At 39.2% G+C, this 72089-nt stretch overlaps 5 protein-coding genes and 1 long non-coding RNA gene across 7 annotated transcripts; 1 reads left to right on the top strand and 5 right to left on the bottom strand.

Moving 5' to 3' along the window:
- Positions 1–6495: 6495 nt before the first annotated feature.
- On the bottom strand, positions 6496–6981 carry LOC120113179. Its single transcript, XM_039133993.1, has one exon. It carries the CDS (start codon positions 6979–6981, stop codon positions 6496–6498), a length of 486 nt encoding a protein of 161 aa, XP_038989921.1.
- Positions 6982–22540: 15559 nt separating this feature from the next.
- LOC103700616 lies at positions 22541–22951 on the bottom strand. Its single transcript, XM_008782530.3, has one exon. The coding sequence runs from the start codon at positions 22949–22951 to the stop codon at positions 22541–22543; it is 411 nt and encodes a 136-aa protein (XP_008780752.2).
- Positions 22952–32186: 9235 nt separating this feature from the next.
- LOC103717567 (pachytene checkpoint protein 2 homolog) lies at positions 32187–58310 on the top strand. Of its 2 annotated transcripts, XM_008806009.4 has the most exons (14): positions 32204–32612; positions 32703–32766; positions 35107–35213; positions 35319–35386; positions 36057–36160; positions 36243–36347; positions 42610–42699; positions 42797–42872; positions 45606–45675; positions 49073–49143; positions 49276–49366; positions 55456–55583; positions 56622–56750; positions 56854–58310. In XM_008806009.4, the coding sequence occupies exons 1-14, from the start codon at positions 32486–32488 to the stop codon at positions 56992–56994; spliced, it is 1371 nt and encodes a 456-aa protein (XP_008804231.2). In that variant the 5' UTR covers positions 32204–32485; the 3' UTR covers positions 56995–58310. The 2 variants fall into 2 exon arrangements, 1 of the variants encoding a protein (XP_008804231.2); XR_005514940.1 differs by lacking the exon at positions 56854–58310 and having other exon boundaries at positions 32187–32612; positions 55449–55583.
- LOC103717573 (probable E3 ubiquitin-protein ligase XERICO) lies at positions 58107–59061 on the bottom strand. Its single transcript, XM_008806013.2, has one exon. The coding sequence runs from the start codon at positions 58818–58820 to the stop codon at positions 58425–58427; it is 396 nt and encodes a 131-aa protein (XP_008804235.2). The 5' UTR covers positions 58821–59061; the 3' UTR covers positions 58107–58424.
- A 3105-nt stretch (positions 59062–62166) lies between these two features.
- On the bottom strand, positions 62167–64273 carry LOC120113091. The gene is made up of 2 exons (XR_005514939.1): positions 62813–64273; positions 62167–62541 (listed from the first exon to the last, which is right to left on the bottom strand). It is a non-coding gene; the product is annotated as an uncharacterized LOC120113091 (long non-coding RNA).
- A 3270-nt stretch (positions 64274–67543) lies between these two features.
- Positions 67544–69693, bottom strand: LOC103717565 (pentatricopeptide repeat-containing protein At3g48250, chloroplastic). Its single transcript, XM_008806008.4, has one exon. It carries the CDS (start codon positions 69664–69666, stop codon positions 67771–67773), a length of 1896 nt encoding a protein of 631 aa, XP_008804230.3. The 5' UTR covers positions 69667–69693; the 3' UTR covers positions 67544–67770.
- Positions 69694–72089: the final 2396 nt, after the last annotated feature.

Below are 72089 nucleotides of genomic sequence, written 5' to 3'. Positions count from 1 at the left end.
AAGCTGCATAGCTAATATTTTATACTTCCCTCGAGAAGTAGATGCCTCGGAAAAACCTAAAGGAAGTTGCTGACAAGATGAACATAACAATCTATATATGCTTGTCGTGTTTGATCGAAGGCCACGCTAATTGTAGCGCTGCAAATGAGTCAAGTGTCAACTCAAAAACTAAGACTGACAGGAACCTAATCTCGTGATAAGAGCTTCCAGTTGACTCCTCAGAAGAAATTAAAGGATCCAGCCTAATTTAATAAATCTATATAGTATCTTTTTTATTAGTCAATATAGAACTATGACATAAGTCACTCTCGATATCTGATTCAAGGCTAATATAACAAGAATGCACGTGGTGCAACCTAATTAGATATTTAGACTGATCCAAACATGGAGACATTTTTAAATTAGGACAAAATATTGGCCGTCCACAATGTGACTGAGTTGACCAGAATATTAACTAAATGAATTAGTGCATGTTCTATGTTTCAAGAATGCATAAGATTATTTCATGTCACTGGAACAAGGTTCCTCTCTAAATTTCGTAGAGGGATTTTCTGGGATAAAAAATTTATTTCGAACACTAACTGGTCTCCATGCAAATGTTGGAGATAAATATACCATTTGAAATAGGAATAAAGTTAACATAGATTCTTATTTGAATCTACAATTAGGTTTGAGCTATATTTGAGTGATCACACAAAATTATAAGTGATTACACCTTGTGTCAGATCTTGATACTACTTTCTTTTGAAATGGAAGGTGGACAACTTGTGTATTTTACTAGTGAAAGATGAAAGAATACAAGAACTTCTTGGAGAAGAGGTTAAGAAAGAATAAGCAAACCAAATTTGGAAAAGCTTAGCTATAATATTGTAGATTATAATCCTTCTCCAAAGATTATCAAAACATTCTCATAGCCTTCCTGTCGATCATTTTGATTAAGAAAGATATATGTCCATCTATTTTTCTCCAAATACACCACAAAACCACAGCCACTAATTGATCCCAAGCTAACCTAAAAGACTTGGAGTTCTCTCTCTCTCTCTCTTTTGACAAGGTGAGGGAACGGGTCGTATCTTTCGCATGGAAGAGGATTCATCTTTCTTCTCACGAATCTACCGTTGGATCACCTTTTCCAATATTCACCGCTTCTAGGTCTTAATTCTTTTGTTCATATTTACAACATGTTTTTCTAATTAGCCCAAGCATGAGAAGCTAGACTCAATGCTTTAACCTTTATAGGAGAATGCTTTTTATAATTATCATTCACTTTATTTATCCAAATGAGAAGTTCAAAGATTGACATGGAGGTACAAAGGTAGTGCTCAAAGAATCAAATTGTTTCAGAAGAATTAGACTGCATGTCAAGTTAGATTTGATGGCTTATTTTTCCATCTAATAATTTTTATTTTATTCTTCAAGTCGTACAACAAAAACTTCAAGAATTATTGAGGACTAATTAAACCAAAAATGAAAATGAAAATGAAAATGCTTTCTTTCCTCTAGATGGTCCTAGAAAAGCCTATTGATGCGCATTCAGGTCGGCCACAGCTTATCAGAAGGACCAACCAATCAGGGTTCACCACGATGTCAACACATGGTTGATCAAGAGCGGCCACTTGGCGGGCTCGATGCCACTCGGTCGAATTCACATATCATGGTCGCTCCACAGTTGTTCGCATCCTAGATGGAGGCCCCAATGATCACCGAAATCCTCCCGATGTGACAGACAGGACGTCATTCGCGTGCGAGATCTTCACGCCTGATGTGCAGGCTGTACCTAGGCCAATCATTTCTGGTCGGCCCACATGCTCTAATTCTTTGGTGGTATGTAAGCTCCTTCACCCTTACAATCAAAAAAAGAGAGAAACCCTGGAGGTAAGTGCAAGTGACGCCCTAACAAACTATGAGAGAACCTCCTTCTATTTTCCGAGCAACATTCTGACTTAGGCATCGGAGGGTCCCCCGTCGGATATGCTCCAACCAAAGGAATTCTTAGTTTGTGCTATTTCAGGTCAGAGTGCGGCCACCCAATGTGGACCCTGGTAGCAGTCGTACGCAGCACACCCTTTCCGATCTCGATCGAAGCAATCGACAGCCCAAGCTCTCTAGCGTTGTCGCACCTTTCATCACGGTGCCTAAGACGGGCTAGTTCTCAGTAGCTACAACCATATATTCTCATTTTTCAAGAATCATTCAGAGCAAAATTAGTTTTAAAAAAAACATCAAGAGGCAAACTAGCACTTGATGGAATGATTAATCATGATAAACCATAAATCATACCTTGGTTCGCCAAATCCATCTTGAATTAAATTCTGAGATGCGGGTGCAGCCGTGATCAACCGAGATTTGCTGTGCTCTGAATAGAAATTAGCGAGAGACCTTCTGGAGAGAGAGCTCTTAATGCGTGTATTAGAGAAGGGGTCTGACAGGCTATTTATAGCCCTCTCCAGGGACCAAACGCCGTGATTAGTTACACCCGTGAAGAGTCACCCCCCATCAAGGCAACTCTTCACTAAGATGGAATTACCTTAATGCCCTTAAGTTTATCAGAATTTACGAAATCCAAGGGACACTTGTCAAATGTGGGTTCATATTAAACGGGATCAGGGTTTAATTGAAACGGGATCCAACATTCTCCCACTTGGACCATATTGACGCCATTTGTCAATGTGGGCCACAACTTGACGGGATCCCAACATTCTCCCACTTGGATCATATTGACAAGTGAAATATCTTTAGTACTTGAATTTTATAATCTTTATACGCGTGTTATTTCTATTCTGATATCAATTTTGGGCAAACTTTATGTTTGACTACTTTGAGAATAATAATACGAACCATGGCGGAAATAACATATATTTGATTGGCGTATAACCTTCCATGATCACTATATTACGAAACCATCATAACCAAATCCTTATGAATGAACTTCTCATAAAATCCATTCTTTGGTCACAATTTCTGCTACCATAGTATGCATAAACCATATGAATTCATTTAAGCAGAAAATACAATAAATGTGATTTACAACCATCTAAAATGTGCATAATAATACATCAATTAATTTTTACAGAAAATGCCCATTTGACCAACATGCTCCTTATGCAATCCCGAAGCTATTGCTTTGGTCAAAGGATCTGCCAACATAAGCACAGTATTGATGTACTGAACTGAAACTTTATGGTCATCACATTTTTTCTTTATAACAAGATATTTCACCTCCATGTGCTTATTTCCATTGGATATCTTGTTATTCTTTATTGAGGAAACTGCGGCTAAATTATCACAATATAATTTTATGGGCCTTGAAATAGTGTCCACGATCTGTAGGCCTGCGATAAAGTTTCTCAACCAAATAGCCTGTGTAACTGCATCATAGCATGCTAATAACTCAGCTTCCATTGTTGAAGCAGCTGTCATCTTTTGCTTCGAACTCTTCCACGAGACTGCACCACCAGCTAGTAGAAAGATATAACCTGATGTTGATTTTCTACTATCTGGACATCCCGCAAAGTCTGAGTCTGAGTATCCAACTATCTCCAAAAGATCGGATTTGTTGTATGTGAGCATATGATCTTGAGTTCCTTGAAGATATCTCAATACTTTCTTTGCAGCTCTCCAATGTTCCATTCCTGGATTAGCTTGAAATCTCTCCAGTAATCCCACAACATATGCTATATCAGGTCTGGTACAGACTTGAGCATACATTAAAGTCCCAATTAGTGAAGCATATGGAAATGCTTTCATATGCTCCCTTTCAATTTCATTCCTCGGAGATTGTGATTGGCTCAACTTTTCACCTTTAGTAATAGGCACTGGGCTTGGTTTGGAATTTTCCATACCAAATCTCTCCAACATTTTCTTAATGTAGGCTTTTTGAGATAGACAAACTTTTCCCTTAGATCTATCTCTATGAACCTCAATGCTGATGACATATGAGGCTTCACCCATATCCTTCATATCAAAATTACTGGAGAGAAATTGCTTAGTCTCCCTAAGCAATGCCAAATCACTACTAGCAAGCAAAATGCTATCTACATATAGGACTAGAAAAATAAATCGACTCCCACTAATCTTAAGATAGATACATCTATCAACAACGTTTTCTACAAAGCCAAATGTAGGAATGACGTTATTGAACTTAAGATACCACTGTCGGGATGATTGCTTGAGTCCATATATAGACTTATTTAGCTTGCAAACTTTTTGACTCTGACCTTCTGAAACAAAACCTTCAGGTTGTTTCATGTAAACTTCTTCCTCTAAATCTCCATTAAGAAATGCAGTTCTCACATCCATTTGGTGCAGCTCTAAGTCAAAATGAGCCACCAAAGCCATAATTATTCTTAAAGAGTCCTTCTTTGAAACTGGAGAAAAGGTCTCATGATAATCAATACCCTCCTTTTGAGTAAATTCTTTGGCAACAAGTCTGGCCTTATGTCGCTCTACCTTGCCCTTGGAGTCTCTTTTGGTTTTAAAAACCCATTTGCAGCGTACTGCAGTAGCTCCAGGAGGTAGTTCAACTAGATTCCAAACATTGTTTTTAGCCATAGAATCTATCTCATCTTTCATAGCATCTAGCCATTTGGAGGAATTTACTGAATTTATGGCTTGTGAGAAATTTATTGGATCATCTATATTCCCTATGTCATAATCGCTTTCTTGAAGGTATACTATATAATCTGGTGGGATTGGAGATCTCCTTACCCTTGATGACCTTCTTAAAGTTGCTTCTTGATCCACTGGTTCTATAGGTGGAGGAGCAACATTCTCAGTGATAATTGGCACAGATTCAAGTGGAACATTAATAGTAGACTCATCCTCCTCTAAATCATTATCAATGATAGGTAGATGAATCATTGGCTGCTTATTTGAATCTTACACACCATACGGAGTTTGCTTTTTCTCAAAATTAATTTCTTGAGGTTTTATACTTCCACTGATTTGGTCATTTTCAAGAAATCTAGCATTTTTTGTCTCCACAATCCTCAAAGTATGATTAAGACAGTAAAACCTGTATCCCTTGGACTTTTCTGGATAACCAATAAAATAACAACTAATGGTTCTAAAATTCAACTTTTTCTCTTGTGGGTTGTACACTCCTACATATCCAAACTTCATAGGGTGTTTTTGAGACATCTTTAGTAGGAACCCTGTTTAGAATATACGCAGCGGTTTTTAAGGCATCAGCCCACAGAGAAATTGGAAGAGTTGAGTGACTAATCATACTTCTTACCATCTCCATTAATATTCGGTTTCTTCTTTCCGCAACTCCATTTTGATCAGGAGTACCAGGCATAGTGTATTGTGCAACTATACCTTGCTCTTGAAGAAATCGAGCAAATGGACCTAAATGTTGTCCAGTTTCAGTATACCTACCGTAGTATTTACCACCTCTATCTGATCTCACAACTTTAATCTTTTTATCAAGTTGTAACTCTACTTCTATTTTGAAAAGTTTAAAGGCATTTAATGCCTCAGCCTTATCATACAACAAGTAGAGATACCCATAGCATGAGTAATCATCAATAAAGGTGATAAAATACTTATGACCAGTAAAACATGGGGTCGAAAAAGGCCCACATATATCTATCTGTATGTATGAGATCCAATAAATTTGTGCTTCTTGTGGCACCTTTCTTAAACTTGTTAGTCTGCTTTCCCTTGATGCAGTCTAAACAAGTTTCAAAATCACCATAGTCAAGAGTTGGTAAAATTTCATCATTTGCTAATCTCTTGATTCTTTTTATGGAGATATGACCTAATCTTCGGTGCCATAACATTGATGAATTTTCGTTTATCATGCTACGTTTTAATCCATAATGTTCTTTATTTTGCAGGGATAAAAGGGATAGCTCAAAGGATGTATCAAGGTCTAATTTGAATAAACCATCCTCTAACAAGCAATTACCAACAATAACATTATTCAAGGAAAGGTTTACAAAAGACCGTCCAAATGAAACGGTATATCCAAAGGAAGTAAGTTTAGAAACAGATATCAAGTTTCTTGAAAATCCAGGTACATAGAAGGTATTTTCTAGGTACAAAATATGGCCAGTCTTTAAGGTCAATTTGAACGTTCCAACAGCTTCCACATGTGAACGCATCTTATTTCCCATTATGATGCTTCGCTCACTTTCCGTTGGAATTCTTTTGTTCAATAATCCCTGCAAAGTTTTACATATATGGATAGTAGCACCAGAGTCAATACCATGTGTTATGAGGTACATCAATAAAATTTGATTCATAACACACTAAGGAAAGAGAAGTACCTTTCTTTTCGAGCCATTTCTTGTACTTGGTGCAGTCCTTTTTCAAATGTCCATGTTTCCTACAGAAGAAGCAGTTTATTTGCCTTTTGTCAGTCACTTTGGCTGACACTTTCATTTTCTTCTTCTTAACAGGTATATGATGATTGGTACCGCCGACCTCTTTATGTCCTTTTCCCTTATGAGAGGTGAGATAAACACTCTCTTGCCTCTCTTGTTTTATTCTCTACTCCTCATCAACACACATGGCTAGAAGTTGATTCATAGTCCATTTTTCTGTGTGTGTGTTGTATGAGATCTTAAATAGTGCATATGCCATAGGCAGAGAATTAAGAACAAAGTGTACAAGAAAAGTCTCTGACATGTCTACTTCCAATGATTTTAATTGGGCAACAATGTCACGTAATTCCATAATGTGCTCGCGTATGCCACCATTATCATTATACTTTAAGGAAGCAAACTTTGATATTAAGGTGCTGGCTAGGGCTTTCTTTGAACTCACAAATTGCTCTTCTACTGCTGTTAAGAATTCTTTTGCAGTTTTGCAATCAGAAATTGAACCCCTTATCTTTCTGGAGATATGATTTTGTATGAGTAAAAGACTTAAGCGGTTTGACCGCTCCCACCTCTCATACAACTTTTTCTCCTCTGGCGTAATTTCTTCTGTGGGGACAGGTGGCATGTCCTCACGAAGTGCCAGATCAATATCCATGCACCCTAAAGTAAATGTCAGTCTTTCTTTCCATTCCGAAAAATTTGAACCATTAAGTATTGGGATGCATGATGTAAATTGTGAAAAAACTGTCGAAAACAAAGCTGCAAAATATATGCTTACTATGAATATGCATGCTATAATTACGCTAAAACCTTATCTAAATCACTAACCCATATTAGCAATTTAGTTAGTAAATCAAAATTAACTTTATATGATTTACCCCTTTACGATAAAACTAATGCATAAGTATGACATTTAATGAACTTTATATATCTAGTTGGAAAAATCCAAAGAATAACAGCCAGATCAGCTCCAGATCGGTGGTGGAGCACTAGGCTCACTTAAGTACCAGCCTTTCTTAGGCACGTATGCCTTTTTGACAAGCTTTTCTTAGACACCGTTATTCAATGGATAAAATTTTACTAAATATTTGTTCAATATTAATGAAGAATTCAAGGCCTTTGGGCAACAAGATTTCATCATAAATATCATACTAATAACATTGTTTCATCCCATCATTAACTTTGTATAATGACTTCCCTTTGGGGCCGGTTCATTATATATGATGCAATTATTCAATTTCATGAGATGGTGATAAAAGACTCTTTATTGATTAAATTAAATTAAAGCATTCTAAAATTTATGAGATGCTTTGGCTCATCACCACAAATATGCAAAATTTTAATCATTTTTATGTCTTTTCCTACATAAGATGCTTTGGCTCGTCTCATGCATACATCACCCTTTTATCATAAAAATATGAATAATATAAACAATCATTTATCATCATAAAAAAGCATATAAATTGATCATTTATATAATAAATTCATTACAGGGACCAATATGTAATATTAGTGTACCATTTTGTGATGAATCCTAAGTACAGGATCAAATAAATATACTTTAGGACCTTTCGGTAATTTAACTTCCGGTTGGGGACCATAGATGAATTTCGGAATCCCCTTGTTTAGAATAACATATTGTCAGGGGTTTTTTTTGCAAAACTCACAGTTTAGTCAAAAGGATTCGGGTTTCAGGTTGCGGGTCGAAACCCAATAACCCGAGACCTGTTAATCCCTTCACCCCTTATATATATATATATATATATATATATATATATATATATATATATATATATATATATATATATATATATATATATATATATATATATATATATATATATATATATATATATATATATATATATATATATATATATCTTTAAATGGATTCGGATTTCGGGTTGGAACCCAAAACCCGAAACCCGATCCACTTACTTCATCTTCCCCAAACGAGATAATCGAAAGAAGAGGAAGAGGCGATCAAAACCGGTGATCTCCTCCCATTCTTTCGGTGGCGCAACCGCCGCCGCCGACCGCACGGAAGACGGAAAAACGGCCGCAGGCCACGGGAGCGGCCGCAGGACAGGGTCGAAGGCCGGTCGGCCGCAGGTTTTGGCCGCAAGGTGCGGCCGCAGCCCGCGGTCACGGGTTGCAGGGACGTCGGCCGAAGGCGCCGTGGGAGGCGCGGCTGGCGCCGCTGGCAACGGCCGGGGCGGCTTAGCGGCGGGCCGCAGGCCATGGCGGCCGAGTCTTCTTTCCCCTTTTTTTTTATTTCTTTCCTCTGCCCACGGTGGCCATGGCGGCCACAGGGAGTCGCAGCCGCTGCGGGCGCGCCGGTGCGGCGGGCCGCAGGGGCTGCCGGGGAGTCGGGCCTTAGACGGTGGCCCTGTTGGCCACTGGTTAGGACGGGGAGGGCCGCGACCGAGACCCGCCGCAGCGGCGGCCATGGCAGTGGCTCTCCCTTCCTTATTTTTTCAAACAGAGGTGAAAGGAGGGAAATAGGAGATGAAGGATTTAGTCCCACATCGGTCAGAAAAAAATCTTTCATATGTGTAAATAACATCGGGGTCTCCAATGTCTTCAACCAACGGGTCAAATAGGGGTAATTTATTTTGGAATCCAATTCACCCGCTCTGATACCATTCTGAAATGCGGGTGCAGCCATGATCAACCGAGATTTGCTGTGCTCTGAATAGAAATTGGCGAGAGATCTTCTGGAGAGAGAGCTCTTAATGCGTGTATTAGAGAAGGGGTCTGACAGGCTATTTATAGCTCTCTCCAGGGATCAAACATCGTGATTAGTTATACCCATGAAGAGTCACCTCCCATCAAGGCAACTCTTCACTAAGATGGAATTACCTTAATGTCCTTAAGTTTATCAGAATTTACGAAATCCAAGGGACACTTATCAAATATGGGTTCATATTAAATGGGATCAGGGTTTAATTAAAACGGGATCCAATAGCACTTTGGTCCCAAATTAATATCCAGGCTTTCTAAGTATGGTAAAAAGATTAGGTTCACACTCTACCGAGGGATGTTGTTAGACAATTTTTTTTTTTTTTTTTTTTTGGTAAACCGGCTTCTCACTACGTACGACGATGAGAGAGCCCAGAACTATCACAAAGCAAAACACGATCAAATGCCTGCGGCACATGGTCGGAGGAAGCCAAAAAACAAAACCAGAATGGTGGGCTGCATAGGAGGCGACCCAGTCCGCAGCCCTGTTCGCCTCCCGAAACACATGTGAAACCCGGAGTAAGTCTAGCTCCTCCCCCATGCTCCGGATGTCCCGGAGTAATGGGTGCAAGTCCGACCTGGCATGTCGGCAGCGAATCCAGTCCACTACTGTGGTCGAGTCACCCTCTAGAAGAATCCGTCGGGCACCCAGGTGTACTCTAGCATATACAAGACCCTCCCATGCCGCGTGCAACTCCGTCACATGGACGGATCCCTCAAAAGTGCGCCGGCCTCCGGCCACAATCAGTCTGGAGTCATGGTCTCTGATAACAAAGCCCACTCCACATCTGCTCCCGCCCTCCGCTACGCTGCCATCGAAATTCACCTTGAGAGAACCGGGGGTGGGGGCGCCCAGGATACCAGTGGTATCATCGCATATCTATGCGAGGAAGAAAAGGCGCCCCAGGTATCCCTATCCTCTCCAGATGAAGAGTCAGCTGCAGCGCTCACCAACTCAGCTGCATGTGCGAAAGCTCTAGTAACCACCGATCGCGGATAGAAACCTCTACCCTCAAATATCCTCGCATTCCTATCAAGCCAGATGTGATATGCCACGTGAGCCCATACTACTCCCCTGTCTGCCATGTCGACTCTCCGAGCTGAGTCCCTCACCTGACTCAAAAAGGCCTCAGTAGAGATGAAGGACTGGCGACGAGTCGCTACGAGGCCCCACACCTGACGCGTCCGCGGGCATGTAAACAGAACATGACCGATGGTCTCCTCCTCCCCCGGGCATCCCTCACAATCAGCTGGTATCGGCACCCCCCTCCTCGCCAAGGTCCCTCGGGTAGGTAGAATGCCCCATGCCACCCTCCACAGAAATAGGGCAACCCGTGGGTGCACACGTAATCGCCAAATCCAGCGACCCTCCAGCCGGCGTACAGAACCTATGTCCACTGTCGCCTGGAGATCACTAACTGTAGCTCTCGCCCTCCCAGTCGAGCTCCATACCCTCCTATCTGTCATCCCCTCAAGGGGTATAGGTGTGGCCAGTACCCTCTCGGCTAGGTCGTCACCGAAGAGGAGATGGATCCGATCAACATCCCATCTGGGCTCCTCGGACACTAGAAGATCGCTCACTCTGCTCCCGGCTATAGCTCCCGGATCGAACATAGTGGGCCATCTGGATAGCGATAATCCGGCCAACCATATATCCTCGACCACATCAATACTGCGACCATCACCCACCGCCCAAGAGATACAAGGAAGGACCCGAGGAGCTCGGGTGCACATCTCACGCCAGATGTAGGAGCACTGGCGCCCTGGTCTGAAGGAGTCTCCAGCACACCGCTCCCCATACTTCGCTCTCATCAGCCTGCTCCACAGCCCATCCGGCTCCAGAAGGAATCTAACCACATGCCTCGATGCCAATGCCTCCCGTCTAGTAATAAGGGAGCGAATGCCCAGCCCCCCGATAGCCGTCGGCTGACAAAGAACCTCCCAAGCAAGCAGATGAATGCCGCCTCCCAGTGCTCGCCCACCCCAAACAAACCTCCGCATCCATTGCTCCAAATGCTGTAGACATGCTATCGGAACCATAGTGTTCGAAAGCAGGAACAAGGGAATAGAGCTCAATACTGACCTCACCAATAAAACTCTGCCCATCATGGACAAGGCGCTCGCCTGCCACCCCTCCAGTCGCTGTCGGAGTCTGAGCTCCACCCCGGAGCAGTCTGCTCGACGCAGTCGCCGACCGGTGATGGGAACCCCTAGATACCGCATAAAACCGTCCTGCTCCTCAATCCCCAAAATCTCCGCGATGGCTGCCTTCACCTGAGGATCAATCCTCGGACTGTAGGAAATGGACGACTTTGCTAAGTTGACTCCCTGCCCGGAAGCACTACAGTACTCAAAAAGGATCCTCCGGATTGTCCCTGCCGTCCTCGTACTCGCACGTGACATCAAGAAGCAGTCATCAGCAAATAACAAGTGGGACAACTGGAAAGTACCTGACCTCGATGAGTAGGGCTCCAGCTCAGGGGTCTCAGCAGCATGTCGAAGAGCACGGGATAAAGCATCCGAGCAAAGAATAAAAAGCAGAGGTGACAGCGGGCAACCCTGCCGCAAACCCACAGAGGACCCGAAGAAACTCGTAGGCGTACCATTCACTAAAATAGCAAAGGAGGGGTCCCTGATGCAACTCAGCACCCATCTGATCCACTGGTGATGAAACCCAAAAGCCTCCAAGGAGTGTGCCACAAAGTGCCAGTCCAATCTATCATACGCCCTCTCCATGTCCAACTTAATGCCCATCAACCCCCGCCTACGTGGGGCCTGCTTGAGATCACACATAAACTCCTGAGCTATCAATATATTATCTGAAATACTCCGGCCCCCAACAAAAGCCCCCTGCTCAGGACTAATCAAGTCAGTCAGTAACCCTCTCACTCTCCTTACCAGAATTTTGGCTATGATTTTGTAGAGGGTGGTGCAAAGGCTAATGGGCCGAAAATGGCTCGGCTCTGTAGCATCCTGCTTTTTTGGAATAAGAGTAATAAGAGTCTGTTTCCACTCACTAGAAACAGTGCCTGAGCTAAAACACAACATGATATCCTCTGTCACATCTGTCCTAACTATATGCCAGTACCTCCTGAAAAAAAGAGGGGGGAAGCCATCCGGCCCGGGGGCCTTATCCTCAGCTAAGGACCAAAGGCTTTCCTGAATCTCTGATACTGACACCGGCCTGATCAACTTATAATTCTCCTCATTAGAAACCTTCCTGGACGGGGGAGGTTGGGTGGGCAGCTCCCCCCCACCGGTAGGCTCAGTCCATCTAGATTTGAAGAAGTCCTCCAATATCCTCCTAACCAAAAGAGGGTCATCAGTCAACTGCCCACCGCTCTCTCTGATGCTATAAATCCTGTTCCTCTGCCGGCGAATAATAGTGGCCTGATGAAAAAACCTGGTGTTACGATCCCCCTCCATAATCCACTGAGCTCGCAATTTTTGTCTCCAAAAGGTCTCCTGCTGTCGTAGCAATGAATGATGCATAGCCAACTGCGCCCGGAGCTCAGTCTGCTCCTCCTCTGACAGCCCACCATTCTGCTCTTCCCTTTCCTGAATAGCTGCAATCAAACCTTCAGCCCCTTCGATCCTCCTGAAAATATTCCCCACCTCCACCTTATTCCATTTCCGCAGGCGTCGTTTGGTCATCTCAAGCCTACGTGACACCCTATGAATAGCATCCCCACGAACGGGCACCTGCCAAGCTTCCCTCACCACCTCCCAAGATTGTGGGTATGAGAGCCACAATTTCTCAAACCGAAATGGGCCACAACTATGGACAGTGGGGGAAGTACATACCAATAAGGGGCAATGATCTGACGCAATCCGTGGCAGATGACATACCCTGAAATCAGGCCAGCTCTGAACCCACCCAGCTGTGGCGAAAACCCGATCAATACGCTCCCATACCCTAGCACGACCCAGTCTGTTGTTGCACCAAGTGAATCGCGGCCCGGAGAACCCCAGATCCACCAATCCATTACCCATAATGAAGTCCTGAAACTCCCTTACCTCCAGTTTATTCGTGAACGGTCTACCTCCCCTCTTCTCCAAGTGGCTGTCAATACAATTGAAATCCCCGGCCACTAGTGTTGGATAACCATGCTGGATAAGGCTACCTACCTCATCCCATAAAATTCTCCTCTCCTGATAGTCAGTACTAGCATAGATAGCAGAAAACACCCATGGCTGCCCATTCCCCTCCGATATAATCATCACAACATTCTGATTACATTCATTGAAGACATCTAATTTGCAACCATTCAACCGCCACATGACAATAATACCTCCTGACAGTCCACGTGATTCAATAGCATAAAATCCCCATGAACTGGGAATCCTCCTTCTTGCTTGTTCCAGGCTTCTACCAGAAAGTCTGGTCTCAAGGATTACACAAACGGTTGGTTCATGTGTATGAACTAACCTCCGAAAAGCCGGCCTAAATGACGGTTTCCCGGCACCCCGGCAATTCCAAACAAGAATCTGCATATCAATTGTTAGAGAGGGAGTGACAGCCCTCCCCTAGCCTAGATCCCTCAAAAGAAGCCTCCCAGCCTCGCATGGCCTTCTTCACCTTGGAAGCAACACGTTGATGGGCCGCCACAGTGATTTGCAGACTCTCCGTCTCAGCACCAGATCCACCTTGTTCACCCAGTCGACGACTCACAGAGCCACCTTCTCCCGCTCCTCCGCATGGTTCCTTCCTCACCAGCCCCTTCTCCCCCGCCTTCCGCGATGCCAGTTTCTTCCCCTTCTTCCGGGTGCTGTCAGTCTGCTTCACTCGGTGATCACCTCCAACCCCCTTGCCAATGTCATCCGGGACAGTGGGCTCCTCCTTAATAGCCTTCGCCTCATCTTCCCGAAGACCCTGATCACCTCCGGCGCCGCCCTGGGATGTAGCCGCCACCCAGTCCTTCCGAGGCTCCGACCCTGCAGCTTGCTGCAACCGTTCACAACCCCTGTTTTTGCCATTCGTGGCTATCGGCTCACCCACCATCGGCACCCACAGATCGGAGGGGGGTATCGGGGTTGGCTCGATGAAGCTCGGGCAGTGTCGTCGCCGGTGGTCAGCACTGTCTCCCCCAGCTTCGGAGTGATTAGTCTCAGGGAAAGGGAGAGGAAGGAAACCTGAGAGACCCCCGTCCGCCCGACTCGGGCCCGCAAGCCCCATCTCCCCTTGGTGTCTTGGGCTAGCGGCGGGTTTGGATAGCCCAGCATCAAGGCCCACAGCCTCATGGACCATTGTCCCCTGGGCCTCCATCACTCGACCCAGTTTATCTCCCGAAAGCCCATCAGCCAACTCGCCGAGTTGGACCGGCTCAGACTCAGTAATAAAGGGAGGGTCAACCAGGCTTACCTCGGAAGAAGAGGCCGAGTCGCCGCCGTTGGTGTCCACCGCCGGTGCTTTCCCCCGGTCAAGCGCAACCACCATCTTCCGCCCCTCGATCCCCGCCGGAACCTCGGCTAGCCGCTGGTTGCTCGACGAAGCTCCGGTCACATGATTAACAGCAGGTTGACCTCGGGTTGGTTTTGCCCCCAACCCAGTAGTCGTCTTCTTCGCCGGCTCCCCATCGATAGGTTTCGACAAGTGGATCCGGTTGGTCACCAGCCACGGCCCATACGTTGGCCGCAATGGACGGTCACGACCCACATCCACATCCGCCGGAGTCTGTGGAAGCGCCCCCTTGTCTATCAGCCCTTGTAACCCTCCCCCTTCCGGTGCCGGACCCTGAGGACTGCAGCTATCCCTTCCATGGCCGAGGCACCCGCACTGGTAGCAAACCCCAGGCAGGTTCTCGAAGGTGAAGGCCTGCCAGATCAGCTCTGAGACCCCTTGAAGATAAGTCCCTGGCCGCAGTGGGGTTAGGGCATCCAGTTCTAGTTTGACCCTAGCATAACCTAGCCGCCGCCTGCCGTCCGTCGTTGCGTCTACCGCCAATGGTCGTCCGGCTACACCAGCAATGTCGAGGATTGACTCCCTATCCCAGAACTCGAGGGGAAGAGCTGGCAATCTCACCCAGGTGACAACCCTTGACACCACCTGGACTCCGGCCACAAAATCGGGCCGCCACTTCTCCATGGCAACGAGTTGCCCCGCTACCAGCCATGGGCCACACTGTAACACCATATCCCGCTCCTCCTCCTTCTTGAAGCATATAGCCAGGTGGCCCGCCGCCATAGGAAAGCCCTCGATCCCATTGCCGATCCTCGCCCTATAATGAATCTCCTTCACCATCCTATCCACCGGAATCGGGCGGCCAAGACTTCGTGCCAGAAGGGTTGTCGACGCCCATGTCTTCCGGGCTCTATCGATCCTCTCCTGGGGGAGCGTCAGTACCTCCCTGAAAACCCTCTGGTTCTGCCGGAGTTCCGTCTGGGAGATCTCGAAGGTGGTCCACTGCGGCCGCCGCGGGGGGCCTGGACCACCGCCGACCACAGGGGCTTGACATACCCTTCTAGTTTGTCCATCAGCCGCCGATCCCCACTCCCCCCATTCGCTCTGGTCCCAACCACCTCCTTCCCCTTCTGGTTCGCTGCCGCCGCCCGCCTGGTCTCCGCCACCTCCCCGCCGCCGCCGCCGCTCATCTTCTACCTCCATCTGACTTCCCCTCTTTCTTTAGAACCAGAATGAATAGAGACTATGGGTGCTAGAGTGGGAGCAGGATCTCTTTTTTTCTCCAGGAAATTAAATGCATTAATTTCAACTAAACATGAATAGATATATCTGTGGAAATCAGAAAATCAAATATTTGAAAACTGAGATCGGGCAAAGAAGCCTATAATGTTGATCCCATGTCTTTAGCCATGTAAGATGTCATCCAATTAGCAGTACTATTAGCCTCTCTGTAAACATGTGGACGTCAATAGAGAATAATGAGTGCATCATTCTCCACAATCATGTAATAGTGGATGCCAACCACTACGACTAAGAGGTGGATCAAAAAGCTATTTGACAACACTCAGAGTCACTCTCTAAATAAATTTGTGAAGCCCCCAATATATATATATATAGCATAATTTAGTCCCTTTCAGGCCGCATGCAATTGTGCCATTGGAACTTTCATATTAAAAATCCTAATACCATCTGCTACAATAAATATACCAGTAGCACTACAGATAACAAAGCCTGATCTACCAGGAGATTAGAAGCTTGATCGCTTGCAGTGAACTAAAGGAGTTTTATCGCTTGCAGTGAAACTATCTCCAACCATCAATTGGCCCTTATGTAGGATTTAGGACATGTTTGGTGTTGTTCTTACATTCAAAAAGGAAAAATAAAAATTGGAAGCTAGCTTTTACAAGATTTTTATAAAAAAAAAAACTTTTTATAGAAGCACCATTAGATAATACTACTAACTGTTTGGCACCACTATTAGAGAAGCCAAAAGTACTTCCTAGAGTCCAAAAAATATTTTTGGGCCATATTTGAGCTTAGAGCAGCCTGGAAGGGTATAACCTATGCCAGGCGAATTCTGGGTGTGGATCGCATTCTTCTAGAGAGGGATTCGGCTACGGTCATCTAGTAGATCCGCAGTCGAGGACGTGCAGGAGAGGAGCAACCGCTGCTCCACGATATTTGCAGATTCCTAAGGAAGTGCGGCTCTCACCAGGCCACGAACGTCTACAGGGAGGCAAACGATGCTGCCGTTTAGGTTGCTTTCTATGCGGCTCACCATGCTAGATTTTTCGTTTGGTCATATTATAGCTCAGTGTCGGAGACCTTATGTAGTATCTTATTTTCTGATTTTATTGGCCATATTTACACCCGGGTGTGAGCCGCCATTGTACCAATATATAGAGTATCTTTTTGGGAAAGTGCACTATTGATTGAAAATCACAAAACCATCCCCTTAAGCAATGCCAAATGTGTAGGATATTATGGCGTTGAGCTTGGGGAGCTATTAAATGTGGATAGGAGCCTCCTCATGGTTCCCTTCCAACTCTTCTCTAGTCTCTATCCTTTCTTATCCTAATTCAATCTTAGGCCAGCTTGACTGAGCTATTAGGAACTATGAGCATATGGCAAGGCACCCCTAGATTCAGCTTATGCCAGCAATTTTCAATTGATGCAACAACAATTAACATAGTAAACCATGCACGTAACCAATGAATGAAAGGAAATTATGCGCTTTTTATATGCCCTTTGTGCTATATAATGTACTCTTTTAAATTATTTGATAGTGATGGCTATGTCAATGTTATCGACATGGCAAGATACTCCATAGGAAGGGATCATTACCTATTTCTATGCTCTTTCTTTGAATATTTTGTGGAATTGGACCTCTCCGCCAAAGGTTTGAGTCTACTTGTTGGACTTTGGATTGGTAGGAGACGTAGTCAAAAAACACACCACCACATTTGCCATGGAGCTTGTGACTTTGCCACCCAGCATTGAGAAAATCTCAATGAGGTGCTCAATGAAGTTGGCCAACCATCTGGCCAACTTGCATCCACTCCGGTCCATGTCGGGCTTCGCCGACCAATTACAAGTCGGTCAGCACCAGTCCTAATGATTATTAATGCAATTGCTTGATAAATATTTGTGATATACGACTTATTTAAGTCAAGGATAGATCAAGTTTTGAACATGACATCAATGTGACTACTAGCCTAGCTACCTTCTCAATAGTCCATTGTGCACCAGACAAGGACCAACTCTACCAAATTGTCCTGATTTGCTCAGGCTGATTCAATTATATCTGGACTGGACCAATAAAATGGAATGTGCCAACTCAGTTAACCTACTTAACCACTATTAGCAACAAAAGAAGCTAGTAGTTGATGCATGATTTATTGCAATAACTGGCAGGGTGCCATGCAAGATAACAACACCTAAGTCTTATAACTAAGACAATTAAGAATTACTAAATGGTGTCCTTGAACCAAGCTTCTTTAATGGTGATTGGAAAGAGATTGTTGTTAACTAGTTTTTGTAGTTGTAACTGTAAGATTGGCCTTGCCAGCACCTAAAAGGCTGGCAGTTGGCTTCTCTTGAAGTAGGGTCATGCCTTTTAATAATTAATATAGTGTCCATGATTATAAGAAAAGGTTATAAACCAACTCATTCCCCAAAACGAAAAGCAAAAATCAGCTTAAGTATTGAGCTTGGACTTAGAAAACAAGAAATCATTGGGCTATTTTTTGTTAAGTCTGTCCCAAAAAAATCATTGTTAATTACTTCAGAAGGAAATCAAGGTCAGAAGGAAGCCCATGGGTTGATATTTCAAAATTTGTTTGGCCATGCAATTTTCCAAGCGTTTAGGTAAAAAGGAATTAATTGTCATTGGGAACATGTTCTTCCCATGATCACCATTGCTTAAGATTTGGAACATTTTTCTCATTCTTTTGTTTCTTCTTGTTGTATAGTCGAGCTTTTTTTTTTATGAAATATAAAAGCCAATCCAAATATATGAAGAAACAAAGTTATTCAAAGAAGAGAGAGGGATTCGTACCCTTGGTAGATTGTTCTTGTAATCTGTACTGGTTACAAATATTGGTTGAGGTGATATCTTCTTAAAAATATTTCCGAATAATATATATAGCTTGGGTGAGAGCTGAGAGCCATTTTTTTCTCTTGAAATGCTATCGTTGTTGATTAAGCCACATGACCAAGATCTAAATTACATTAACTCAAGTTCCTTACTCACATAGCTGATGAGATGCAGAATGGAAGCACAACACTAATCCTAGTTACTATCAGTTTGTTATGTCATATGCTGTTAAGCTCATATATATGATGCAGTTGATGGTTAATTAGAAATCAGTACCCAACTATACTAACCACGGAAAATTAATGAAAAATTTCAAAGCACAAAACACATACACTTTTCTTGGAGAAAGGGAAAAGAAAAAAAACACAGATAATGCCTTCAGCTTTGGCTTGATGGTTAATTAGAAATCAGTACCTGGGGAGTCGGTCAGGCTTGTGAGTTTGTGGTATAATCGTACAACAAACATCTACATGCAAACCATTATTTATGTGCTATCATAATTATAACAACAATATACCACAGTGGCCATATGTGAAGTAATCATTGGTTTAAGAATGCAATATCTATTTTCTGTATTATATTTTAGGTATATTTTAAACACTATCAGGTATATGAAAACATCACTGGAACGTACGCTACAGTGTATGGTATAACAAATCTAAATGCAATTTATCTTTCATAACCATATTATTTTGTTGTTATGAGTCATTATAACAATTATTAGAAGGCTACTATAACTTAGAGCTAGAACACCTTACGACAAGAAAATCAAGCATTGCCAATGCTTTTTAATGGCTATACCGATGCGAATAAACGTTCGTAGTTTTATTTCTAACGCTTTCTAAAATGTCGCAAAAGTGTCGGCTATGCTACCGTCAAAAACTAACTTTACAACGCTATTAAAGGGTCGCTAATTCTTGACGCTCATAAGTATCGCTAATTATTGACGATTTTCAAAAGAAAAAAAAAAGAATAATAGACACAGAGTATCCAGAAAAAAGTCTGTTATAACACATAATGATATGGTTCAGAAATGAGATAATTTATGAATAATAACAATGATTTTGGTTCACGCACCATGTTAAGGATACAGCCATAATAGCACTATTCCTCTACAATCATTGCATGGACCATCTAAATATTTGCATTTGCCATTTCATCTCAGAGGCTGACGTTTCTTTCACTTTTGTTATGCAAGCATAGTTACTTTCATGCGCATGTTGTCAGCGAAAGAATATTAACAAAACTCATCCTTCCAGAGGCAAGCAAAATTATTGGCATGGTGTTCCTCCTATGAACAAAGGAGAAGTATATGTATATGCCTAGAGACCAAAGAATGACTGGGTTTTACTGCAAATGCGCAACTGAAAAGTTATAGTCTAGAAGCAAGTCCCAAAGGAAAATGAAGGCCCATAAGATTTGAAGCAACGAGCTAATATTCTATTCAAAACATTCTTTTAGATTTTTTCCCAAAAAGATAAAAAGACATATATTGAGATTTAAAATGGCCTACACACACTATAACCCATGGGTTTATCGGCCTTTAAAAGGTACAAAAATATTCTGTAGGAATCAACTCTTGTGGTTGGATGGGACCGGGATGCGGTGGGTATGGAGTCGAGGAGATCGGAAAGGAGATGCAAAAATCATTTGAAGATTGCAACGCCGCTGAAAACGTGGGCTCCGGACACTAGCGGAAAAGAAATACGCCGCTGGCTCCTGCGACGTGAACCCATGCATGATGGGCTGGGTCAGCTAGTTAGCCGCTAGCTATCTCTGAGAGGCCTGGGTTTATGTCTCTCTCTACCCATAGCCATAAATGCTTTGGCTGATCTACCTCACGAAGTGAAATGGGCATTTAATGTAATATTACGTGGCTGGTTGATCTACCTCACAAATCAAATGGGCATTTAATATAACATTACGTATGGAAAACCAACACAGAGTCGCAAGGAGATTTTTGGGCAATTTATTTATTATTTATAGTAATACTTTAATATTTTATATATGGATTGCTTGGGTCGGGTCTGAATTCCGTAAACCTAGATCTGACCTGAAAATAGAACTGGTCTAATTTTAGGACTCGACCCGGCCCTGCGGATCCTCCAATTTGGATCTGGATTGGGTCTAACCAGGTCGGATCGGGTCACTAGTCAATCCGACCCATTTGCACCCTTATCTCATCCTCATCACGTTTTTTTTTTTTCCCCCTTTTTCTGGTTTGGTAAGACCCCATCTCATATTGATCGGTCAAACTTGGTTCGATTACCAAACTTTTACCAACTTGATAAGCTGACACCTTTAGAGACTTTGGTCCATATTCCAATAATGGCAGCAAGTTCAATAAAGCATCTAGAATTCCAACCAAAAAATATCCATATTCAACAAAAATAAGTTACGCAACGTAGATGACATGTGTTATATCTATCCTGTCTCATCGTATTCATATTTTTAAATATAACTAGTTAATGATCGTGAGATTCCTCTTTCGGGTGCATTTGTGCATCTGCTTTTCTTTTGGTGAAATTTTGTACAGCTATTTTTAGTAGTATAATAAAATCAACAAATTCAAGCCTACTTGTTAGGCTGCTCACATATCACCAAATAATGGACCCTGTGCCTTCTTGTGTCATTCCTATGCATGAATTATTCTGCCTCTATTCTTCTAACAATATCAATTTCATATGAACATTTTTGTCCCCAGCTTTATACTTAAATGGACCTTTAAGTCTTTAACCCATGCCCCTCCACCTAGAGGCCAAGTTAAGGGCAATTCAGTCCTTCTGCAAGCTTGGTTAACTCTAACCATGGTTCAATCAACAAGCGGGAAGATTAGATTTATACGGACATAGAAATTTATAGAAATTTTTATCTAAGTATAAAAAAATAAAAAATAATATTTAAATATGGAAGCTTCAAATTGATGCCTTCAAATCATTTAAATGAATCTTTCAGTCCAAGAATGCCTATCGAGAGGTTAACGGGGCTGCAAATTGGGTGGTCTCGTATGTAGCTGGCTACTTCAGAAGAATTTTTCGAGTAGATGAAAAAAATTATCTAAAGCGTTCCGAGATTTATTATTTTTTTAATTTTTTTTAAATGTATTTATATTAAAAATATACGAATCTGTTGTAGCAAAAAAAAATAAAAATAAAAAAATAAACGAATCTCAGAAAGCAAAGTAGGCTTTCCGCAGTCTTGGAAAGATAAATATGCTTTCAAAGTTTCATCACCGAAAAGCTTATTTCTAAAGAGCATCAAACCTATGCCATGCCTCATTCAGTGGAGATAATTTCTAGAAGAAAACTGGTGCCCGACACTGACTAAAGGAGAATAAGATGCAACCTTATCATTTAGGAACAATCTCTTGCTCGTCCTATAAAAGGAGTTGGAAACAAATGAACTCACAAAATCATATCATTCTAGCAATAGCCATTGGAGATCAGGTTAGAGCTCAAACAAAAATGGCTTCCAGATCCCATAAAACCAGCCACCGCCGCGTCAAGTTCTACAACGATAGCCAGGCCTCCGTCGATGCCGACCGCACTTATGTTTCGAAGATGGAGACACCGATGAGGCCTTACGAAGGGCCTCGCTTCCCTGGCCTTCAGTCCCTGTTCAAGCACAAGACAGCACAAACCTTCAATGAGGAGATTGAGAGGCCTGACGAGTATCGCCAAGAAGGGAACATCGACGAAGAGGCTAGTGAATTCATCAAGCGCAAACACCGTATCATGGAGCTTCAGAAGCTCAACTCTTCGAAGGTGTCATAAACGATGCAAGAACCACGACTACCATCAATACCTATATATGTATACAGCTATGTTCGTGGATACTACGTTTACTCGCTTGCTTTAGCTCAATGAAGGTGTCATAAATAATTAGCTATCTGTATTGAATAAATGAAACTGGAGAATATATATTTGTAGTTTGACTACTGAATAAATGAAAGTGGAGAATATATTTACAGTTTGGCTACATTTGCTGTCTTGGTTCAACATCTCTACTAAATCTTTTGGAGGAGATTCTTTGGAGCAAATTCCTTAAGCTGTATTTGGTCTCCCTTGCTCTCTTGCCGGCACGACTGGATTCCGGGGGGCTCGGCAAGGGCTGGTCCAAGGCGAGGTTGGCGTCCAGCTTCTTGGAGAGGGTGACGATCTCGTAGGAATCCCAGAGAGACTGGGAGAAGTCCCAGTTGGATTGGGATGCCTCGGAAGCCATGGTGATGGCCTCCAGCTTGAAGCGGGAGGGCTTGCGTTTGAAGTGGTTCTTCTGGGCGTCCGACTCCTTGGTGGGTCTGGGGTTGCCGCTCTGGGCGTGCCAGGCTTGGGCCACGGCTTTGAGGAGTTCGAGGTCTTGGTCATCAACATGCTCTGGTTTTCTCATGGCCTCCGGTTTGGTGGATGGAAGAGATTTTTGCGTGAAAGGAGGAGAGAGGGAGGCTTTTGAGGGAAAGGGAACCCTCACGTTTCTTGGGTTTGGGGGATAAGGCCTTTTGCATGCGTAAAAAGGAAAAAAAAAATAAAAAGGTTGGTTCCTCTATGGTTTGGTCCGGTCCAAAATGTGAACCACTATTACATGGTGAGAAAGATGATATGGCTCGTTGTGTATTTAATGTTGCTAATTGGATTGGGCATCGGAATTTTAACAGGGAGGATGAAAAATAGAAATGTGGAAATGAAGAAATACCATGAGAATGGACAATATTAGGTTGCACCCACCAATAATGTGTGCGGGGCTGGTAATTGATCATGTCCCTATTTGATTAGACTTAGCCAAATCCAATTCTTTAGACTCATGGAAATATGACTTGCCAAAAAAATCAGATTGGATTTGGAATTATAAATAATATATTTTGCTATACCAAACTGACCTGACTTGACTCATGGATTAATCCGGTTTGTAAAATAGGTCAAATACTAGACGATCTAACCTAGTTAGGCACGGTCCGATTAATCCAAAATGTCCAAAAAATTGAAATCTTAACCTCTTCATCGCCCACTAAAGGTGAATACTTTCGCTATCAAGGTTTACTATTTATAGGTGGAAGATTCAATTACGATTGAATTGCATCTAATTCTAAATGACGTTCGTGGTGCCATTCCATATATAGGATCACCCCCAAGTTTGTCTACTCGTTATAATCTCATTACACATTTTTCTTATTGACACAACAAATAGTGGACTTTTCTTTAATTGGACTGAAAAAACCTACACCCAACTCAAATGCATTGAGTTGGAGGTCATGCTTGAATCTAGATCCCATCCGGCCCCAATGACTTGATAGGGTCTCAAATATTTTTTATGGACTTAATCTAGTTTAACCAGATTAGTCAATAGATCGGGTCGGAAGCTAAATTCATGACCCAAAAGAGAATCAGGTTAAGCATGAATCCTGATGGTATTGGTCTAAATGCAATCTAATTGTAAGCATGGTTGCGAGGCATACTCAGAAGTGTCCAATGGCCCCATGTCAATAAGTGCCTCGATCTACAAGTGATACCTAGAGGGGCATGATTCACAAAGTCAATTGTGCAACCATAGGTATGCGATGTGTTGCTGGAAATTGGACCCGGGGGCGGCCGCGAACCGAGGAGGAGGAGGAGTTCTGGTGGGAGAATCGGCGGACGGCGGTTCGTCGTCTGGCGGCGTCCTCCGGGGGGGTCTGTGAGCGAGAACGGTGGGCGGTGGATCGTCGGCGTGCGGCTCCTTCCGAGGGAACCTGCAAGAAGCCGGTGGCCGGGCTTTCCGGCGCCGGCCCTCCGATGCCTAAGTCAGAGGGGGGCCAATGTGTTCTTGGAGGAAATAGTATGAATCAAAGTTTTTTATCTGCCTACCAGCCAGCCCCCCCTCTAAAATGGAGTGGTTCTCCTTTTATAGAGAGGTGCTGGATTACCTGTGAGATGATGGAACGAGGTCGTCGTACAGTTTGAGCATGCTGCACGATCAGGCGAATTAATGCTATAGTGGGAGACCACGTCGGAGTTAGAGAATTGTCCCGGCTGATTGAACACTGCCGTGCTGATTTGCCGTGGAGAACTGGAGATCCGTAGGCAGTAGGCGACGTGCGCATTAATTGTGGAGTAAGTTGGAGGTCTGGAGAGGCCACGCGTGATGATTGTTGGCGGTCGTAGCAGGGTATGGTCCCTGGTTGATATGCCATGGCGTGGCCGACAAGCAAAGCATGGTGCGGTAAGGCTGCTGCAGGGCATGGCCGCAGCATGTGGACGAGGTCGGCCTTTTGAGGTCAGCTCGGCCTTCTATGATTAGCCTTCTGTGCTCGGCAGCCTTCTGGATGAGCTCGACAGCTTCTGTGCTCGGCCTTCTGGACCTTAGCCTTCTGAGCTCGGCAGCCTGGATGAGCTCGGCAGCTTCTGTGCTCGGCAGCCTTCTGGATGAGCTCGGCAACTTCTGTGCTCGGCCTTCTGGACCTTAGCCTTCTGAGCTCGGCAGCCTGGATGAGCTCGGCCTGGATGAGCTCGGCAGCTTCTGTGCTCGACCTTCTGGCCTTAGTCTTCTGAGCTCGGCCTGGATGAGCTCGGCAGCTTCTGTGCTCGGTCTTCTGAGCTCGGCAGCCTGGATGAGCTCGGCAGCCTGGATGAGCTCGGCAGCCTTCTGTGCTCGGTGGCCTGGATGAGCTCGGCCTGGATGAGCTCGGCAGCTTCTGTGCTCCGCCTTCTGGCCTTAGTCTTCTGAGCTCGGCAGCCTTCTGGGCTCGGCTCGGCCTATGAGCTCGGCCTGGATGGGCTCGACAGCTTCTGTGCTCGGCCTTCTGGCCTTAGCCTTCGGAGCTCGGCGGCCTGGATGAGCTCGACAGCCTTCTGTGCTCGGCGGCCTGGATGAGCTCGGCAGCTTCTGTGCTCGGCCTTCTGAGCTCGGCGGCCTGGATGAGCTTGGCAGCCTTCTGTGCTCGGCGGCCTGGATGAGCTCGGCAGCTTCTGTGCTCGGCCTTCTGGCCTTAGTCTTCTGAGCTCGGCAGCCTGGATGAGCTCAGCCTGGATGAGCTCGGCAGCTTCTGTGCTCGGCCTTCTGGCCTTAGTCTTCTGAGCTCGGCGGCCTTCTGGATGAGCTCGGCAGCCTTCTGTCGTAATCTGTCAGTCCCTTCTAGAGGGCAGTCTAGTGGGCTTCTCCTGTTGTGGAAGTCCCACATTGATCTTTGTATCCTTAGGACTCATCCCCGTTTGTGCTCGGCGGCCTGGATGAGCTCGGCCTGGATGAGCTCGGCAGCTTCTGTGCTCGGCCTTCTGGCCTTAGTCTTCTGAGCTCGGCAGCCTGGATGAGCTCGGCAGCCTTCTGGATGAGCTCGGCAGCCTTCTGTGCTCGGCGGCCTGGATGAGCTCGGCCTGGATGAGCTCGGCAGCTTCTGTGCTCGGCCTTCTGGCCTTAGTCTTCTGAGCTCGGCAGCCTGGATGAGCTCGGCAGCCTTCTGAGCTCGGCTCGGCCTATGAGCTCGGCCTAGATGGGCTCGACAGATTCTGTGCTCGGCCTTCTGGCCTTAGCGTTCTAAGCTCGACGACCTGGATGAACTCGGCAGCCTTCTGTGCTCGGCGGCCTGGATGAGCTCGGCCTGGATGAGCTCGGCAGCTTCGGTGCTCGGCCTTCTGGCCTTAGTCTTCTGAGCTCGGCAGTCTGGATGAGCTTGGCCTGGATGAGCTCGGCCTTAGCCTTCTGAGCTCGGCGGCCTGGATGAGCTCGGCAGCCTTCTGTGCTCGGCGGCCTGGATGAGCTCGGCAGCTTCGGTGCTCGGCCTTCTGGCCTTAGTCTTCTGAGCTCGACAGCCTGGATGAGCTCGGCAGCTTCTGTGCTCGGCCTTCTGGCCTTAGCCTTCTGAGCTTGGCAGCCTTCTGTGCTCGGCGGCCTGGATGAGCTCGGCCTGGATGAGCTCGGCAGCTTCTGTGCTCGGCCTTCTGGCCTTAGTCTTCTGAGCTCGACTCGGCCTATGAGCTCGGCTCAGCCTTATGAGCTCGGCAGCCTTTGTGCTCGGATCTGGGTGCCTTAATTGTATTTGTGGGGTGGTCTATTTTTCCCCCCAACACGATGTGTTGTGCAATTCAGCTGTTTATGATTTCAGAGAGTTAAAAATCTGAAGTCTGAACTATATGTGAAGAGAATATTGTTAAATTGGGAGCTAGATTGGGATCATAAAGACGACATAATTGTATCGAGTCCCACTTTAGTTCAACAGAAGTACATGCTCTTAAACTTGACCCGAGAGGACAAAAAAATCATACCATATGAGCTTGCTATAGAGAGCATTACAGTGATGTAATGTTTGTGTGATCTGTATGGAAAATTTTTTGTCCTGCTAGCACCGATTTTTTGCACCTCTTAATTAGTCCAGGCTAAGGTAACTCACAAATTTTAGAAAAAAGATAAACCCAAGGGAGATTTGAAATTGTAGAATGGGGTAGATGGGAAAGGATGTCCTAAGGGAAGTACGAGTATCTTTGCTTTTTAAGAAGTCACTCTTCAAAAAAGAAAAACAATCAATTTCAAAAATTATATTCATTTGTGTTTTTAAACAAAAGATTTTTTTGGTATAATTGTTTCTTAGTGATTATATGTTGTAAAATTATCTTTTATGGATGAGCTTATTATATTTAAAGATAAGGAGCAATCTCAAAGTGAGAAGCTAGGGTATAACTTCTATTTTTTGAAAAGTTCTTTGTATAAAAGAAGCCAAAAGTGTATAACCTCTATGGGTTTAAATTAACATGCAAACATGGTGGGATAGATGAGAGGAGATGGGAGAGAGATGTAATAAGCATATGATAGTATTCATTTATTAAAAATTCACTCTACATAGGTTGCGTATAAACCCAATATCTTGGTACTTGATTGAAAGTTGATACTATCATACCCCAAATCTAGAGCATGACATGGCCATGCTACTGAGGGGTACAACCCACAATAACACGAAGCCAAACATTACATCTTAGCTTCTAAATCTATCACAAACAAAATAGAATAAATAGGAGTCCAATTTCATTATCCATTAAATGAAACTAATACTGGTTCAGAGCGTCTAAATTCAAACATAAATACTAAACCTATAATTCTTAATATTCAGAAAATCATTAACTACAAATTCATAGTCTATTTAAAATACTAAATTTTTTCTACAAAATTGTTAAGCTTGCGCTTGCTAGTGCAAACTCGATGCATGGACCATTCTTCGTTCCTATTGATCCTATTCGTCTGAAGAGAAAAAAATAAAAAATAGAAATATATGAGCGACACAGCTCAGTAAGTAAATCTTACTCTATCTTACCAGATCAAGCATAAGTTTTTTCATACCAATGCATCATTTAAAAAAATAACAAATATTAGAAAATAAAGTATTTTATGGTATAGTATATTAAAACAAGTCATAAAGATAATTATGCATGCATAAATCATCCATCTTTTATAAACATGTTTAAGTTTATATTGCAAGTAAATTCGTAAATCATTCTTCATATCATTTAACCCTTTTATGGATTAAAATATCGCTCATAGATATTCATGCCATAGTCACTTTATACTTATGACAGGGTCATAATCAACTGTATGTCACAATTTGCCAACTATTATACCCACTGGCGAGGCCGTATATAACATCTAAGAGCCTTTCAAATACTTATATCTTTTTTCTTAAAACATATACATAAATAGATGAAAAATACTAATGCTATGTTCACATTCGTATTTCATAATAAAGTTATTTTATTTAAACATTCATAAAACTATCTTTTATAATAAAGCATGATTTTTAGAACACAAATGTTGATCTCTAATTTAAGAGAAATATGATATTTCCACAAGCAAATCGTAAGCAGAAAAAATGTGATAATTTGAAAAATAATAAAGAGTGCGAGATCTACTTACTTTTTTTTGTCTTAGAATATCAGACTTCGCTAGACTTCACTAGGCAACTCTGCTAAGCCTATCTAAAATATTAACAACAAAATTAATTTCTAATTGATGACTTTAATAAAATAATATGAAAAGATTTGACCAAACGTATGGTGGTTTCGCGTGGGCTAGGTCTAGACGATCGATGAATCGAAATTAATCAGGGCCAAGATTAATCAACATGGTTCATCAATGAAGGTTTCAGGAATATTCAACAAGGCCAGGGTGATCAGTCCAATAGGCAGCCTAGGCACCAAGGCATCTCAAGGCCTTTTTTTAGGGGTCAACTCGGATCCGTAGGTCTCCTGGAGAGAAAAAGTAGAGAGAAGAGAAAGAGAGAAAGCAGAGAATAGGAAAAAAAAATTTCCATCTTTCTTCTTTCTTCCCCCTCGCCGGTAATAGGTGGCAGTAGCATGGCCCAGCTGCCCACTTGACGGCGGCCTCAAACGGTCACAACCTCGGCGAAACCTAATGGCCGGCGACTGAAAAAGGAAGAAAATGATCAAAAATAGGAGCAGAACAGAGGCATTCTTGGATCGGTGGATTCGTGTCCTAGCCCACTCACTGCCAACTATGGCTCCAACCCACTTACCAAAGGACGACGCACGGGAAAGGCTAGGAGTTGCGGTGGTAAGGGATGACGGTGGACATGACCGGATAAAGGGAGAGAAGAAAAAATCAAAGGCGGAATAGGGAAGGAGTTTCATGGTGATTTTCGATCGATTCCTTGGTGAAATCCGACCAGCAATGGATCAATAGAGAAAGAAAAGGTTGGAGAAGGAGGACTCAGGGTTCTTATTGGGTCCGAAGATCATTGCAGCCTCGATTTCCTACAAACACGAAGACAAGCAACCATGAGTTCAAGGAGAACAAAGAGAGAGGAGAGAGCTCAATGATTGTCGGTGGAGGACCCAAAGAGGTTGAGAGGTGTTTATATAGAGAAGCCTAGAGGTCCGATGGTCCTAGGTCTCCAACTCCTAGTCGAAGTCACCGTAGAGGAACAAGACTTTCAGAGGGAGCGATGGACTGGGCCGATCAAGTGGATCGTGTCTGGATCAGGCCTTCATAGATACCCTTTCAATACCTTTTATCCAGCTTCACAAGGTAATCTTTTTGAAGACATACTACTACTCATTTTATACTGGATTGCAATTTGAAACCTGTTGTTGATTGCTCTAGAGATCGCAACCATCGGATGTGGTTAAACACCCTATATTTATTCTAGTAAGGTCATAGTTAAAAAGGGAACAAGAGATCACTTGCAGGGGGGAGAGAGCATTTTAATCTACATCATACTAAGAACGCAACCATGGCTCCTTATGTAGAGGCTGATCCAATAATAGCTCTAACCCTATGTTTGCTTGGGTTCATCAAAGAGAGGATGGATAGGGTTGGAAGGATGGATGGCCCCTATCCAATATTTAGTTCAAAAAATCTAAGGAAGAGTGAGTAAAAAGGAATGATTGCCTATCCATCTTAGCCCACCAATTTGCGTCCTCCCAATTTGGAAGGAAGATAGGAGGATAGAAGAAAGAATGGGAGGGGCATGTGAAAGGTGGGTTTCTATATTGACAAAATTACCTCTCATTAATTTTTTGACAAAACCTTAAACACCTCTTCACTCTTTTACCAGATAATAGACCTATGCCCCAACTCTTTCAAATGGTGGTTTAGTAAATTTATCATACAAATATCATCCATCCTTTTTTTCATTCCTCCCATACTAGATAGAGGAGGAAATCATTTTCATTCATCTTTCCATATTTGACCCAACACATGAAAGAATGTATAGGTCTTCCATCCATCCTCTCCCCTATCCATGCTTTGTACTAAACAAAGGGTAATTGCTAGTTGCTACTAATAATGCCCTCTTTGATAGCTAGCATGCCCGTAAAGTCTAAGTTAAAATGATTAAAATAAGAAGAACATGCTGCCCAGTAACATGGCATGGTTTGCAAGGAATCACACATGACTAACTAAGCCAAGCATGCGTACATGTATGTGCGCGAGCAACACAAAGGGTCGTATATCCAACTAAAGCCAATTTATTGGATAACTATTAAATGCAATTCTACTTGCATTAATTTTTTCCAGTGTGGGGCTAAAATTTTTGAACTAGTAAAGATATTCAAATATTTAGCTATTATCTAACAAATTCAAGTTTGAATCAAGATTGATTGAAAATTAAAATATATTCTAGTTTCATTTAGGATTATGAAGATGATCAAAGAAGTTCATGTGTGGCTTGGTTCAACATTTAACTCAAAATAATTTAGATTTAGATAAATGAATCTTGATTTCAAATTGAAATTCTATAAAGAAGATGAGGGAGCATGGAGAAGTTGGGTGAGAAATTTTCCAAAATTTCTTAAAATTTATTTGGAAAAAAATGCAATTTATTTCATAAACCAAAAGATATATAGATTTAACTTTATTATGTGAGTTTTTTGTTTTTTATCAACTAGTTAAATTGAATTTAATTAAAGGGATTCCAACATCCACATGTCATAATTAAAGTCAATATATATATTTTAATAATCAACAATGTATTTTTAATAACCAACTCTCTTCTTGTTGAACTGGATTTGTTGGCACCAACTAATTTCCAACTATGGGCCTTAATCTATGAGTAAGGGTGGCAATCTATAACCTAAGCCATCAATCCAACCTGCAAGTGACCCACTTTAAGTAGGTTCGGGTTTAGTACAAATAGTATAGATCATAAATGGGTTTATGTGCTTGGACTTGTTTTTATAAATGTGTGTGGCTTATGTTTAGCTTTTTGACCCATTTAAGCTATTTTGGCCCATTTAATAATTGGGTTGGATCATCACCCTACCTGTTTAACCTATTCAAGACCTGTTTTAACCGGTTTAAAACCTACTTAACCCCGTTTAGTCTATCCCTCTTAACTTGTTTAACCCATTTAAATTATTAAAAGCTTGCTTATCCTCTTTAACAAGTTTAACCCCGATTCGACCTAAAGTTACCTATTTACTAAAAAGGTTAAGTTCGAATTTGGATTGACATGTTTTAATAAATAAGTTATATTCGGGTTGCGAAATTTTTGAACCGACTCTATTCGTTTTTTGTATTTGAGCCGATCTGACCTGATTACTACTTCTATTTGTAGCAAACAAGCCAATGAGTCAATAGTTTTGAGCTTAGCTTACAAGCAGTTGGTTTTGGTGGGAGCTGCAGATAGGGGTAGCAATCATGTTGGGTCGAGTCAAATATGGATCAGGTTAAAAAATTGTTAATCGAATCCAACCTGTTTATTAAATAGGTCAAAAATTCAAATATAAACCAAACCTATTTATTAAATAGGTAATCTAATCCAACCCGCATAACCTATTTACTAAACAAGTCAAATTCGATTAAAAGGGTTAAACAAGTTAAAAGAGTGTTCAATGGATAACTAGATTTAAATAGGTTAAATAGGTTAAGCGAGTCAGATTAAACAAAATAAAAATGGGTTAAGCAAGATTAAAATAGGATAAATGGATGGGGTAATAATCTGACCCAATTATTAAATAGATCAAAGTAGATTAGATAGATCAAAATTCTAAATCTGAATCTAATTATAATCTGAATTCATTTTTATCAAAACCTAGCATGCTTAAAGCAATGGTTATAAATTGCCAATCTTCACTGCAGACCATGCGAACTGCCTTCTGTATAAAGAAATATACCCTAATGCACTACATCACTGTACATATAGCCAATCATAGTCCCTCATTCATCATGCATCAACCGCTCGTCCTGGTACACTGCCGCACGACAAGCGGCGGTGATTTTCGGGCGCACGGCCGATAATTTCCCCTTTTGTATCGTCAAGTCTCTTTTTTAATTCCCGCTCAGTTCAAATGGTCTTAGCGTTCGGTTGGATCGAGGGAATCGAAATTTCGAGCACCGCCCAATCTAGGGTTTCCATCATCTTGGCTCCCACCTTCTCTCCTTCCCTTCACCCAATCCTCTCGCCCAGCTTCCTTCGAATCGCCCGATAGCGCTTAGGAGTGGAGGGGAATGATCTCACCGATGGAAGTTTCTCTCCATAATCCCTCCGACATTGGAGAGGTCTCCAGGCCGGAGGGCGTCTCCGACTCCAACTCCACTCCGATCCCGGCGGCAGACGATAAAGTTCTGGTTTCAGGTGAAAAGAGCTCGAACTTTCCTCTTCCTTTTGCTTCTATCCCCTCTCCCGTTCTCTGACTTCTGATCTCTTGGGTCTTCATTCTTGTAGTTGAGGTCTGCTTGAATCCCTCCAGCACGGCTCGCATTGAAGACGTTCGGGCCGCTGTAGAAAGGTCTCTCTCTCTCTCTCACACGCACGGATAGACACGCTTCGCACATTTATTTTTTTTTGTTTTATATTTGTAAACTGTTGGGGGAGTGTTTTTGAGAAAACTAGGAGTTCTGGATGTGTAAAAAATGTAATTTTTGGGTAATTATAAGAAGAAGAAATGACTGTAGTGCCTGATCTAGTTCTTTTAACCCACATTCCAATTCCAGCCACTTGGAGCTGTGATAGGAATGATGTGGTGGTGAATGAGATCTCTAGTGAGTTAGGGCAAAAAAAAGGTATGCCATTTATCATTAAAAGATCAGCACTAAAACAGAAAGAAAACACCCTCGCCCTCATATTTGGAGACATCAAAAAAGTATCTTGAGTGTATCAGGAAAATAATCAGGATTTTTTTCTAAATTTTGAAAAAATAGGCTATTTTATCCAAGCATTAGATATATATCTGAGAAGTATCTCATGAATATTGGTATCTAACACGTGTCTGATATGGACATAGCATGTAACTTTAAGTATCTGTGCATCTAGAGACAAGTATTCACATATGCAAAGAAGCAAGCTAGTGCATAAAGATAGACATAGAAGAGGCACATGAATAGAGCATGGAAGCAGTATAGTGCATGCAAGGAAAAGGCACAGCCATATAAAGATAAGCAACAATGCATGGGAGGGTGATAAAGACAAATCTTTCACTATGGTGCATAGAGGCATCATCTTGAGTTTGCAGGTGAGTTGTGCACAGGGAAGAAATATAAGGCAAGCTTGTAGGTGATATGCATAGGGGACAAAGAACACCTGCTGCAAGATTATACTCATGTGCATGATTTGCAGAGGCATATTGACATAAACTATGGTTTCATGAGTTGCAGAGGCGTAACCTCTATGTGTCTATCTAAATTTTATTGGATGGTATGTATTTATATATATGTTACTGGTTAACTTTTTTGATGCTGATTCATTCATGCATGTATTTGTAACAATTGTTGCTTTTGTAGGCATCCTATATATGTTCACATAATTCCAAAGGAAATATTAAACATATGTATATTACAAATGTCCAATCATATTGGCTTTCATCTGAAGAAAATATGGATATTAGATATTACTTATATCTGTCTTTATCTGTTTTCTTTTAACCTAAACATATAGTTTGATATTGGTTTGGTGTTTGTCATTGTTTTGTAACTTGTGGATAGATTGAATTAGATTGTGGATCAAATGGAGGCCTATGAGATTCTACTTGTTTACTTCAAAAAAATTTAAACCATAAGAGTAGTGAGTATACGTCGGGGAAAAGAGAAATTGTAAAGAAGAGGAAAAAACACTCACATAAAGACATTTGAATCCCAGATTCCACAATCATAATCCTAAATATAGCATGAGTAAACTAAACATTGTTCCAAGTTACTAGAGATATTTATGCAGGTCACTCCATATACATATGTGCCCTCGCATTGTGTGCATAGATTCAAAACTTTTTGATGTAAAATATTTTAGAGTAAAAAAGAATCAGATTTTGACATATGGTTTAAATAATGTGATTATTTACCTTTTCTTTTAATACCATGAACTCTCAACTTTAATTTTTCTTTTCTATCTAGAAGTAAAAATTCTTAATAGCATTTTTTATTTTTAAATGTTATCAAGGCTAATTAGTGATAAATAAATAATTCTAAATGCCAACAAATCAAATAATGTTTACAATGGACCTTCCACCTGGTTTAACAAATAACATGACCAAATTGGATCTTATGATCTAAGAGACTGTATGACTCATGATAAGAATCTGGGTCCTATGATTCTCTCGATCCAAGGATGAGATCCAGGTTGTTCGGGACCATTTATGTGAATGATTAGATTGTTAATTATAAGATATTAACGGCAATTTATTTTGGGTGTCATTCCAAGGATTTTTTTTGGGGTTCGGGCCAGCCCAATTTTTGGCTCAAACAGGTAATTCGGGCTGGGCTCGGGCTGGAGTTTTCCGAATATTTTCGGGCCTAAGCCCAGCTCGAAGCTTGGAAAAAATTTTGGGCTAGACATGGGTAGAGGTGCGGCCCGGCCCAACCCTGCATGTTTCTAGCCCTAACAACAAGTCCCATTCAACTTCTGTGTTATGTTCAGTTCAATTAGCTTTAGATAACTTTCCACAGTAGTTCAACCAATATGAATGTTCATTTTTTGATTTTCCACTGTAATCTGCTCTTTCTACATTTCATCTGATAGCTATATCGCTTTTCCTTTCCTATTTCTTTAATCTCTTACATATATATCCAGTATCTATATGCATATAATTTTATTTACTTTGCTTTGGTGTTTTTTTTGTTTTATTAAATTTGTATAGGATGCTTGAGAAGAGGAGTTTAAGCTATGTCGACGGTCCTGTTCCAGTGCCTGTTGATGATACTTTTCTTCTCGAAAATGTAAAAAAAATCTTAATCTGTGACACAGGTTTAGTAACTTACTGGAACTGACCCACCTTTCTTGGAGATTTCTGACTTACTTTCCCGAATTTAAGTTTTCCTGGTCTTGATGGTAACTAATGTTCTCCTGCAGATGAGTGGGTGGACAACCATAAAGTCCTTTTGTTCTGGCAAGTCAGGCCTGTTGTGCATGTGTTTCAGGTATATATAGCTTATGGTGTAACATTGACATTATTGAGCTACTTTTATCTCTTGGTTTTTTGTTACAGATCATGGGCTAAAAATAACATCTTAATGTTTCATCTTTGCATGCAATTGGATTTTACCTGCCTCATCTATGTCATATCGACTTTCAGATACAGGATATCCTTTTGTCAATCATTACTGTAATGATGAATTTGTTATTATCTGGTCTTTTGACTCAGCATTTTAGTGGTCAATGAAATACTTGCATATGATTGTTTCAATTTCAGTCGTCTAACAAGTGTTATCCGAGAACATTGCAATTCTGTAAAATCAAATATATTGTTGTTATTGGATTTATTTGGTCAAATAAAAGAGGTATTATACTCAATTTTTGTTTATTCAGCATTGCAGTAAAATTGGCGCAAAAATTACATTCAAGTGTTCAGTCTTTCTCTTGGACATCCATGTTTCTATCATTTAAATGAAATCATATAGCTTGTGCTTGACTTGCACTTCCAATATTTGTTGAACATTACAGGTGCTTCTCTAGAGCTTCTATGGTCATTCAGTTGACCTGTAGACGAGAATTTTTTTGCCTTCTGATGTTAATTTTTTCTATACTTCAATTTGTGGAAGAATGAATTTTCACAATGTTTGTAGATTTATAATTTCTCATGTATGACAGCTTAGTGAAGAGGGTCCAGGTGAGGAACTGAGTGGAGATGATATGCTTTCAATCTTCAATGAGTGGGTTCTACCTGCTAAAGAATTTGATGGATTGTGGGAAAGGTTCGTATTAATAATCAGTTTCTTCTTGATTACTGAAAACTGGCATTAGGTATTGTTTAGTATTTAATAATTACTTCTGCAGCTTAATTTATGAAACTGGTCTCAAGCAGCGGTTGCTGCGGTATGCTGCTAGTGCTCTGTTGTTTACAGAGAGGGGTGTAGATCCTTGTCTTGTTTCATGGAACCGGTAAGGAACTTTCTATATGAAACATATATCTACCTTATAGGTGCATTTTTTTCTTGTTAAAGCTTTGGTTAGGTTCTTTATCATGTATTACTTTTCTGTTGGCACAAGATTGTTGTGGAAATTTAAAGTTTGTAACACTAGCAAGCTTTGAAGGTCAATGTCATCAAGATGTAACCTTTTGATGCACCAAGACATCCCTACACTTCTGTAGAGAGAAATACCGTACTAAGCTTTCAATTTCCTTTTCTTGTTAGACCTTATGTTATCAACTACTTCATTCTAGTGTAGTAAGTGGTTGATTGCTTGTTCAAAGTTAAAATATTAGTATTAGTTAGCTTTGGACTCTAATGTCTTGGAACTTAGAGTTTTACTATATTTATTAACTAAAAGTTTCATTTTGCTTCCTAATAACATTCAATTGGTGTTGGGGTGGGTGGTTTAATCCCAGTAGTGGGTATGGTTTTATATTATCTTCATTGGTAATAAATACCTATAAATGCATTTTGAAATTGGGCTTTCTCTCTTAACAAAACTTCATAGTCTGTTACTTGTGAGGTCAATTCTAGTAGGTCTCCTTCAATTTCTCCCCCCTAAGCTCCACATTCAGGCCAGTTTGGACTGATTTCACAAATTCATTCTTGGGGTGGTTAGGTTGCACCTATTCCTAGCCCTTTTGAAGCAAGTAATGAATTGCTCGATTGACTCACATGGCTTTTACCATAGCTTCAACAAATCAGCCAGACAGCCACTATGACCTAAAGGTCCATTCTAAAAACTTGGGTATGGAATTTTTGTTCTAGAATGCCAAGTATTTATTGAATTAGGTGAAGAATGATATACCACGAGAAGGCCATTTTGGTCAATGAGTGGGGGAGCAACCTAAGTTTGAAAAAAGTCATTACTGGCCATTTCACCACATTGAATGATAAAGGAGCTGATGTTCTTGATAAAGGTTTGATTTTCTTCTCAAGAGAGAGGGGTGAAGTCTGGGATTTTATACCTTGTCAGGAAATTGTGCACATGTTTGATCTAGTTAGGGTAAGACCTGTTACATCTACTGTAGTTTGCCCTCCCTATTTTGTCTCCATGGTATTTCTGAATCATTTCATTTTTTAATTTTTGTTCAACTACCCTTTTCATTAATTTCATTGACTCATTAGCTTAGTTCCCCAATAATTAAATAGGTAGGTATTCTTACCTTTATTCTTATAGGTAGGTATTCCAAGACTTTCAATTTAATCCATTGACATTTTCTTAGTTTTTATAATTTCATTACATAGGTTAGTAAGCCAAGTTAACCCAATATCTCCCATAATTTTTTTCAAAGCTTAATGGGTATTTCATTTGGCCGTAATGCCATATCTTTTGAATTCTTTTAAAACTATCTTTTGAATTCCTTTCAAAACTATCTCTGCTTCGCTTTTATGGATTGTACGAATAGAACCATGATTTCTCCCTGACTGTACTTTGTTTGTGAAGGCTTATTTAGTAGAATCCTCATTTTAACAATTTTTCAAAATATGCCTCCATCTTTCTTTATTTTCCTCATCTTTTACTGGTGTCCTACTATCAGTATTCTTAGTTTTCCTTTCTTTTACTTTAACTATTTGATAAAATTTCATTTTTCATCTTCTTTTGAAATAACCTATCATATAAATTATTAAATGCTTCATATTTAGCCTTACTGTCCTTTTTGCATCTTTCTTAGCTTCCTTAAATTTTATGAAATCTTTGATGTTTTTTAATTTTTTGCTATTGTTTAAAGCAAATTGGTTTTTTTTTAATTTCTCCCTATATCTCATTATTCGACACCAAACTTTTCTGTGTATAGCTTTTCTCAATACTGCTGGCCATTTGGTCCCATAGTTTGTTCGATTCAGTTCTTAAATTTTAATTTGTCGCCATTAATAATTTATCCTTAAAAGCTATAACATTTCCCCCTTAAATTCCACCATCTTATCTTTGAACATTTATTAATTTCCTTTCCTTCTTCCACTTAGTATACACCTAAAACTAGTAAGCTATGTTGGGCGAACTTTCTTTTGGTATCGCCTTACGATCCTTACATGCTGATCTTTCTCATCTCTTAATGAAAAAGTAAACTATTTGTGATAAGTTTGCTTTGCTTTATAAAGGTTATTAAGTTCTCTATCTCTCTTTTTAAAATATCTTTTTACAATTGCTAAATCACGAGCTACTATATATTCAAGGATCGAATCTTCCATTAAATTTCTATCTCAAAAACTGAACCCCCATGCATTCTCTCGTCTCTTATATTATTCTTCCCTACATGTCCATTTAGATCACCACCTATAATTGTCTTTTCTCCTTCAGGAATACTTGCATTAATCCATCCATTTCTCCCTAAAGTTGTTTCTTAATCCTCTCTTCTAAGCCTACTTGTGGTGCACAAGCAGCAATTATAGGTGTAAGTGATAGGGTAGTGTGTTGAGTAACCGGCTGCTTACTTTTTTCGATAATGAAAAATATTAAGAATAAGAATCTCATGACTGGCCGGGAAACACAATCGCCCTCTTTTTATGTTACGGGAATACAGCAGTTAATCGATTGGGAAAAATGCAAGGATCCATATTTAGGATTGAGAATAGCTGAAGTCAACCACCGGACTGTAGCTCCTTACCAAATGCCCTTGGGTTGGGGCTCTTCTTCATCAGAGGATTCTGTGTCACTCCTGAGGTTTAGCCTTGACCGGGGGATGGACCCGCTCCTCCGCTGGCTTCCCTACTCACCCGGTCCATGCACATCGCTCTCTCCAGAAGGTTTCAGGGTGAACATCCATCTCTCTATCCTTTTCCTGTGTTAAGGTCTAGTGGTCATTCCTCGCCCTCGATCAAAAAACCAACGTCGAACAAAGTCGTCTTCAACGCTCTGAGGCCATACAGAACGGACCCACGCCTACACGCAGTAGCTCTATGGCTATATAGGTTATACAATGCTTTCTGTCATTTCTTTATCCACTACTATTCCTTCTCCATTTCTGTTATCATCCTAAAGGTGACCATCGAACTTAAAATTTTAAAACGAATAATTTATTAAGATGATGAATGACTCCCTATCTTACCTAGCAAAATAAATGGTGCAATTTGAATTAACTATATTCTCCATGTGGGTCTTCTTTTATACCTTTTTTGTTTCGTTCTTCCTTTAATCGATTCCTTCAGTATATTTTCTTGTTCTTTGGTAGGCACAGTTACTATTACAAAACCAAAAGGTGTAATAATTGTAGGTTACATGGATCAAATTAATTGAAGACAATAATTACATCATCAAAATGATAGACAATCACATTCATACTTAGTGACTAAGATATTGGAAAGCCTTATCTTTCTCCCTTCCATCCCTTGTCTGCTATTCTTCTTTTCAAATCCAAATAGAACAAAAGTTTAAGGAGATACAAAACCCCCCCAAAAGGAAAACGACAACATCTACCCTTGTGACCAGTGTTTGCTGGCATCCATTGTTTGAAAATAAAACAGACCACTCTTCCTAGCTCGGGCCTTTTTAAACTAGTAGTTGTTGGTTGTTTTGCTGTGTTAGTTGGTTCTAACTGGTACAACTGCTTTTCGACCACATGAGGCAGCTCTTCCCATGAATTGGCCAAATACTGGATCATGGGAAAATTGCAGTTATGGTATATATTAGTTGATATGAATTGACGCGGTTTGACTTTAGCTCTAAAATCCACATCTATCAAGAGATGAAATTTCTTAAGAAGGGGGTTTCTTAAGAGTTTGTTTCATTATGATATATGCAATCCTAAGGGCATGTTTGGTGTTACTTCTTCTTAGGAGGTAATTTTCAAAAGTAGGTTCATTTAACTTCTTACTTGAAATGTACTTTTGATATTTTCAATGTTGGGTAATCACATTTATGAAATCACCTTTTATGGATGGGCTTACCATATTTGAAAGATATGGATCATTCTCATAAAGGAAGAAGCGAGAAGTTAGTTTTTCTAGCTTCTCCTAAAGGCTCTTTTTTGACTTCTCACAGAAGAACTTCTCATATAATACTACCAGGCACTTAATTTTTCTAGAAAGTACCTTTCTTACTTTAAGAAGTTGCGAAAGGACTTTTTGAATTAACGCTAAATGTGCACTAAGTTTTTGTCTCCTTGTCTGTAAGATTCTTATCTCCTACTTTGGTCCATACCATCCAAGGTTCTAAAACTTGTTTTTGGTTTTGGTTTGGGCTTGTGATGGAAAAAGAAGGGGGAATGTGAAAGAGAAGAAGGAAAAGATATACCTGGCACAACTGGTGGGTGCTGCTGTCACCTCCATTTTCACCATTGTTAGTGGCTCCACCGTTGCCTAATCCTTCTCCAATAGCCACTTGGTCGGTGGATGCAGTAGGGAAACAAAAAGACATAAAATATACAACCTAACAAGGAAAAATGTGCAACACAGAATTGAGAAAGGTGTGGAAAACTAAGTGGCTGTGGCTTGGGCCTAGGCAATCCGGCCAATAAATGCACCTAGGCGCCGCCTAGGCACCAAGGCAGGCACTTTTAACAGCATTGAGCACTTTATGAGAACTAATATGAACAATTAAAAACAAGACATTTCAAAGAATGAAAGAAATAATATATTAATACAAAATGAATATAATAATTCAATATTATTTATGAGTCTTCTGAAAAATAAAGAAGAATTGAATTTACTCGACACTAAAAAGCTTCAAAATTTCTAAATTTAATGGATTTTCAAACAATGAAAGTTCAAGAACTAAATGATATATATATTTGTTCAAAATAAAAAAAAAATCTATATGTATATTCAACTCGACATATATGCAATATTAAATTTGGTCTAAAATTGTTGAAACTACCCAATTAAAGAACCCATATAACACAAAATACTCTAAAATACTATCTAACAACTTGTCTTGGCTTGTTTATTGTCCTTCTATTTCTTTCTCTTTTTTTTTTTGAATTTTCTTGATTTTTTGACTGCAAGCGGAACTTCCGAAATTGTTGAAACTAAAACTCCATAGACTTGATTGATAACGAAACTAAAATCAATTTTCCAAACCTCGTCATGGATATAAAGGTATAGGTATTGTACATAACCTGCTGTTGGACTCCTAAATTTATTTCACTTTGGATTTTCAACATAACCTTTTAGCAATATTATTTTAAGAAATGATCAAATATGACTGAGATAGTTGGTCATGTAAGAGAAGGGACTGATGCAATTAGAAGGGGAGAGCTTGGTGAAGATTATAAATAGTGTTAAATGTAATATAGTGTCAGGTTATTGATTCAAATCCTGATCCACCTATATGACTCCTTATGTTACCATGGTGTCTCATAGAAAATGATACAATGTTATTAATAAGATGAAAGCTAGTCTAAAAGCTACAATAGAAACATGGGTAAAGTTAGGGTTTCCAATCAACATAACTAAACATGGTTAAGGAATTCAATTAAGTGGACATAGAGATGTAAATGAGGCCTAAATCAAGATTTTATGGTTAAGAAATACCTTGATGTGGACATTTTTGTTATCTTCCATCAATGAATGAAAGAAATGTTGAGATAGTTACACGTAAGCTTTCTGTATAAGTTTCCCATGGTGCAAGCAGTGTCTGGATAACACCTAAAATGTGATATTTAATTACATGTCCTCTTGTAGGAATTTTGGTATTATTCTGTTGCTAATGTGTAAGCTTATTGTGTAGTGTTAGTTTGGCTGACGGATCAACTAAAATTGATATTTGAAGCAAAATTATTTAATGTCAGCTAAACATACTAAAATATTTAGTGTGTGCAGCATACAGACTAAATGATATTTGAAAGAAATATTTAATTTCAGCTAAACATTATATTGTTTTCTATAAACATGTCTATCACTACTAGAGTTGAACTTGGATGAGAAATATTAAATAAAGCCTTTGATATTCTAATGCTATTTGCAAATCTTTGCTTGCTAAGTTTTAGGCAGTGTCTCGGTATGTATATAAAGCTAGCTCTTACTGGCATGGACATGATAAATGATAATTCGTTCGTGTTTTTTTTCATAGTATTATAGTAAGAATCTTTATTATTATATAGTTTGTAGGCTTACATTGAACTACTGCAATTTTTTTTCATATAGCCAAATATTGTTTTTGTTTTCTTCTCCTTCAATGTTTAAGTGACACAAATAAATTATCTAAAATCTAATTTACATGAACCAATTGAAGAAAAGAAAGTGTAGACTAGTAAGAATTTTTCTTAGGTTACACTCAATGTGTTTTACAGGATTATCCTTTTGCATGGACCTCCAGGAACTGGAAAGACATCTTTGTGTAAAGCGTTGGCTCAAAAACTTTCTATACGCTTGAAGTCAAGGTTAGCAATGGATCAAAATTTCTTGGTATTAGTATTAACTATAACATTCATGATGACATTATTTATGGGTGTTGGCATCTCTAATGGATTTCACTAGGTATTCGCAATGCCAATTGGTGGAAGTTAACGCTCATTCCCTATTTAGCAAATGGTTTTCTGAAAGTGGCAAATTGGTATGCTATTTTAATTCATAGTTGTGTGTCTTCTGATATTCCAATAATGATATATTCTTTTTCTAGATGAACAGTTTACATTTCTCTATTGTGATTTAACTTTCTCTTTTTCTGGTGGAACTGATGTTACTTTCTTGATTGTTATACCATGTTATTTATCAAGAAGTTAGCATGTCATGAGAGGTTAAAGCACCTTTTTTGTGATAATATGGGATTTAAGGCCATGTGAAACTTGACCTTTCAAATTAAAGTAATATTTATTTTGAAAAAAATGGCTAACTGTGCCTCACCCTCTATGTTATCTTCTCTTTTCTGATCTTGTGGCTGCACCCACACCCGACGTGTGTGAGCTGGCGTTGTACCAAAAAAAAAATGGCTAACCCTGACAATGCATGCGCATGCATGATTCAAGTGTCAATAGGAAATCATGATTTATTTTGTCATATGTCATTATTTTATTTTTATTAACTTGATCTTATATGTTTATACCATATTATTTTATCTTCCTTTTAGCTGGTCGATTTGTTTATTTTTTTTTATGTAGTTGTGTCTCGAGTACATCTTCTATCCATCCATCATGTTGTGTCACTCTTTCGATTTCGATATATAATCTGTAGTACCAGTCACCTTTCTGGGGAAAACCTTACAACTGTAGATTAGGATAGCAGTTGGTTATTTTTGGGTCCTCAACCATGTTCTCCTCTTATATTAACAAGTAGAAGCTTGAAAACACAACTCAAATCTATCAGTGGTGTGGTGCAACCAACCTCAAATATGCTAACTAGTTAAACCGTATGGCCCGAAGTATAAGTGGGATAAGCTTTGTGGAATAAAGCTGTTGAAACTGTTGATCTTGTGCCTATTTACGTGGAAAACATCCTATAAAATATTTTTTTGAGCATGCCTTATTCTTAGGGATGGAATACAATGGTTAGCTTCTTGGCAATGCTGGATGGGCTCCGATAATTCTCAAACTTTGATGGAGTTTGTTGAGGACCTATAATTGTCATTGGGATTAGATATGAGCATTTGTCGAGCTACATCAAAGCCTGAATTCATGACAAAAATACCTAACCCAATGGAAATAACATAAAACATTACAGCTGCACATGCACGCAACTAAACACACACACACGAATACATGCACGCTTGAACATATACGAATATATGTGACACAATATGTCAATATTTTTGCATATACTCTTACTAATTGGGCTATATTACATATTTACACTCCTAAAATTGTTATTTGCACAGATACCCCTCAAATCATCTTGTTTTGCATGGATGCGACTCCCATTATATTTTTGTCTAATGGTGTTAATAAATGACCATTTTGAAAATCATTTGACTCTATTATCTTTTTATATAATTACCCTAGAAAATTGAGCATTCAGTTTGTAATGAAAAGAGCGATATTTTTACATAAGTTTTCAAGGATATTAATGTAAAAGGGTAATAAAGTTATTTTACACTTAAAACAATTGCTTGTTAGCACTGTTAGCCCAAATAAACCAAAGAAGTGTCCATGCAAAAATAGGATGATTTGAGAGCTATATATGCAAATAGTTATTTTTAGAGGAAAAATATGCAATGAACTATATTTGTAAGGGTTATATAGGGCTGAAACATAAAAATGGAGTGCCCTGTTTATGCTAAACAAGCTTTCACTTCATTTGTTATTGGCATCACTTGAATTCCAATTTTTTCTTTTATTTTTAAAGAGTTATTTCTTTTAATATCACAACATCTGTATTCGTGCTAATTTTTTATTTTCTTTTAGAAATCTAGACCAGCTACTGATTTGAAGGATCAGGCATGATGTCAGCCATTCAGCCTAATCCTAATTGAGGTTCCTGCTCAGATCTTTAATAATTTCTTCAGGAAGTCCTAGTTGGATGCTATGTTCAACTTGTCACCTCCGACTTTCAAAAAGGAAAAAAATGGTTTTCCTTTCCCTACACATCCCTGTATGGTGTTTAAACTCCCATTTGAATTAATAAATTGTATGTTTTCTTTAGCAATGTTAGTAAATCCAGTAACATTTGATCTAATTCAGTATGCAAATCTAATACTAGGCAAATATGAAGATAGCTAATGTATCCACTTGATCTTCAGATGCTAATCCAGGTATATTTATAAATTCACTGGATTTGTAAGTCTGAGACAGCAAGTTTCCGACAAGCATTTCCCTCTTCCGTATACTATGTTACCCTTTTCCTTTTAACAAAGTAAAACTACTATCTTAACTGATCAAACTTTGAGGTTTAGACACTTGTAAGGATCACTTACCACCATATTTGAGCTTGGTGGCATTTTGTGTACTTTGGTTAATAGCCTGGAGATGATTATAATATGCTAAAATTTCATTTACAAGGTGAGCAAGTCATTGCATTTTAGGTGCGCTGTCAAAACTGATGCCATAGTTTTTAAGTACCTTGCTTTTTTCATTTGACATTATTTTTATTTTAATTAAAAAACTATTGCTGGTTTCTCACTTTTCGTGGAATGTCTGAAAGTATTTTCTTACAACATGTGCAAATCACATTTATTACCAGTATTTATTTTGCTCGGGTCCTTTGGAGGCTTTCACACCAAACGCTTAAGTGGAGTTAAATGGTTGATAACAGTGGCAAGTGTTCAACAAATAACATACAAACCTTTCTTCACATGACTTGTCAATTTCAAATTTGACATCCTTTGCATTCAGTTAGTTTAACATCTCTAGTTCAGGTTGCGAAACTTTTCCAGAAAATCCAGGAGATGGTGGAGGAAGAAAATAACCTTGTATTTGTTTTGATTGGTGAGATTTATTTTCTGTTCTGTTTTGTTCCTTTTGATTCTCCTTGCACATGTTTCTAATTTCTGATCGATCAGATTCAACATTATGCTTTGTCGTTGAGTCAATTTGCATCGATTTATTCTTACATTTAGATGTATCTGATGATGGTGACTCCTTAAATTGTCCAAACTTTATGTTGATATGTCAATTTAATTTTTTTCACTGTGACTTTCTCAAACTTAAAAAAACTTGGTCGAACAAATTAATGAAGAACATTTATACTAAAATATTCTTTCTTTATGAAGATCGATGCCACTATATTAATGTCAAATTGAAAAAGCTAATCCTCAAACTTCTAGTCTGTCAAGACATCTTAATATATTGATCATGATAAATTCAATATCTTACTTTTGTTAATTTTTAGGTTGTTACAAAGTCATTGTTTATGGTACCTTTTTACCTACTTCTAGAAAAAGCAAAATATTTTTACTATCCATGAGTTCAGAAGAACACTGTAGGTGTTATTGGATTCCATTCGTAAATTTTTGGATCATGCTGAGTTGGCTCCAATAGCCAACCCACTAGTGTAACACATTTCGATCTTTTGAGAAATGTACAAGCAAACAGTTGTCCAACATTTAAAGTGTAAATTCATTCAAAGATTCAAAATGGCTTACTGTCTTGTTTTCACTTTGGTTTTCCTTATTCCTTAGTTGAACCAATATTTTGAGTGATATTCGTGTGCTCCTGGATGTAGCAAGAATAGTCCTGAATGAGAAACACTCAGAGAAGAGCTCACAAAGTTCTACTTCTCTACAGGTGATACACCAAATATGGTTTCATGGGTATAGTTTCAGGTTTTTGAATAACCAGATTTTACATGCAAATTCTTGACACTGTCCAAAACTGTCCTGGATGCAAATCCTGAGGTGTTATCTGGATGTGCGATTTCTGAAAGCAATATGAGGTCTACATAAATACCTGTTTTTCATGACATGATAGAGTGAGAATCAGTCCCATCTATATCATGCTTCAACACATGCTATAGACAACAACTGCTAAAATACTCAAGCAAACGACTCCATGAACTACTCAACACTGAAATTTTAAGAAACATCCTTTAAATGTTGAGCGCTAGTTTGCTGATTGTTGAAATCTGTTTAAACATTTCAGTAATTGTTCATTTCATTTTCCCATGAACTAAATGATCTAAAACTAAATTTGGAACTTAGCGCAGCATTAGAACAGCATTCAGATGATTCATTGTTGAACAATGATTGGTTGACATATAATATTTGACATGTTATTTAGTGCGATATTTGGCATATGTTCTTATGCTTAGCAGCAACTCTTAGCAGGCTCATGGGAGAGGAAGGGCCTTCCTCCTTCTTCCAACTGCATACAAAATTATGTAGACCTCTCTTTCCCTCACACTCTTTCCCTTCACTGTTTAAACACATTTACTAATATATGTACTCTTTTATTTTCAACAATTCTAACCTATATCCTCCTTTTGTTCTCCTTTTCCTTTGTCCTCCTGTTGCAGCAACTGTTACAGCTAAAGCTACTGCTGCTACTGCTAGTGCTAATGCTACTACTAGTGGTAGCAACTGCTATTGCTGATGGTCTTATCACTACTAAATTCTAGTCTAGCTCATACGTTACTTACCTTCTGTTGGACTGTTGGACAATATATTCTTACTCTTTCAATCAATCATTGTATAATCATTAATTTACTATTTCTAGTTACACTTGTACAGTTAGTGGTCCATTTGAGTTATATTTTTTTAATTATTTAGCAATCTTTTTAAATAGATTAATAAGTTTAATATCTAGAGAATTGGAAAGAAATTAACAATCAATTTACTACGTTGGCTTAAAAATGTTAAGGGAAAGGACTGTTAGGTCTTCTTTGTGTGTTTTGTTGCTTTGTAACCTACTCTTTTCTCCATTTTGTGGTGGAGAGTTTTCTGCATTTCTGTTGTGCTGAGAGGCTAATTATGCATCTTGTGTCCCCTTAACCTGGTATTTAACAATATCATTGGTAATATGCCCCATCCCTCCTAAGAAAAAGAATTGTTGGGAAACAAATTACATATATATACAGGTTCTCTCTCACCCTAGGGCTGATGAGTGTGAAATTAATTAGTTCCTTTTTGAGGTAAAAAATATCATGAGATTAGGCAAACAAATGAACACATCGACACACATACACACTCAGAGAGAGAGATTAGGACCAAGCTCTAGGTTTTAAGGGTTGACCATCGAATAGATCTTTCTTCCCTCTTTGATATCATGATGGTAATGGGATTTAAGATTACTGGTATACATAGCGAGAGACATTTCTGAAAAGTACAACTTGTATGGAGAAGGTTCCTTGGAGGTATGTGTAAGAATGAAAAAGTAGGAGAGAAAAAGAATAGATTGATAGCAGGGAAAAGAAAACAAGAGATTTATTTATTTATTTATGGCATGAGTGTGGATAAACTGTACTTTTTGTGTGGCTCTGTTGATTTTGACACTAATGAACTACATGCACGGTGCACCTTGTAAGTGGCTGGTGAAGTTACAAAATTATAAGTTTGTGGTAATAAGAAATATAGAGACAATGACATCTAGTGTTTTAAACGGCAACTAAGATGTGTAGGCAATCAAGAGGCATATAGTGTATATATGGCAAGGAAGGTGGAACTATCCTGAACTACTCAGTTCGGGGCATACAGAATCATGGTTTACTATACCGGTCTGTACCGGTCCAGCCTGAGACCGGTACCGGATTAGCGTGGAATCCGGTACCGGTAGTTTATTGTTGAAGAATCGGTACGAGATCGGTTCGGACCGTTACGGGACCGGTTTGGACCGGTATGGGACCGGTACGGGACGCCACCGGTATACCGATCGGTACCGGTACGGCGGACCTTGTACAGAACTGTACTAGTGGCAGATCGGGACGGTTCTGGCAATAAAATCAGAAAACCGGTGAGCAGCAAGAGAGGAAGAAGGAAAGAGAGGAGAAAGAGAGAGAGGAAGGGAGGGAGAGGGCATTAGTGAGTGGCGGCTGCCGGAACACGGACGAGGGAGAGGGAAAAGAGGGCTTTTGAAGTTCTCTCTCTCCTCTGTGCTTCAAAATGGGGGCAGAGCCCCTATTTCGAAAGTAATCAAAGGCTTCAGCCCCATTTTCTTTTTTTTTTTTTTTGATTGTTTTAAGTGAAGTCAGCAATGGCTGCTGATGTGACTTATTATTTTTTTGAAATTTTTTAAAATGAAGTTGGCAGCATAAAATTTCCCTGCAGTTATATATATTTCAATAAATTGCATGCATTCTATTTTCATCTTGTTCTTATAAAACTCTACAAAGTAATATTTCCCTACTCGTGTAGTCTTATTCTTTTTATTTTTTAAATTTATGAACTTGTAGATGAAGTTGAAAGCCTTGCTGCTGCTAGACAGGCTGCCCTATCTGGCTCTGAACCTTCAGACTCCATTCGAGTAGCACCTCCAGACTAAGCATCTGCCATTTTCATACTATAAAATTAATTCTTAATCTATAAGGCAACAATTTTTTTTTTAACATAATAATAGGGTGTGAACTTTCATGATGTCCCAATATGCCACTTGCAGGTTGTCAATGCTTTGCTTACTCAGATGGACAGATTGAAATCATCGCCAAATGTAATCATTTTGACAACATCAAACATAACTGCAGCAATCGGTATGCACTCATAAATTTTAGTTTTTTGTTGGTTTGGTAATATTTATGTATTCTGCTACAATAGAATTTTTATAATTGGATGCTTATGATTGTAGTGACTAGGTTTTTTCTAGTTGTTTAATTATTTCAACTGTTATTTCCACATTTGTATGCTTCTTTTTGTAAGTATTAACCCTATGTTATAGGTATTAGTAAGGTTTGTCATACCGGTCGGTATTGTATCATAACGGGTGTACCATACCATACCGATATCGAACTAGTATGCTGTCTTGTATCGTACTGACATTCAATATGTCTCATCTTGTACCGTACCGCATACTGACACTGTAATAGGATGGTATAGGTACGGAGTCTGGTACCGAGACGGTGAATCTTGGGGACCAGTATGCTTGTCATTTTCCAAAACCACTGCAGTTTTTCACTCTGTAGACATAAAAGGATTTTATCCGGCAGCCATACATAAGTATTCACATGCATGATATTTAACCTTCTTGTGAAGATACAAGTGGAAATAAAGCAAGTTTAATTTAATATTTGATGTTATTGGGGAAAAAGCAGTACTGTAGAGAAATTAAGAAGCCCTTAGAATTTAGATGTTCAGCATCAAATCTCTAGATTTTTGGGCACAGAGTTTTCCTCTTTTGTTGTTTTCCTGGTTTCTCTAGGGTTCAGGAAGTACAAGTACATATTTATGCTTAAATGGCCATAGTATATATTAGCTGCAATGCCTTCTAAAATGTTGATAGAATCTAGTGCAATTAGGGGTGGCAATGCTTTGCCTAATTAACCCGTTTAACTTGATTCAACTTATTGGATGTTAGCTTGGATTACCTGTTTAATAAAATGGTCAGATTCACTTATAGATTTTTGACCCATGTAATAAACAGGTTAGGTTTGGATTAACAATTTTTTGACCTAACCCATATATGGTCCGACCCGACCTGATTGCCATCCCTAAGTGCAATCCTTTCCCTTCAGATTTACCATCCTTTTGCATTAGAACTAATGCCTTCTTTTTCTTGACCTCATCTTTGGATTGACATGTTGTCATAGGCATTCTTATATGAATTCCCCTTTACTAATGCAATATCTATTTTAAGAAGCATGTATATGTATATCTCATATTAAATAAGGATCTCTGTTAAATTCATGCCCATATCTTTCCCGAATTCATAATATGTTTTTTTATTATTTGTGGACTTTATACATCAAAATTTCAGGTATTGCATATTGTGACTATTCGAGGATTAGCTGTCATTAAGGGGCTGTTCAGATACAATAGGTTTCTGCAGATTACTGGTCCACAATGGAAGTTCTCTGAAAAGAGATGATAAAGAGTGGGACTCTAAGGGATCCATGTAATGTTTGATCCCTGCGTCCCAAATTTTATTCAGATAAAATAAAACATCTCTCAAATGGTTTAAAAGTCAGGATTAGTGCTTCAGTGCACAGTTTGATAATAGTCAGGACCAGGAAGTTGGGAGCAGAGGCTAGCCAATATTTCTATTCTCAGCCAAGTGCTTTTCCTTCTTGAATCTCTTGGAAAGAGGAAGAGGACTGGGTTGAGCTCTTAGCTCCTCCATTTATTAAGAGGATCCAATTTTGGAGTTGAGGTTAAAGAGTCCAGATGAGTAGGAACTGCCATGCAAAGGTGCCTTGGTTGGAACCTATTTAACAAGGAATTCACTACGTTAGGACTGTTTTAATTATAGCTAGTGTTCATCAGGGCTTCGGTCGCTAGCTCCCTTGTCATTTGGATTGCCACATCCCTCCCACTTCTCTCTTTCTTTCTTAAACTTAAACTTCTCCTCTGGCATCCAAACAGGCTCTAAATGTTTAGTGTTATATGCCATGCCAGCACTTGTCATGCACTGGAATGGGAAGATATGATCTTGTCAATATATACACAGAAGATCTTTGAAGATACATTGGGAAAAAACTTGTTTCTGACTTCATCTTCTAGATAACTTCGTACTGATAATTTTCCATGATTTGAAACTTTAAGACAAATTTAGTGCTTTGTGATGGGTGATATGAGGACAAACATCTTCAGATATTAGGGGTGTCAACAGGCAAGGTGGGCTATTGGGGATTGACTCAGGTCAACAAATTAGTCTAATAAGTTCCAGACTTGATTAAGACCTAATTTGAGCCTTAATTTCCAAATTGAAGCACAATATAATGAGTCCGAATAGTCTTGAATACAATGCAATCGATGTAATTTAAAAATTAAGATTGCTCCAAACTGATTGGCCCAACTTGCCCTGACCTCCGGGTTTTGTGCATATTAAACTATATAAATTATATTGGTAAATTACATTTGTGCATGTCAAACATGCAAAGTTTTGAAGACAATATGCTATGCTCCATTTGTTCTTTACATATTTACATTTCGGTAAATAATAATCATGATTTGATATGTAAAAAGAGTGTGTAATATCATATGATATCTATGTTTATGCCTGATCAGTCCAGTGACTAGAGCTGAGCTAGGCCTTACAAACAATTTGGCCTGTTTTTTCCTGCCACGACTAATTGAGTTTTATTTACTAGCTGAAGTCTACCCAACTAATACACATTCATACTGGAGTCAAACATTCTACCATTAAAAACCCCAGATAAACATCCAAGTTAACAAATGACATTTGATGACGGTCAAGTTTATATTATGCTCTTAGGTTGTACTTGGCAGCTGTAATGGCTTAGAATCCAATCTTCAACTACTCTGCAGCAAGGTATCCAAGGTATTTAACACTTGCTGTAGATGCCCACATCAGTCACTGGTTGGTACATTTCATTAATGGCCCGCATGGATTTAAGCAGAAACTGAGAGGCGTAAAACCACTTTTAAGCTCAGAATTGACTGATTCCAAGCAGTACAAAGGTTGATCTAGGTTCCATTTGGGGCACTTGAGCTGGTTTGCCCATGAATTTGGTCATGAGGTGGTGCTGGTAAGAGTTCTGGTATGCACTGGCCAATATGCTGGTATTTGAATCCTTGCTGATATCAGACAACATTTCTGAGAGATTTAAAGGGCACAGAATGAAGATCTAGTATAGAATGATGGAATCCCTGTAGGTAATTATTGTATGCTATAAATTTACTCATGGCTTTACAAAGGGCCTTCATTGCAATATAAAAACATAATAGGATGGAATTGAAATTGATGAATGGATCATCAACATGGTTGTCAACTGCCAAGACGACTTAAGGTGATGGACCACGACTATAACTGGTCCAAGGAAATTAACATTGTATAGAAATTGCTTGGTCGTTCTTTGAATTATATGCTTCGTGTTACACAATCCGTATCCTCAAATTAACATCATGAGGGACCTCAAATCTTGTTCAGCATATGAGGTGTCTAGATTGCTAAATTTCTTTGGTTTTCTAACTTTGCATTTCTAGTTTGGGATTATACCTTTTTGGAATAATTATCTAGCACTTCAACTTATATTGTATTATTGTCTTTTAATGCAATAGAATTGTTTTTTTATCTCCAAGCTAATGTAAAGTGAGATGCATCAGTTTGGACCCTAAAGGAAAACCATATGCTACTGAGGCCTCATTTGAGGAAGTTTTTTGGAGGGCCAAAAAGTACTTTTTGGCTTTCCAAAAGTAATTTCAGATGTAATAGGAGTGTTTGGTAAAAATTTCGGAAAGCTGTTTTAGTTTTTTCAGAAAGCTAAAAACAACTTTTTGGAAGAAATTCCATTTTGGAGCTTTCTGAAAAAGCACTTTTACGCCCCGTCGAGAAGCTATTTTTTTGATCAAAATATCCATGATAAAATATCCAATCCACCGAGCCCGAAATCTCCCAGCCACCTCGTTCCAATGACCCCTTTCCTCCAATCCCATTCGCCCTAAACAAGAGAAAGACATCGAAGGAGCCGAAGTCGGCGACAGTGGAGGAGGAGGACCGGAGAATCTCGTGAAGAAGCTCAGAGCCCTCATCCGCCGCAGGCGCCGCGACGCCGCAAGCTGGCCACAAGCTCTTCCTTTTCTTCGCCTGAGAGCTCTGTCGCCCCTCCCATGGTTGCCGTAGGCTTTTCTCCTCCCAAACTCTCCCTTTCTTCTCCATGGGAGAAGATAGGGACGCCGCAAGCCGCAGCTACCCCGGGCGCCGCAGGCGCCATTGGTTGTGCCGTTAGCCTCAGCTGGCTCTCTCGGAAGCTCGATTGCCCCTTCCATGACCACGCGGGAGAGTGGGGAAAGGAAGGAAGAAGGGAGAGGGGAGGAGAAGAAAGAAAGAAGTAGAAGAAGGGAGAAGCTTCGGAAAGGAAGAAGAAAGAAGAGAAGGAAAAGAAAAGAAAAGAAAAAGAAGAGAAGAAAAAGAAAAGAAAAGAAAAAAAAGAAAAAAAAGAAAAGAAAAGAAAATAAAAGTAAAAATAAATAAAAATATTAGTAATTCTTTAACTAATTTTATCACCTAGCTAGAAAATTTGTTAGAGAGATAAAATGGTCATCAGAAGGGTAAAAAATTAATTTACACTAATAATTATAATATTTTATACCTTTATTATTATATTATGCTATGAATATAATATTATATTACATTATATCATAATATATTAATATATTATGTTAAAAAATTTAATATTATGTTATATTATGAAAAATTAATTTACGCTAATAATTATAATATTTTATACCTTTATTATTGTACTATACTATAAAGATAATATTATATTACATTATATCATAATACATTGATGTGTTATAATAAATAATTTAATATTATATTACATTACAGTAATATTATACTATATCATATAAATTATGTATTAAGATATTTAATTATGCTCTGTTATATAATACTATGCAATGTTCTTTTCATTCTATCATACCAAAAGTACTTTTTCAGTTTTTTTACCGAACACATGTTAAAGTGGCACAATACTTATGAAATGTTACCAAACAATAAACAATTTTTTTATAAAAGCTCTACTTCCAACAACTCTACTTTTAAAAGCTCTACTGCCAACAACTCTCCCAAACATGGCCTAAGTGATCAGGTGATGCAATGTGCTGTCTACGTGCTCATCTGCCTGGTAATTGTGTAGGAATCTAGGCAATCTTCTAGGCAGGGGCTGTGTTTTAGACTATCCAGAGTCTTGGAAGTTTCTCATATGCCAAGTTGTCATGTGAAAATAATGTCTCACGAATGAGGCTGACCTAGAATTTGGAATGAATGACTAATTACAATTCTAGTCGAGAAATTTGATAGTGATTACCTTTGCTTTATATTAAAAGAGAATCATGTTTTTATTATGGGTCATTTGGAAAATTTTGCTACCTGTATGAGAAAAATATGGAAAAGAATTGTTTGTTAGTGATTATGTTAAGCTTGGGTCTAAACTTCACTAAGCATTTTTGGTAAAACCCATTATCTTCTGTAAAATAGCTGGGCGTATGGTCTGAAGTACTATAATTACTTAACACAGAAGTTCATTAATGTGTTAAATAAACTCAAAGATAACATGATGCTTCAAATTTTGAAAATCTGAAGGGGCTTGTTAATTAACATTACTAGGAGCTCACTCGTTAATGATTATTAGTTATGATGCCCGATATTTCATCATGTGTCAATGGACATTTGACAAAACCAAATTGATCAAGAATAAGTTTACCCTTGTACTATGTAAACTCTTAATAGTGGCTTTAACAAGCTATTTGGATAAGTCAACACAAAAATCAGTTAAAATCAAGGTCAATTAAGTTGGTGGATAAGAATCAGTTAAAACCAATACTGTACTGGCAAAGCCTTATCCTCATGATTGAAGTTTTCACCATGGAGTAAATCATTACAGGTCAAGCGAACAACTGTAGTTGATTATATCAGTTATTTTCTTTAAATACTATCCTTCAACTTGAATCTAACTTTCTCAATCCATTATCATATAATTATTGTAAAGTAAACGAAAATCAGACATTTCTTTACTGGTTAACTTTCCTTTCTACTTGTTTAGTGAATTGATTTTACTGAGCTGTATGCGTTTTCTCTGTTTCACTGTTGTGGACTATCTGTTATTTTCTTCTAATAATGATTTGTCAAGCGCAAAAGTGCTCACTTCTGTTTAGGTTCCAGATATTGCATTTGTTGACCGAGCAGACATCAAGGCATATGTTGGCCCGCCTACTCTTCAAGCCAGATACGAGATACTGAGATCCTGCTTACAAGAACTTATACGTACTGGAATACTTTTGTATCCTCAGGTGCATCTTCACTGGATCACGAAACTCAATGCTCATGGAACATGATCTTTTCTGCACCATCAATTTACTGAATTCCCTGCAAATTTGGTGAGACATTTGCAATAGGTAGTAGGATTGTTGAAGTACCTGGCTAACTCGGGTTGAGGCTTTTGCGAGCCTGTGTTTGAAATTACCGGATTTACACCAGAGTCCAGGTAGGAAGTATCTTGAGCACATTCCTAGGCTCTGCGAAGGTCAGAGTTGGTCCGGTCAGATTTTCTCTGCAACACAAGCCTAAACCTGGTCCAAACTTGTCACAGGCTCCAACATCATCCCCAAAAGCTTTTTTTTTCCTGTGCCCAAGCCTGGAATATTTCAAGCTAGGTCTTTATGCGAAGCAGACCAACTTGTTCCACTGACACCTTATTGGTGGCTTCAAGAGGCTTTGTAGGGAATAGCTGCGGTTCTAAATTCTAATCAGTGTAGATAATGCAGTCAGCGTGGCACAATATGTGACCACATATGGGACTCATTAATGCAATACCTGTATGTGTCTGGGTCATGCAACATGTCAACAAGTGTCTGCATAGGCCGAGACGGCATGTATATGTGGCCTTGGCCATATACCAGCCATCCTCATACTGCAACAATTCCTTAGAATCTTGTTTATTGTAATGGTCACAAATTATTTTGAAGCAGTGTTGCACATGTATGACCAACCTTATTGTTTTAAGAGACCATTATTTAGCCAAAAAATTGAAAACTCATTATGTCATTTGGCCCCAATTTACATTAAAAAATCGATGTGCCTCTAACCATGACAGCTATTATGTGGTTCAACCTGTAACCAATGCTTAAATGGGTATACATGTAACTACAGGAACAAATGTACATGTACAGAATGTGAAATCCCTTCATAGTTCCTTTATAGAAACTGACTCTCTCTCTCTCTCTCACACACACACACACACACACACACACACACAACTCACACACATGCACACAAGTGTGCAACTCAAACACATCCACAATCTAAATACTCATTTCTTGCTTCTCCAGGGTCATGATCATTTCTCATTTCCAAACTATTCAACCGTAAAAGAGAAACTCTACACCTCTAACATAGGGGAACTTGAGGAGCCATTTCATCTCTCCAGACTTTTGCTTGAAGCTGCAGAAGAATGCCAGGTTAGTGACTGACATTGTTGTAGCATGGATTTGGCAATAAAACTTAAGATAATATAGATGCTGACCTACTCCAACCTTCATGATTTTGTAAATTCTTTTTCAGGGATTAAGTTGTAGATCTTTGAGAAAGCTTCCTTTCTTAGCACATGCAGCTCTTACGAACCCCAACAGTTGTGAGCTAATCAAGTTTCTGTACACATTAAGAGAGACCGCCCGAAGAGAGCTCTCTGAGTTGCACGCTTAAACCTTCAAAATTGAGTGTACTTGTAAAGTGTGTTGCACTTAGCCTCAGTTCCATCTGCCGTCTCAATTTTTGTTGGCAGTTTTATGATAATCTACATCCCCTTGGCTATAACAGGAATTACAGGTAACACTACCTTATTGCTTCATCAAGTATTTGATCAAAGGTCATAGCAATTAAAGTACAAAGCAAAATCTTCCAATGTTCTTGGTGCTGATTTAGAGCAGAGATTCTAAATGGTTGAATTAATGGGGAGATAAATTGTATACAGAGTTAAACCAATGTTAAACCAATGTTCTTGGTGCTGATTTAGAGCAGAGATTCTATGCTTGAATTAATAGGGAGATAAATTGTATACAGAGTTAAATCAATGTTAAAGATTTCATGTTCATGTTTTTTGTATAATTCTAAGCTAAACCTTAGGTGACATGCATTGAAATTGGTCACCGAACCTTTCGGATGGTACCGTCTTTTGCCCTCTAAACAAGAGGTGGGAGGTTTGGTTCCGGGTAACCATGATTTTCCCCTTCGACCCCTGATTAATTTCTTGATTCTACCAGCAGTGGCTCGATCTACTCAAGGACCTGAGTTTTGGATCAGATGCAAGAGAATGAGGTGTGGGATTAGAACCATTCTAAAAATAAAAATAAAAATAAATCTTTTGTTGCAGTGTTCATACCGTGGATATATGCTTGTTTGTGTATCTTCTTTCATGATTAATGCAATTGGGTGACAAAGATCTATTGGTATATGTGTGCTATTTCTGATCAACCTTAAAAGAACCCCCCATATGCAACAATGACCCTAATATCTCAAAATCATAAGATATAACATCCATTTAAGTTTGTACCTGTGCAAAGAAGGTTAATTGTCTCTTGCTCAGCCTTTGCAAGAAAACGCACCTGATCATGCATCCTTCATAAGTTGAGCCAAAGTTTGCCAATTTTTGGGTTTGTCATGATCGAAGAAGTGTGAGCTCTGGTTCGAGCAATGGTATGGAGCAACTTGGTGGTGTGAAATTTCCAACACGTAACACAATCTATCTACATGGTAGCCTTTAATATCAAAGAAAGCACCTGATCATCCACATATATATATATATATATATATCTATATATACAACACTTAAATGAGGAATTTAATTATTTGGAGTGCATCTCCGATTTACATGAATAACAATTGTAATGAGAGGAGAGGAAATTCATTCTTGCGTCATGCTGAGCATCGCAAATACATACATAACGCGACATCCATTCCATTTTCTCAACTACATACGAACCCAACACAGAGGGGAAAAACAAACCACAGTTCAGTGAGAGCTAAAAACAAAAACAAAAATAAAAGCCCTCTTCAATCCCTCCCTCTCTTTAACCCAAAGGCAATGTGGAAACAAAGAAGAAAGGGAACAAATACATTGAAGTTGAGAGACAACCTTAAAGCATAGATCTACAGAGTGGGCAGGTGGAGTGGAAGTGACCCAACCATCTATCCAAACAGAGTCTGTGGAAGAGGTGCCTGCAAGCCAACACCTCGCTCACTTCTTCCTCCCCTTCAAACCCATGGAGACACACACAGCAATCCCCAACTCCACTATCCTTCTGCCTCAAAAACTTAAACCGGGTCACATAAACCCCAACCCCTGCCCTGCTCACCATCCTTGGCTCCACTGTCTCCTCCTCTTGCCCATCATCACCATCCTCAAAGCCCATCACCTTATATATCGCCCATCTCACCCCACCCATGAGCACTACTATTGGAAGCAAAGCATTAGCCAATAGAGCAAAAGGGAGGCCAGCATCTCCCGGGCTTGGCATGCTATAAAGCCCCATCTTTTAATCTCCTCTTTCTCTCCCTCCTCCTCCTCCTCTCCCTCTCTCTCTCTCTCTTGATATCCAAGAAGTGGTACAATCCAACAAAAACACTGGAGACTGACACAAGGCTATGTGGGACTATTAATAATGAGCATGGAAGGGAGGCAAGTTTGGGATATCTTTGCCACAGATGTGGAAGGAGGCTGGGGATGGAAGAAGGGTTGTTTTCACTTGGCGTCCACGCGTACGTCTCTGGTTCTCTTTAGTAAGAAGAAAGGAAAAAATAAAGAATAAGAGCCACAGCAATCAGGAGGAGTTTTGTTAAGAGTTCAATCAGTTTGCTGGGATTTTAAGGGCATGTGGCAGACAACTTTAGGCTGGGGATATTTTTATCCGTAAAAATTATAGAATAAGTTGGTTTTTTTTTTGAAAAAAAAGCATGCCAATTTCTTGCTTATATATATTTTTTGAGCAACTATTTATTTGAAAAAGAAATAGTGATGCTAATTAAACTTGTTTTTCTCTGGTAGAGCTATGCTAAAAGAGCTATCATAAGTAATTCCTTGCTTAAGTCCTTATTTAACTAAAACACCTCACAAAGACCAAGGGAGGAGCATAAACAATGAGGATAGTGATATCTTTTATTATCCTAACATGCAGGGATACTGAAAACCCATTTGAGAAGCTTTTTTTTTTTTTTTTTTTGAATGGATATGTCTTTCCTATTTTGTTGCTATCTTATCTTTATGTTTAGAAAAATTGGATTTATTTATGAAAACCGTTAACTAATATAGTTGGCAAAGTTATTGAAGATTGGAAACCAGTAACCCTGATCCAAGTCCCACCTTCACCTTCAACGTATTTTAGGAATTCTTGCTTGTGTAGGTCGTAGCCAATTGGAAATAGGACTCCCTTATAATCATTTTCTTCTAACATGCAAAAAGACTCTCAAAGTAGTTTTGGGATTCTTGTGGAAGTTGTAGTCAATTAGAAATAAGAATTCCTTTAGACAAAGCTATTACCTATTTTAAAAAAATCTCCAAACCAAACACAGCCTCAGTCCACTTGAATTGATGCCGAAGATATTATAAACACCCTTAAAATATTCTTGGGATTCTTGCAGAAGTCGTAGACAATTAGGAATGGGGATTCCTTATGATAGCTATCATTATTACCAATTTTTTTTCCACATTTTCCAAACCAAACGAAGCCTTAGTCTCCTTGAATTAATGTCGGAGATTAGAAGGTGGGGATGGGAATGGCAGCTGACGTAGCGAGCCTGGAGGTGGACTTCAATATTGTCAAGGAAGCTTCTCGGAGAGCGCGTGGCAGGGATTTATGGCCAAATCTTGGCATCGATTTGGCTGGATGATGGCAAAATGTAGGATTTAAGTTGACATCAACGCGTTATCTTACATCAACCAGGATGCCACTAACGGAAGTCCTAATCAACTAATATACCAATAATTGATTAAACAAAGCCTAAATTATTCAAATGATTTCAACCTTTGACTACTAGTAGTTCACTTCTTTCCTCGAGCCAATAAAATAAATTCGAAGCCGCAACATGGTCATAATCCATAGGTTCATGTAAATGATGACAGTTACATACGCCTATCAGAAGAATGCATGATGTGTCTGTCTTCCAAACATCCTCCCAAAAAGAGTTTTTTGCGTGTATACTTTTCTAAAGTTGCTATTTACTGATATATCTTTATAAAACACTTATTTTGCATGTATATATATATATATATATATATATATATATATATATATATATATATATATATATATATATATATATATATATATATATATATATATATATATATATATATATATATATATATATACTCATATCATCTAGCACCGTCAAAAAATAAATAGTTTAAAGTTAAAATAACTGAAATATCCTTATGGGTACATATGCAAAAAAAAAAGAAGAAGAAAATGATGAGGGTTTACATATAATAGCAAATTTATGAGATTGTTCATGCAATTTTGCATATTTAGGAGGGCATACTTTCAAAAAAAAATTGATTAAGAAATGATCAAAACTTGGTTAAGACTTGTCAAGTCTTTTAGGATTCGGCTGAATCGGCGAGTCATGAAAATATATTTTTTTGACTTGTCGATTTAAACTAGTCATGAAAGTCTTGGAAAGTCTCAACCAAGTTTTTATCATTTTTTAATAATATTTTTTAGTATATACCCTTTTAAATATATGAAATTATATAAATTTCCTCGCCAAATTGCCATATGCATATATAGCTTAATAAAGTTTTTTTTTTTTTTGCATGTCTATCCATAAGGGTATTTCGATTATTTTAATTTTAAACAATTTATTTTTTAATGGCATTAGATGGTATGGTTACAATGAAAAAAGAAAGAAAAAGAAGGGTATATATGTAAAATAAATATTTTATAAGGGTATATATTTAAATAGTAATTTTACAAGAGTATTTATACAATTTTATATATAGAGGAGGGTATACATTCAAAAAAACCCTCCCAAAAACGACCATTGTATCAGGAAAGTGAATTGAATTATAGGCCTTGTTTATTTTCTTTGAGAGGGATTTAGATGGGATAACATCTTTTTGTTTAAAATATTATTATATTATAAAATACTATAAAAATATTATATTATTGTAATATCATAAAATAATAAGTCACACTTTATGTTAGATTAATAAAAAGATTTAATGTTTCAAAATCAATTATGGATTATTTAAGTTAAAAATTTAAATAATTGAAGATGCTCTTCATTACAAAAGTGCCTCCGAAACCAAAATTAATATATTTTGGTGGTCTCTAGTCATAAAGCATGTGAAAAAGATTAACTTTAATAATATACTATTTTACTATAATTTGATCATCAAGACCTAATGAAATTCAATTTATCCATGTTTTTATATGTATAGATCATGATCAGTGAAGTACATCTTCAATTTGTACTCTAGCATGCATTTTGGCGCACTAGTACATTTAATATCATTTATTTTATATCTATTTGATGCACAAAACCAAAAAATTATATAAATTTTGGTCTCTAAATAATTTTTGTATTCATAATCATTTTCAGTAAAATGTATCTTGAGTTTAGATGACTCATCATTGGCTTTCGATAACCCATTGTTGATTTTGCAACTGTTAAATATGTTTATCCAAGATTTAATATAAATTGCGACTCCATAAAAATTGGTCAACACACTTCATTGAAATTACGAATGATAATTATTTTTAGATGAAATGAAAATTCAATGGGATTAAACCACTAGAGATAGCTAATACCTGCCAACTTAAAGCATAGAATCAAGCACATTATCTCTGCTTTGACCAAATTATCCGGGATAGCTATCCGGACCCAAAATAAAATCTAATTGACATTTATCCCAAGCTTGTGCAAGGATAAGCCCACTTTACATGGTCTCAAATCTGACCTATAGTAGTGCTCATATAGTAGAAAAAAAAAATCAAATATTACAAAACAAATTCTCCTCTCATCATCTCTCTATTTTCAATTTTCAATAACCATGAAACGAACCATTTTCCCTATGGAAGGAGCTGCTTGTATCACTCAACCAGACTACCAAGAGATCTCCAGGTCAAGATCCTCCAACACCCTGCTTTCTAAAATCCTCCTTCCGGTTCAGCTATCTCCAAGTAATGGTTGGCTCTAACCTCTTGACTTGAGGTTGGGATTACAGTATGTTGGCCTGTCAGATAATTGCTAGTCCTGACAAATGTTGTGTGGTATTGTGGAGGTTAGTTGAGAACTACTGCCTGATGTCAAGTATCAGATTAAAGCATGTCTTGGTGTTGAATAATGTTAGAGGGCCTAGCAGTATTTAGGGGTACCTATTATATGAAAATAACCTAGAGTTTCTGAATGCAGCCTATTGATACAAAGCATTCAGGATAGATTAGAGGTGCAGCAATAGAACATATTACCGATGATGGGCAGGATTATATTGATCAGGTCGATGTTGTGTGCGATGCTAGCATACCTCAAAGCTAATACTTTCTTCTCGAGAGAAGTAATTAGTAGGGTTGAACAGATGATCTGGAATTTCCTTTGAAGTTTCTCAAGTCTTGAAGGATTCGCCACCTTGCCTTGGATGTATCATGCACCGATGATGAAACATGCAAGGAAGCTTCTTTTAGAGCCTCAGAACCTTTGGAGCCCTTTGATGAGCGCTAAACATAGAGAGTGGTCTGGCCAACATAAGAAACCAACACCGAAATTGCTCCTTATTTGGAAAGCGCTAGTTCATATGCATCCATGCTTGCCTTTAGATTTCGATGGATGATCGGTGACGAGGGGACTATTAATGGAAGCAATAACCTCTAGATCTCTACAGTTCCTAGCATGTTGTCTATACATAATTGACGATGAGGATTTGGATTGAAGGTAGTCCATGATCTAATGGTTGCCGACGAAAGAATGTGGGATAGGAGAATCACTGAGTAGTACTTTGGAGGTGAGCTTAGCTCCGAAGTGCTCTCTTTGGCGACTCCTTTGCGGCACCTAGTTGACAAACGGATGGGTTGGCACCCGTGGACAAAGAGTTAAAGAGTTAGTGAGCCATCACTCTACTCTCTATGTTTAGTTGGAGCCAGGCTTTTAGTTGTCTCTCTCTCTCTCTCCATCTATTCATGGAACTCGGAGGCTTTCTTCCAGCTGCTATGTTGCCTCTTATATATGGTTGGCCAGAAATAAGAGACTCTTTGAGAATGCCAATGAGATCCCTCCATTCATTTTCTTAAGATCCTTACATCATGTCTTAGACTTCATGCAAGCTGGAACATCAGAAGGGTTATTGGGTGTTAGGGAAGCTGGGGTTCCACAGCAACATACCCTATGTTCCATGTGGTTCACTTCACTTGAGAATCTCTGCCCACTAATTTTCTTACATCAACTTTAATGGTAGTATGAAGAGCAGGGACTAGAATTGTGGAGTAGGCTTTGTCATTCAGGGTTTTAGGTCAGCTTTTGTGGCAGCATGCAATTCTTAAAATCAACTTTAATCATAGCGTGAAGAGCAAAGACTAGAACTGTGGAGTAGGCTGTCATTCAGAATTTTAGGTCAGCATGTCTCAGCTTTTGCAAATCTCCCGTATCATAAAAATGGAAGTTTAAAGTTAGTAGAATTTTGTAACTTCAGGGATTTTCCCCCAGTATCATCTTATAAACCTTTTATTTTAACCACTCATTGCAATAGCTAAATCTTAAAACAAATTAAGAAATAAAATTCTGAAAATCTCAAAATTTTGAATTAGGGGCACGACGATGGATTTGAAATTCACAAAATCTAAAAGCTTTTCATTTTTTACCTCCGGGCATATGGGTAAACTGTTGATTATATGATATTTGCTATCGGGATACCATAACTTTTGCTTATAATTGAAGAAAAAAAAATAATGCAACTGAAACATATTTGTAAAAACAATAATATGTACATAGCACTTAAACAAAAAAAACCCGACCGCCACAATAATGTGAAAATAATGAAAATAAACTTCTTTAAACACACTACAAAACAAAAGAAAAAGACAAACGAACAACCAAACTCACACAAACCTGCCGTGCTGTATGTATTACAAAACCCCTTAATACTAGTTAAAGCCAATCTATATACAACAAGCAATATTCAGGCAGTTCTCATATTTGATCCAAACTGGCATATAATTTTTCAAACCAAAATAAACTTTTCATATTACACATCATATACACTACAATCTAAAATTAGAGATCATGGATTCTAAATAGAATGCAAAATAAAACATGATAATGTTTTCATTACTGACCAAGTTGCAGTATCTGTTTCAAGTTACGAAAAACAACAAAAAAGCCAATTTATCCTGTTCAAATATCAACTCAAAAACATAATTCCCTTAGAAACAATCTAGCTAATCATGGGCACATCTAAAGACACTCATGCAATGTCCATCATATCTTTGGCTTTGTAGAGCTCTGGTGGTACAGTGAGTTAGATGGTTTGCTAGGGGCACTAGGCAACCTAACCAATGGATGGATTTGTATATAAAAAATCCTACTGCAGGTCCTCAAACAACTCTATAACACATCAATTAGTTTGCAGGGGAATGTCAAGAGAGGGATTGTACCACGCATCAAACAGCCCTAAAAATTCTCTATTGACCAGTCAACGTTGCTTATTCATCTTTGTCCTCATAAACATCATCTAATAATCTAAAACCGGTTCTTTAGATCCAAAAGTTGAATATCCTTTTCCTTGACATCCTCATAGCAGTAATCTTGGAAAATTATAATTCACATTTTCCATCTATTCAAGCTTCATTATATGCACCATTACCAAGAAAAAGATTCTAGTACGAAAATCAAGATAGCTGGAACAAAGATCACTGCACAACTGCCAAAAAAAAAAAAAATCTCCACATTATTTCTTACTATTTTCTACACATAATCGATCAGCAGACAACAAAGAAAGAGCTGGTACAAGTTGCTGCTTACTGTGTAAAGACACAACTTAAATCATGGAGAATGATTCCAAGAAGTGAAAAGAACATCATGCAAAGGTTGTTATTGCCGACGCACTGTAAAGCATATAACAGGCAATTTTTATCACCACCAACTTTCAATTAGCACCTCTTTAAATTTTCACAGGAAATTGATAAGAGAATGCAGAAAAAAGACTTTCGTCAAACTGACAAACCCAGAGTGCTAACACAAAAGAAGAGGCTCTAATGGAAGGCATAGTGATAAATCATCTTCTATCACAGAGAGGCTTAAAAAAACAATCATGCTTATTAACTGATGAAGAAGCTAATCCAGATTACGAGTGATGGTTGACAAATGACAGAAGAAGGCCATCCAAAGTTCCAAACTGCATTCATTTTTTAGCAATACCAATCATATGAAGCACAATTCATTATGCTTATTAACAGGAGCATCTCACGTTGCCGTTAGGGCATAGGATGGTGCCACCATCGAGCAGTCTGCAACAGGCAGTATGCTCCAAAAATGGCAGCACCACCAGGCAGCACCACCACAGCTGCAAGATACAGAACGGGCATTGCAGTTCAAACTTTCCAACCAAAAAGCTGGAAAAAAGCATGGCCCAGATGTCGGGCACCTACAAAAGGCACCATGCTCCATGGCTAACAGGTCCCATGAAACAGTCAGAAACTCTCAGAATATCCTCCCCCCCCCCCCAAAAAAAAAAAAAAAAAAAAAAAAACAAAAGAAACACAAACACCTATGATTACACCATGCGATTGCTGTTTCCACGAACCTTGATCAAATATCCACTTTGGTGAAGTATAAACCCTCAAACTGTATCCCACTATGGTCCAGATCAAAAGGTTGTTCTCCTCTCTTTTCTACAACAGATATAGCATTCATGTCCCCTACAACGAAAGTAGAGAATCCTAAACCTAAAACTTGAGTCATTTCCCTCTATGTGGCAACTTGATCATCCAGCCCTATGCTTGCATACACACCACAAAACACCCGAGCCAGAGAGGATAAATTTATTAGGATTACGGGCCTTATACCACACTACACCAGAATACTGCCTTTAATACGTACTAGTAACTTCACCTTTCATAGATAGGTTGGTATATCCAGCCCTGCTCTTTGAGACCCTTCCTCCTTTCTTCTATCATTTCTCTTCTTGTCCTTTACTCCCTATGTACATTCTTTTTCCCTCTTTTTCACTTTCACTTTGTTTTTCCTTTATTTTGCAGGAAAAAAAAGCTAGATGCACTCGATAAGCAATTAAGGCAACTCATCACTTCATAGCCACCCTCACCAAAGATTTCAACTTTCAACATTTCTCTCACCTCTATTTTCTCATCTTCTCGAAAGTGTGAAGCAAATTAAGGATTTTAAAGAGGAACTTTATTCCATTTCTGCTATCAATTATTTTACCTTACTCTCTATTTAGATAACTGATGGAGAAGAGAAAAAAAAAAGAAGAAAAAAAGAGAAAAGGATAGTCATCCCTTGTTTAAGGGTGAAAATAAAGGAAAGACTTACCTAGTCAGTGGATAGAAGGGAAGAGAAGGGAAACTATTCACAACTAATTTACCATTATATACAATAGTACGTAGTATTCGCTAACGTTTTTTTGATGGTTCTAAATGAAATTTAATATATGTATTTTCAAGCTCAAAAATATTGATTGAATATGCTTAATTATTACAAGTCTATGTTTAATCACTAATTGCATCTGTATCCATTAAACAATCATACAATCATATAGGATCAGTATGAAATAAAATAATATTAAAACACCTTAAAATCAAAATTTAAAGATCCATAAACCTTAAATTAACTTTAAAAATAAAAATAAAAATAAAAATAAGAAATAAAAAAGACCAAAACCAGTGAGCCGGTACCAAATTGGTATGCTTCTACATAATGAATGCCGGTATGATTTGGTAATAGTACCTGACTTGTGTGGTCCCCGATACTATGATTGGGAATATTGCGCTGAAGGATATGCCTAAACACAACTATCCTTAGAGCATAAAAGATTATCCGAAATCAACCACAATCTATGATCGTTGTTGTCTCCAGATCCTCTCTAAACTTGACACTTTAATAGGACTCTAGGTCATACATCACCTTGGTTGCAACTTGCAAGGTTCATTTTCCAAGCTAAAGGGGGATCATATTTTGCTTTCATATATGATGTAAACAGAATGATCACATAAAGCACGACCAAAACCATCAAGCCTTATCCCAAATATTCAGGGCAAGCAGAATGATCATTATGGGAAAACTATATCCAAATTTTACCAAATAATAAGATTAAACGGCTACAAGTTCATCCGCAATTCACCAATAAAACAATATATTATGCTAGGTAAACACGGGTTGTAACACTAGTCTGAACATATGATTTTGCATGACAATGAAATTCATCAATGCCTAAAATTGGCATTTGCAAGGCCTTCATGACTTCTTGTAACGGTAAATTCAAGCAGCCTTCCCAGCTTTAATAGAACCAAAGAGCTTAGAGATTTCACCATGCTTACGGATATGGTGAGGGCATTTAAAAAGTAAATCTTGAGCCTCAGAATACCTGCCTTCCTGGAAGAAGGACTTGAAGATGTGTAAATAGGCCGTAGATGATGGGTAGTCGTTCAAAGTCAATGCTTTCAGAAAATCTCTAGCATCTTCAATTGTCCCATATTTGGCTATATGGGGAGGAAAAGGATCTGCAAAAGGAGGAAACTTATGGCTCTTCATTGTACTGAGAAGCTTCAATGCCTCTTCAAGCATTCTTACACTCAGTAGTTCTTGGATCAAATACTTATAAGTCGCTTGCCAAGGCCTTATATGGGCACTCTCCACCATTTCAACAACCAAAATGTAGGCGGCATCCACCCTTCTCTTACTACAAAAACCTTTCACCAAGACATCCAGAACATCAGCATCTGCTTCACAATTTTTCTCAATCATCTTTGTCAATAACTCTAAGGCCTTATCCACCTCACCGGCCGAACAATGCCCTTGAATCAAAACTGTCCAGGTCTTGAGGTCAGGAATGCAGCCACCCGCTTCCATCTCATCCAAAACCTTGCCAGCCTCATCCAATCTCTTAGCCTTACAGAGACCATAGACCAACTGGCTATAAGTTATGTTATCCGGTTCATAACCTGCAAGCTTCATCTTTTTCAAGATCTCGTCAGCTTCATCGAACATCCCAATGCTGGTCAGTGACCTATGAATCCCATCATAGACAACCTTCGACAGCGAATACCCAGCAGCCTCATACTTCCTCACAACTCTAAAAACCAACTCGAGATCCGGCGTTCCACTCAGTGCAATCTGCCTCAGAAGCATGCCGCAGTCCTGAATTGCTGGCTTGTAGGGGCCATCCATCATGAATTCATAAAGCTCCACTGCTTCCCTCATCATCTTCGTCTTCTGGAACCGCCTTGAGAGCTTTATATACGTGTCGATATCCATCTCGTGCCCCTCTCCCTTCATCTCCTGAACCAAGCTCCAGAATTCTCCAATAGAATCACGCTGCCCGAGTACCCGAGCCATAGCATTGTATGCCGCCGACCCATGCTTATACCTTGGCCTCTGCCCCACCCACCGGAAAAAAGCCCGTGCCTTTGAAGGGCAATCTCGCAATTCTTGAAGGACCTTCGCAACCACGACCTCCGACAATGATAGATCGAGGTCCTGCAACTTCTTCTCCGCCACCTCATTCCATTCCTCGGCACCGAGAATGATTTTGACGGCGGAATCGATGGCGGTATCGGAGGCGGCCTTCGCCATGGTTTGGGCATAGAATTGGCTTAACGCCGACGACTCGGCGGCCATCTTGTGCTTCTTGAAGTTGGCGAGGAGGGTAACGTAGGTGCTGCGGTCGATGGTGTGGCCGGCGTGGTCCATGGTCTTGAGGAACGCCCAGAAATCCTTGACGGAGTCCTTGTGGCCGAGGATGCGGAGCATGAGATTGTAGGTGGGGTGGGCGGGCTTGAAGCCATACTGGGAGGTGACGCAGTTGAAGAAGGACAAGGCCTTTTGGGGCTTTTTGTCGAGCTTCTTGAGGACATAAAGGATGGATTCTTCTGTTGGCGGAGAAGTGGGGAGTGGGAGATCAGAGTCGGAGGAGACGGCGGTGGAGAAGGGGCAGGCTTTAGGGGTGGAACGAAGGAGGGAGTGGAGGAGGGGACGGAGGCGGGCGGAGGAGGGTATCATCGTTTTTGCGGGGAATGAGTCAGTGTTCGAGCCGGGGCAAGAGTAGAAGGAGAAGGGAGGTTTTCGCCAGGGTTTAGAAATGCGGGATTTGGGCGGTGCCGTTAGAAACTTAGAATGACATCCATGAACATTGGCTAATCTAATAATAAAAGACATTGGTCCAAGGGCTACCTTCAACAATCGGCTCCTTAATCATGCTCGTGTGAGAATCATGAAACAAGTTGATTTGGCCCTCCATGCAGAAAAAATATTTATATAATCCAAAGATGTGATATCCCACCATCCTAACTAATTATTCTATGAAAAATAATATTATAACTATGCAGAATCCCACTAATTTTTTTTTCCCAATGAATAACGGATGTGAGACTAAACACTTGTTCATATGGATCCCCACCATAATCGGCTCGTGATCAGCCCTAATGAGTCAATGTTGCAGTGTCCTCTACTCTACATAGGCCATAAGCTGAGTCTACTCTGATATCTTTTGTAATAACCCAATATCTCATCCAAAAAAGGCTAAAAAAAAATATTTTTTTGAATTGCTTAGTCCTATATAAATATTCAAGATTTCTCCCATGAATAATCGATGTGGAACTAAACACACCCCTACATAGATCTTCACATATTCATGTATAAAATACTATTTTGAAATTGAAAATAGCCTAATTAAATCTATATCTACCAATTTTTGGTCTTATTATTGTAAAATTGTGAATGATGAACTAGTAAAATAATTTATTTTGTAGCATCATCTACTCACTACTATAATAATGAAGTTCTCTTTGTTCCATACTAAGACTTAGTAACTTCTAAACTAACTGTCATATCAAAACATATTTTTCTAAAGAAAATTCAATCGAACCGAAAACTCAGAAAATGGGATCTTCTTTTCATATTCATAGCATCAAAATAGTATGTCTCTAATGGTGATGAGTAAAAGAGTTCAGCAACTCACTTGTCATATTAGATTTGAAAAACCAAAATCATGCATATGAATGAAATATTAACAACATCAGTTTCAAATTAATGTTGACAATGGCAACAAAGTGTGTAGTGCCAAACAAGCCTACGGTGAGATGCTAGGAAATATAAAGCATATAAAATACGTTTGAAATTTATTAATTTTTTAATCCTATTGAAACTCCTATCAAATGTTTGAAAACGAAAAAACACTTTCAAATAGATAGCAGATTCCTTGGCAATAGAAGAGAAGTCAAGGGAACTCGAATGATGGGCAATGGGGCAAGATCAAGAAAGGGATCATGAATTGAAGGAGATAGAAGATAATCCATGGTAAAAGAGAGCAACATATTCATGGGAGGAAAGAGAGAAGCATATTGACTTTCTTTTTTATTTTCTTTCTTTCTAAGAAACAATTATCCTGCTCCTATGAAAAGAGATAGGGTAAGGATGGCGGCAGGGGAGGTGGTGTTGGATTCGTCATTAGGGGCTCGAAGTCTCGGGTTGTGGCTGCTGGTGGCTGTCAGATCTTCGACATCTCAGTTTCTAGAGCAGAATTGCAGGTGGCTTGGACAGGCCTGAGCCATGCTCGGTGCGTGCTACAAGCCAACTCAGTTATCGTGGAGGGAGACTCAGCTACCATGATTGGCTGGATCCATGGTGGCCCGAGCGGCAGTGGAGGGGGACACCCCCTGTTTCGAGATATTTGGGCTATGATGAGTGACGGAATAGCCTTTCAGACTAAGCATGTATTTAGAAAGGCCAACAAGACCGTGGATTGGGTGGCTTCTTATCTGGCCTGTCATTCTGGGGGTACCCTGTGGGCCAGAGAGGGAGAGTTACCAAGAGCACTCTGAGACTTGTTGTTTTCTAATTTTATTGTATGTATCCGTACTCGAACTGTATGAAGCGCCCGTTTTCAACCAAAAAAAAAAAAAAAGATAGGGTAAGAGAGAATTGAGAGTATGCAAGGGATGGTGGAGCTATCAAGGTACCCCTCTAATGGGATAATGGTTTGATTTCTCTCATTACTTGTCTCTTCTGTGACTCTTAATGATTCGAATTAGTGAAAAAAATCTAGAAACCATTGGATCTATCCTAAGGTGCTGTAGATGAGGGATGTAACATAATTTTTATTACTTAGTTTGCAATGGAGAGGGTTTGAACTAAGGGTTCTAGTCTGGATTGGATTTGGCTGTAACCACATTAAGGCCTAAACTATATTTGCTAGATCCAAACCCAAACCTAAATGCAAATAAAATTCTATACCCATAACCAATATTGGACCGAAAGAAGGTCAGGTATTGTTGGATTTTGATAGAAATCAAGCATTTAACAAGTTATTTTGTTTAATTTTTGGACTATATTTTCAAAATATTTTATACTAATAAAGGATATCTATTCAATTATTACTATACATTTCCTCCAATTATAACTTCCAAGTACACCAACAATCCGTCCATCTCCTTCTAAAAGGAGATTTTAATAAATAACCAAATATATCGTTCTATCTAAGCATTTACGCAATCAAATGACATGAAGATTGAAAATGATTCTACAATATTAAGCTTAGTTTAAGTATTAAATCACAATGTATATAATATAAAGAAAATAGT

This window comes from Phoenix dactylifera, chromosome 14 (assembly GCF_009389715.1).
Source record: "Phoenix dactylifera cultivar Barhee BC4 chromosome 14, palm_55x_up_171113_PBpolish2nd_filt_p, whole genome shotgun sequence".
Lineage (NCBI taxonomy): Eukaryota > Viridiplantae > Streptophyta > Magnoliopsida > Arecales > Arecaceae > Phoenix > Phoenix dactylifera.
The sequence above is the reverse complement of the archived record's forward strand: the minus strand, read 5'-3'. Positions and strand labels throughout refer to the sequence as shown.

Coding starts and splice junctions, on each gene's coding strand:
- LOC103717567 (XM_008806009.4), top strand. CDS start 32,486: ATGATCTCACCGATGGAAGTTTCTCTCCATAATCCCTCCGACATTGGA. Junction 32,767..35,106: donor GTTCGGGCCGCTGTAGAAAG/GTCTCTCTCTCT, acceptor AAATTTGTATAG/GATGCTTGAGAAGAGGAGTT. Junction 42,873..45,605: donor TTTCTGAAAGTGGCAAATTG/GTATGCTATTTT, acceptor TCTCTAGTTCAG/GTTGCGAAACTTTTCCAGAA.
- LOC103717573 (XM_008806013.2), bottom strand. CDS start 58,820: ATGGGGCTTTATAGCATGCCAAGCCCGGGAGATGCTGGCCTCCCTTTT.
- LOC103700616 (XM_008782530.3), bottom strand. CDS start 22,951: ATGAGAAAACCAGAGCATGTTGATGACCAAGACCTCGAACTCCTCAAA.
- LOC103717565 (XM_008806008.4), bottom strand. CDS start 69,666: ATGTCTTTTATTATTAGATTAGCCAATGTTCATGGATGTCATTCTAAG.
- LOC120113179 (XM_039133993.1), bottom strand. CDS start 6,981: ATGGATATTGATCTGGCACTTCGTGAGGACATGCCACCTGTCCCCACA.